At 32.7% G+C, this 72,089-nt stretch overlaps 3 protein-coding genes and 1 long non-coding RNA gene across 6 annotated transcripts; all 4 read right to left on the minus strand.

The window, feature by feature from the left end:
* Window positions 1–21,575: 21,575 nt before the first annotated feature.
* Window positions 21,576–24,577, minus strand: LOC121214746 (uncharacterized). The gene is made up of 2 exons (XM_041088918.1): window positions 23,684–24,577; window positions 21,576–23,555 (listed from the first exon to the last, which is right to left on the minus strand). The coding sequence occupies exons 1-2, from the start codon at window positions 23,706–23,708 to the stop codon at window positions 23,140–23,142; spliced, it is 441 nt and encodes a 146-aa protein (XP_040944852.1). The 5' UTR covers window positions 23,709–24,577; the 3' UTR covers window positions 21,576–23,139.
* Window positions 24,578–27,049: 2,472 nt separating this feature from the next.
* Window positions 27,050–32,388, minus strand: LOC107909698 (protein DETOXIFICATION 29). 2 transcript variants are annotated; one of them, XM_016837325.2, is made up of 8 exons: window positions 31,576–32,388; window positions 30,934–31,475; window positions 29,133–29,219; window positions 28,668–28,724; window positions 28,313–28,551; window positions 28,100–28,218; window positions 27,414–27,500; window positions 27,050–27,309 (listed from the first exon to the last, which is right to left on the minus strand). In XM_016837325.2, the coding sequence occupies exons 1-8, from the start codon at window positions 31,912–31,914 to the stop codon at window positions 27,217–27,219; spliced, it is 1,563 nt and encodes a 520-aa protein (XP_016692814.1). In that variant the 5' UTR covers window positions 31,915–32,388; the 3' UTR covers window positions 27,050–27,216. The 2 variants fall into 2 exon arrangements, with proteins under 2 accessions (XP_016692814.1, XP_040944853.1); XM_041088919.1 differs by having other exon boundaries at window positions 28,100–28,242; window positions 31,576–32,101.
* Window positions 32,389–40,401: 8,013 nt separating this feature from the next.
* Window positions 40,402–41,436, minus strand: LOC107909700 (uncharacterized). 2 transcript variants are annotated; one of them, XR_005910482.1, is made up of 2 exons: window positions 41,024–41,436; window positions 40,402–40,647 (listed from the first exon to the last, which is right to left on the minus strand). It is a non-coding gene; the product is annotated as an uncharacterized lncRNA (long non-coding RNA). The 2 variants fall into 2 exon arrangements; XR_001687311.2 differs by having other exon boundaries at window positions 40,402–40,685.
* A 5,651-nt stretch (window positions 41,437–47,087) lies between these two features.
* LOC107909699 (protein DETOXIFICATION 29) lies at window positions 47,088–52,734 on the minus strand. Its single transcript, XM_016837329.2, has 8 exons — window positions 52,284–52,734; window positions 51,648–52,189; window positions 50,440–50,526; window positions 48,191–48,247; window positions 47,850–48,088; window positions 47,648–47,766; window positions 47,434–47,520; window positions 47,088–47,351 (listed from the first exon to the last, which is right to left on the minus strand). The coding sequence occupies exons 1-8, from the start codon at window positions 52,602–52,604 to the stop codon at window positions 47,259–47,261; spliced, it is 1,545 nt and encodes a 514-aa protein (XP_016692818.1). The 5' UTR covers window positions 52,605–52,734; the 3' UTR covers window positions 47,088–47,258.
* Window positions 52,735–72,089: the final 19,355 nt, after the last annotated feature.

Raw genomic sequence — 72,089 nt, forward strand, 5'->3', positions numbered from 1 at the left:
TGTTTTCGAAATCGTTGTAGCTTAATCTAGCTAAATAGGGGACTAATTTGCAATATGATTGAAAGTATAGGGTTATTCCATGAGAGAATTTTAGTTATTCTTGATGTTTAATGGAAGAAAATGAAACATTTTTGTTAAATAAACAACTTTTGTTAAGTGAGTTTTGATGAAATTGTTAATGAGGGGTTTAATTGAGAAGTATGAGAATTATGTGTTAAATGAGTGAATTTGTGGAATATATGGGCTACTATAAGCACATATAAAATTCGAATAGGCTTGGGTGTAGTGAAATTGTATGAATTTCATTTTACGAGGCTAGGGACTAAATTGTAAAAAAGTTAAATGTTTAGGGGGAAATGGTAATTTTTCCATAACATGAAATTGGATTGAACTGAATAGAATAATGATTAAATGAGTTAAATTTGATTATATAAATCATGAAAAATGACATATGGAATTAGATCGAGGGAAAGACAAAGTTATCAATTAAATGATCATTTTTCCTTGTACGAGTTTGAGGTAAGTTCGTATGTTAATAAGCATTAAGTTATACGTGTTTTGAATGCTTTATTATTGTAATTGTAAAGATATGAATCTAAGGAAATACTCGATGAAGATTCGACGTATTACGGTTACTTTACAACTTGTGTGGGCAGCACTGTATAGCTACGTCTTGATTGACAACTTATGTGAGCATACCAGTTATGGCTCGAGAGTGAGCATTGATATGAGATATGTGATAGAGGTAGTTTTGACCATGTATAGACACTTAGTGTACGAGATACCTGAGTACCGATAGTATTCCAAGTGGTTTAATGGGCATTGTGATGATACAAGGTTATACAAGTTCAATACGAACTAGTACATGTATTTACATGGAAATGGTTCATATACGATATACTGATATACGGTAGAGATGCTACATGTACATGAAATTTGATAATTGTTGATTTCATACATGATTCTCAGTTTTTATATGAATACATGGTTAATTTGGATGATTGATATATGTTTAGCCATATGTTTGAATTATAAATGTACATAAGTATTGTGTACTTATGTCATGATATTTCGAGATAAATTGGCTAGTTATTGTGATATTTAACATTGAGAGGTTATTGTTGTTTAGGCTAAGGCCAAGACATGTTGGATTGAATTAAATGGATTATGCTTATAAACTGAAGTGGTAAAATTTATTTTTGAGTTACGAACTTACTAAGCATTACATGCTTACTTTGTGTTAATTTCTTTGTGTACCTAGATATCAGAAGGTCGTTAGGGTTGGAAATTTTTAGAGATTTCATCACACTATCTATCGGCTATTTTGGTACTTATGGTTTTATAATTTTGGTTATAATGGCATGTATAGGTTATTTTAGTTAATGATAGCCTACTTTTTTTGTTATGTTTTAGCCATTTGATTGGCTTGAATTTGGTATATTTTGTTATGTAAATATGTAATTATCCTTATGGTATTTGATATATGGTTGTCATGTGAATGACTTGGTTTTAAAATGGTGTTTTGAATACCAAATGGTTGATTTTGATAAATGGCATACATGTTAAGTTATAGGCACAATGATGCATGTACGTGTTTGATCATATACACATGTTTGAGATATATAGAGTTTGCATGATAACAAGTGGTCAATTGAATTAATTATGGTCATTATGTTGTATATGTGGATATTACATTATTCAAGCTTGATATTGGTTGGTTTGGATGCCTAATTATGCCATGGTTGTATGCATATGGTTGTGGTTAGTTTGGTACCAATTTCAGTGAGAAATGTTGCTTGGGAAATGACCTATTTTTATCTACACGGGCAGAGACACGGGTGTGTGTCTCAGCCTTGTATGACACACGGCTAGGTGACACAGCCATGTGCCCCCTGATACTTCTTTAGAAACTAAGTAAGTAGCTTCACATGGCCTAGTAGACGAGCTTGTGGCTTGGCTGTGTAGCGCAAGATAGTATACCCACCAGCTTTCATACGGCCTAGCACACGGCTTGACACACGGGCGTGTGGGTTGACTGTGTCACCCAAGTTAGTGAGTTACACAAGGTCAGACACAGCTGTGTGTCCCCATTTTGAATGCCCACACGACATGAGACACGGACGTGTCTCTTGGCCTTGTGAAACACATGGGCTAGCCACATAGGCGTGTGTCCCTTGTACTTTGAAAATTTTTAATGTTTTCCTAAAAATTCCTTAAGTACCTAGTTTAGTCCCGAACCATTTTTAATGTTTATTTTGGGCCTTGAGGGCTTGTATTAGGTACCTTATGAATGGTTTTTGATTTGAATAAGAATTGTACATGAAATGTTTGAATGATTGAGGTATAAGTCTGGTAATGCTCCGCAACCCTATTCTGGTGTCGAATACGGGTTAGGGGTGTTATATTTATTGGTATCAGAGCTATGATTTAGTCGATTCTTGGACTGAACGTAGCATGTGTGAAGTCTAGCAGTACAAGCTATTATATAACCTGTGATAGTGTGATATCTCCTGGCTCTGATGAGATTTGTTTTACTTAGATAGAGATACTTTCCAGTCAAGCTATTTTCGATAATGCTGAAAATGATACTTAAGTATCTGAGTAAAAATATTTCTTATGATGAGTTGAGACTCATAAAGGTATGAATGGACGTTCATAATGTTATGTTGTTGATAAACGTTATGTTATATGTGTGTATAAATAAGATTCAAATTTTGAGGCTTTAGAATCTTTAGCCCCTCACCAGTATAATGTTACACAACGAAATTCACAAGATTTAGATTGAATAAGCTCACAAGTGTGAAACTAAAGAGTTTAGTAGCTGAAGGACTAATCATTCAGTCAGGGCTGAGAGTGGGTTAACAAGTAAAGATAGTTCTAGAAGAGATATCAATTTTTTCTGAAGATCATTCGGATTACGCAATGTTGCTGTTAAAGAAGAAATTAATGTCGACTAATCGACTTATCCAAATATGATATCTAAAGAAGGTATTAATAAAAATTTCTTCTAAATTGATTTCGTTAGTGAATGGAATAATGTGGGATTATTGATGACTGTAATAGTCAGTGGAATAATGCTTGAATTGTAAAGATATCTGAGAGCAACAGTTACAGTTGAGTACCATACGACGATCTTTTCCAGGCATTCTATGTGTTCAATTATTCTCAGAGGTATATGTAATTGTTCATTTTTAGATGTAATTCTTGTCGTTTGAGAATGCTAGCTGACCATAATGTTAGTCGGAAGCATTGATAGTCTGGTTGGTTTATGATCGAAATTGCTCTATTTTTTCTTTGGCATTTTATTCCATTATGTTTGGTAGAAAATTCGATGGTAAAATTCATATGATGCTATTATTTTGTTTCTACTGGTTGTTACTCTGCTTTATATATATGGAAATTATATTGTCTCAATATCACAATTGAATTCCAATGAGTATGAGCAGTGTTTTTCTTCTGGATTTTTCTCTAAGGAATCAACAAGATCTTTATCATTGAATATGGGATGTGTTCTCGGAAATCCAGTATAGCTTCACATGTTGGATTTTATTATCTCGGTTCTCCCATCATTCTTATTGGTTAAGTTATCAAACATGACTCATCTATAAATAATATTCATTGGCTGGAGATAATTATAACTATTATGGTTATAATTTCTAGTTTGATGATTGGATCATGGTGATACTGATCTTAGGTTTTTCGAGTTTTCGTGAAGGGGTTGACAGCGGCAAAAGTGTAGATTGTGGAAGATCAAGCTCAAATTTGTATATTGGTTTTCGTTTCTCAAGTAACCTTAATTAAGGTCAATGAGTTAAATCGGGATGTTATGTTTCGTTTGAGCTAATGTAGTTGGTAAAGATCTTTGACTAGCATTTTGAGGGAATTATGAAAGATAGTATGTTTGGGTTGTCTGTACAACATTAAGAAGGGATTACTTTGAAATGTTATTATTTGATAGTTAAGATCGACTCAGTTGTTTTAGTCAAAGCGGGTTATTCAGTTGAAAAGTAAGTTGAGTTATATGCATTTAAGTTTATCCTCAGGTATGGAAGTAAATTTTGTGAATTCAAGGGTAAATAAAAGGACAGTTTGAATGAAGAATTCATGTTCTAGAAAGCATGATACAGAAATGTATCTATTAGATTAGTTCTAACCGAAAGACGTTATTATGAGTTAAATTTGTTCTGATTGATAAAGTTATTGCACTTGTGAAATTTGAATGGTCTGATACATGTTAGGAAAGTTTTAAATAGTTGAAAGCATTGTTAACCGAAGCACTAGTTCTGGTTCAGCCTAAATCGGGTAAAGAATTCGTGATTTTCAGTAATACGTCATTGAACGGATTGAGATGTGTTTTAATACAAGAAGGCAAAGTGATAGCTTATGCTTCTAGACAGTTATAGCCACATGAAAAGAATTATTCGACACGTGACTTAAAGTTGGTTGCTATTGTGTTTGCATTGAAAATTTGGCACGTTATTTCTTGATGAAAAGTGTCATATATTTATCAATAACAGGAGTTTAAGGTATCTGATGTCATAGAAAGATCTGAATCTGAGATAGCATAGATGACTCAAACGATTGAAAGATTATGAGTTAGTTATTGATTATCATCCGGGAAAAGCAAATGTAGTTACGAATGCTCTGAGTAGAAAAATCTTTGTTTGTTTGTGAATGATGAATGGACAATTGACATTGTATGATGATGGCTCGATCTTACTTGAGTTAAAAGCTAAATCGATGTTTCTACAGCAGATCTGTGAAGCCCAAAAATTGATAATGAATTGCAAGTTAAACGATACAATGTGACTCGAGTTCTGATTCTGAATTTTAGTTCAGACCCGATGATTGCTATTGTTCAGAGGTAAAATTTGTGTACCAAAGAATCTAAAGCTTTTATAGAAAATTTTGCACGAAGCTCATAGTGGTAGCTTGCATGTTTACCCAGAGAGTAATAAAATGTACAGTAACTTGAGACAGATGTACTGGTGGTCGGGTATGAAACATGAGATTTCTGACTTTGTGTCCAGATGCTTGATTTGTCAACAGGACAAAGCCGAACATCAAGTGCCTTTAGAACATTTACAGCCAATGATGATTCCAGAGTGGAAATGGAATAAAGTTACGATGGATTTTGTATCGGGGTTATCCCTATTGCTGAAAAAGAAAGATGATATATGAGTTATTGTTGACTGTTTAATGAAATTTACACATTTTATTCCGGTACGTATAGATTTCTCACTTGACAGATTAGCTGAGTTATATATTTTTAAGATTTTCAGATTATACGGAGTGTCAGTCTCCATTATTTGGGATAGAGGTCCGAGGTTCACATAGCGATTTTGGAGGAAGTTACAAGAAGCTTTGGGTACGCAGTTGCATTTAGCACTGCATTTCACCCTCAAACTGATGGTCAATTTGAGAGAGTGATTCAGATTCTTGTCGATAAGCTTCGTTAACTGGGAAAAATATTTACCATTGATCAAATTTGCGTATAATAATAGTTTTCAGTCGAGTATAAAGATGACACCGTATGAAGCTTTATATGTTCGTAAATGTCAAACTCTGTTAAATTGGATCGAGCTCAGTGAGAAAAAGATACACGGGGTTGATTTGATCAGAGAGACTGTCGAGAAAGTGAAAGTGATTCGTGAAAATTTGAAAGTAGCTTTAGATCGACAAAAATCGTATGTAGATTTGAAACGTAAAGATATTGAATTTCATATCGACAAAAGAGTGTTTTTGAAAGTATTTCCTTGGAAGAGGGTTTTTTCGATTTGGTCGCAAATAGAAGTTGAGTCTGAGATTTATCGGTCTGTATGAGATTAATCAGAGAATAGGGCTAGTAGCGTATCGATCAGACCTTTCGTATATGATTTCTCCAACATATGTTGAGATTTAGTCGACATGTCATATAATGAAGAACCGATCAAAATTTTGACACGAGAGATTTAAAGAGTTATGAAACAAAGGTATAACATTAATGAAGATTCTTTGGCAATGTCACAGGATTGAGGAGGTTACTTAAGAACCCGAGGAAACCATGAGAAAATAATACCCTAATTTATTTTCTGGTAAGATTTTCGGGGACAAAAATTCCTAAAGGGGGAGAGTTGTAACGACCTGTTTACAATAAAATTAAAATAGTGGTTTCGAGACCATAAGTTTGAAGTAAAATAATTTATTTTAATATTATTTTAATATCTACAACATGATAGTATGATAGTATAAAAATTTCATTAAGAAATTTTAATGTTTACATGCTCAATTTGTGAAAAAGGACTAAATCGTGTAAAGTGCGAAAGTTGTGTTCTATTAGATAAAGATATTAAATAGCTATAGAACTTTAAATTGGAGGTCCTTATATGGTAATTAGACCATTAAATGAGTTAATGGATGTGCATGGCTTGGTAAATATGAAATTATTAAAGTTAGGTAAGGGTAATTTAGTAAAAAGGCAAATAAAAATAAAAAAACAAAAAAATTAAAGCTACCATCTTTATTCATCTTCCCCAACCGAAATTTATAGCAACAAGGAAGGCTTTGGGAGCTTGAAACTTTTGGTTAATAAATCTCTTGCGTGTAAGTGATTTTTAAACCCGTTTTTTTATGTTTTCGGAATCGTTGTAGCTTAATCTAGCTAAATATGGGACTAATTTGTGATATAATTGAAACTCTAGCATTTTTCCATGAGAGCATTTTAGTTTTTCTTGATGTTTAATGGAAGAAAATGAACCATTGTTAAATAAACAACTTTTGTTAAGTGAGTTTTGATGAAATTGTTAATTAGGGGTTTAATTGAGAAACATGATAATTATGTGTTAAATGTGTGAATTTGTGGAATAACTGGGCTACTATAAGCAGATATAAAATTCGGCTAGGCTTGGGTGTAGTGAAATTGCATGAATTTCATTTTACGAGCTTGAGGACTAAATTGTAAAGAAGTCAAATGTTTATGGGCAAAATGGTAATTTTCCATAACATGGAATTGGATTGAATTGAATATAATATAAATGAGTGAAATTTGATTATATAGATTAAGAAAAATGACATACAAAGTTAGATTGAAGGAAAGACAAAGTTATCAATTAAATGATTGTTTTCCGTCGTACGAGTTTGAGGTAAGTTCGTATATTAATAAGCATTAAATTATACGTGTTTTGAATGCTCTATTATTATAATTGTAATGATATGACTCTACGAAAAAACTTGACGAAGATTCAACGACTTATGGATTGGATCCCGGTTAAACCTTAGGAATAGATAAGATACAAATGACATGTCATTAGGGGTTACTGTGTTTTGGGTGCTGGTCTCGTACGTCCTAACAGTGGCTGAGTTTTAGGCATGTGCTGCGGTTACTTTACAGCTTGTGTGAGCAGCACCGTGTAGCTATGTCTTCACTGACAGCTTGTGTAATCAGACCCAGTTATGGCTCGAGAGTGAGCATCGATATGAGATATGTGATAGAGCTGGTCTTGACCACGTATTAGCACTTAGTGTGTGAGATACCTGAGTATCCGATAGTATTCTAAGTGGTTCAATGGGCACAGTGATGATATGAGGTTATACAAGTTCAATACGAACTAGTACAGGTATTTACATGGAAATGGTTCATATAAGATATACGAATATACGATATAGATGCTACATGTACATGAAATTTGATAATTGTTGATTTCATACATGATTCTTGATTTTTATATGAATACATGGTTAATTTGGATGATTGATATATGTTTAGCCATAAGTTTGAATTATAAATGCACATAAGTAGTGTGTACTTATGTCATGATATTTTGAGATAAATTGGCTAGTTATTGTGATATTTAACATTGAAAGGTTATTGTTGTTTAGGCTAAGGCCAAGACATGTTAGGTTGACTTAGATAGATTATGCTTATAAACTGAAGTGGTAAAATTTATTTTTGAGTTACGAACTTACTAAGAATTACATGATTACTTTGTGTTAATTTATTTGTGTACCTAGATATCAGAAGGTCGTTCGGGTTGGAAATTGTCAGAGATTTCATCACACTATCTATCAACTATTTTGGTACTTATGGTTTTATAATTTTGGTTATAATAGCATGTATAGGTTATTTTAGCTAATGATAGCCTACATGTTTTGTTGTGTTTTAGCCATTTGATTGGCTTGAATTTGGTATATTTTGTTGTGTAAATATGTAATTAGCCTTATGGTATTTGATATATGGTTGTCATATGAATGACTTGGTTGTAAAATGGTGTTTTGAATACCAAATGGTTGATTTTGATAAATGGCATAAATGTTAAGTTATAGGCACAATGATGCATGTACGTGTTTGATCATATAGGCATGTTTGAGATATATATAGTTTTCATGATAACAAGTGGTCAATTGAAGTACTTATGGTCATTGTGTTGTATGTGTGGATATTACATGATTCAAGCTTGATATTGGTTGGTTTGGATGCCTAATTATGCCATGGTTGTATGCATATGGTTATGGTTTGTTTTATACCAACTTGGGTGAGAAATGTTGCTTGGAAAATGACCTATTTTTATCCACACAGGCAGAGACTCGAGCATGTGTCTCAGTCGTGTATGACACACAGCCAGGTGACACGACCGTGTGTCCCCTGATACTTCTTTAGAAATGAAGTCAATAGCTTTACATGGCCTAGCATACAGGTGTGTGGCTTGGCCGTGTGGCCAAGTCGGTATACCCACCAGTTTTCATACGGCCTAGCACATGGCCTGGCACATGGGCGTATAGGCCATTTCGAAAGATACACGGCCTGACAAATGGGTGTGTGGGTTGGCCTTTTGACCCAAGTCGGTTAGTTACACGGGGTCAGACATAGGCTGGGACACGACCGTGTGTCCCCATTTCGAATGCCCAAAAGGCCTGAGACACGGGTATGTCTCTTGGTCGTGTGAAACACATAGCCTGGCCACACGGGCGTGTGTCCCTTGTACTTTTAAAAATTTCAATGTTTTCCTAAAAATTCCTTGAGTATCCAGTTTAGTTCCAAACCATTTTCAATGTTTATTTTGGGCTTCGAGGGCTTGTGTTATGGACCTTATGAATGGTTTTTGATTTGAATAAGAATTGTACATGAAATGTTTGAATGATTGAGGTATAAGTTCGGTAATGCTCCACAACCCTGTTTCGGCGTTGAATACGGGTTAGAGGTGTTACATGACATACACAAGGTCCATGTTTCATGGACACTCCTAAGTGTACATGGCTTTAGGACAGTGTTTGAATCCCAAAAGCTAATTTTGTTAAAAAGGGGAATGTTTGTGGGAAGGGGATATGTTTTAAATGGCATGTGGAAACTTAATACAATTTCTGTAAAAGCAAAGTCAATAATAAGAATGCCGCTTCTTCTTCTATTTATATGTTTGAGTCATTTATTTTATGGTATGTTAGGCTCAGACATATTAATTATGATACTTTACATAGATTAATTAAGAGCACTTTCCTTCATTTCACATTAATTATAATCACAAATGTGAAACTTGTGTTGAAACAAAATTAACAAGGTCTTCATTTCAAACTGTTGAAAGAAGTACAAAAGCACTTGATTTAATACATAGCAATGTTTGTGACTTAAAGTTTGTTCAAACTAGAGGAGGGAATAAATATTTTGTTACCTTTATTGATGATAGTACAAAATATTGCTACGTATATTTGCTTTAGAGCAAACACGAAGCTATAGAGAAATTTATTCTTTATAAATAAGAAGTCGAAACCCAACCTAATAAAAAGATTAATATGGTAAGAAGTGATTGTGGTGGTGAATATGTTGAACCATTTGGTGAATACTGTGCACAATATGGTATTATTCATGAAGTGACACCACCATACTCTCCTCAATCAAATGGAGTAGCTGAGCAGAAAAATGAGACTCTAAAGGAAATGATGAACGCATTGCTAAGAAGCTCTAGGTTATCATAGAACATGTGGGGGGAAGCTATTCTATCAGCTAATTAAATTTTAAATAAGGTTCCCCACAAGAAAAAGGGACAAGATACCGTATGAGTTATGGAAAGGTAGACAACCTTCCTATAACTACTTGAAAGTGTGAGGGGTGTCTTGCAAAGGTAATGGCTCTGTTACCAAAACAAATGAAAATTGGTCCTAAAACGGTGGATTATATTTTCATTGGCTATGCATATTATAACAATGCATATTGGTTTCTTGTGTATGAATCAAAGAATCTTGACATTCATAAGAATACTATATTGGAATCAAAGAATGTCTCATTCTTTGAAAATATCTTCCCTTGTAAAACTAGGGAAGTTGATTTAAGTTCAATGAAGCTAACTTCTAAGACTATAGATGAAAATAGTCAAGACGTTCAACAAGAGGTTGAAACTGAGATAGAGCTAAGAAGGAGTAAACGAGCAATGATGGAAAAATCTTTTGGATCAGATTTTTTAGCCTTTATGTTAGAGGCCGAACCTTAAACACATAATGGTGTTATACGGTCATCCGGAAGCACTTTATGGAAAGATGTTATTAAAAGTGAAATTGACTCCATCATGCAAAATCATATGTGGGAATTAGTGGATCTTCCTCCGGGAATTAAACCATTAAATTCTAAGTGGATTTTCAAATGGAAAATGAAAGCAGATGGAGCAATTGATAAGTACAAGGCCAGATTGGTTATAAAAGGTTATAGAAAAAATAAATGTCCTAACTATTTTGATTCTTTTTTCTCCAGTATTATAGAAGTTATCCTAGATACTTGCAATTGCCACCTTGCGAAATCTAGAAGTACATCAAATGGATGTTAAAACAACTTTCGTAAATGAAGATCTTGATGAAGAGATTTACATGGAACAACTTGAAGGTCATGTAGTTCCAAGACAAGAAAGGAAAGTTTGTAAATTGGTGAAGTTTTTGTATGGACTTAAGCAAGCACCAAAGCAATGGCATGAAAAGTTCAATAATATCATGATGACAAATGGCTTTAAGTTTAATAAGTGTGACAAATGTATGTATGTAAAAACCACCAAAATTAAATATATAATCCTATGCTTATATATTGATGACATACTCATTGTTGGAAGTAACAAAGAAAAGGTGAAAAGTACCAAAGACATATTAAATTCAAGATTTGACATTAAATATATGAGACTAGCTGATGTGATTTTGGGCATCCAAATCATGAGGTCAACTGAAGGTCTCATATTGGCTCAGTCACACTATGTGGACAAAATTCTTGAGAAATTTAGTAAGGATGATTCTGGTATAGCCAGAACTCCAATAGATACGAGCCAACATCTGTCCAAAAATAAAGGTGAAAGTGTTGACCAAGTGGAATATGCAATGATCATAGGCAATCTAATGTACCTTATGAGTTGTACTAGGCTTTCACTGTGAGCAGTTTAAGTAGATTCATAACCAATCCAGTGGAAGACCACTGGAAAGCAATTGTGAGGGTACTAAGATATCTCAGATATACTCGGGACTATAGACTGCATTGTTCCAGAGATCCTGCTATTTTAGAAGGATTCTCCAATGTTAGTTGGATATATGATATTCAATATACCAAAGGCACAAGCGGGTATGTTTTTACATTGGGAGGGGGAGCTGTGTTATAGAAATCCTCAAGATAAATGATTACAATTAGATCCACAATGGAATTTGAGTTTGTAGCTCTAGATAAATCTGGAGAAGAGGCTGAATAGCTTCGAAAGTTCTTGGAGGATATTCTTGACTAGCTAAAGCTTGTGCCCACAATATACATATATTGTGATAACCAAACAACAATTGGTAGAGCACAGAATGTAATGTATAATGGTAAGTTGAGACATATGCGTCATCGACACAATACAGTTAAACAATTAATCTCAAATGGAGTTATCTCTATTGATTTTGTAAAATCAAAAGATAACATTGTGGATTCGCTAACTAAAGGCTTAAATCGAGATCAGGTTGATAAAACATCGAAAGGAATGAGACTAAATCCCACAAAAATTAAAGGCATTATGTGAAATAAAACCCAACCTAGTTGACTGGAGATCCCAAAATCTAGGTTTAAAGGGACAACCTACTTGCATAGACCTTGTGAGGTCACTGTGGGGGGTTCTTATCCCAAGTTTTTTCCAATGATATAAACAGTGGTTAAAAGTGGGATAGGTTAAACAATGCTTTTAATAACCATTGTGTGTTTCGGTGAGCTGAGCTACATAAGTCACCTATGTGAGAATTAAATGGGGCTACTTCGATAAGACTACTGGGACATAGTTCTCTCAAAATCTGATAGAACCAGGAGATGTTCATAGTCATATGAACATACCCATGAGAACTAAAACCTAGCCAAGGAGGTAGTTGTGTGAGGTATATCATCGTTTACACAAATGGTGGAACAGTTCAAAGACATTGCGTCTACTTGTCAGCTAGAAAAGTAAATATACTTTCACAAGAGAAGGTTCAAGTGTTGATGCCTACCTATCTTATGCAACTATCGACTGTAGATTCTATCACCACATCGAGTCAATGTTATATGGGAGATTGTTGGAAAAAATAGATTTTTGAAAGCTTTGAGGCATATTCTCGATTAGTAAAAGTGGAGATTTGAATAATAAAATTATGGTTTTATATTCTACCCCATGAGACCTTTACAATGGTATATCATATGCTCAAAATGATTGAGTGATGAATGAGAAATTGATGTTTAAAGTAAGCCACTTGTGAATTATGTTGAGAAAAATGGATAGCTTGGTCCCACATTGGTTAGATATTAAGTGTGGAATATGTATATATATATGAACCAACTTGGTGGTTATTGAATGATTAAGCTAACGCTCACCTTCACGCGCAAGGGGGTGCAAATCCAAACTCGCAGGGGTTAGGGGCGCACTCGCACAACGTGGGCGATGTGAAATATCAGACCGGTCGGCCCTTCTAGGCTTGCAGATATTTTAGCCCAATACGTATTTTTATTTTCCTCAACAGAGCTTATCTCTTCAAATTCTATTTGGATTTAAAAGGACAAATATTAAATTGAGGTTAATTGCTCCTTTAATTTAGACGTTAATTTGAGTTTTTAATGGCTCCTTAATTCACGAACGTTAATGGCTCCATTAGTCAAAATTTTCCAAAAGTTATTTCATTTTTGAATTTTATTTAAAATAAAAATAATCTGCATGAATGATACACACTGAATTTTTTTCTACTTTTCCTGCAAAAATTTCGAGATATTTTCCCTTCATATTTCAAACCTGTTTTCGGTGATAGAAGAAAACTAGGCTACAGTTCATTGATCATTGCAACCGTGCTACTGCCGTGCTCATCTCGTCGTTTTATCCTGAGAGACAGTCGGCCAACGTTTCTCCAGCACCAAATTAGCAGTTTAATCTGTCTTAAGGAAACTGTGAAAACAGGCCTCAACTACTAATCGAATTTCTACCTACCTATGAGTACACAATTTCAATCCAGTTTTATTTCAATTTTTTTCAAATTATATTTATATGTATCTATATTTTTTTGGTTCGATCTTGTGTTTTAAATCAATATTTTACATTACTGTTAATTTCACTAACACATGTGCAACAGGCCCAGGTAAATTATCTTCATGCATAATAGATGATGTAGGAGATTGTGTACTTGAATTTGAAACTTGATGATTTTCAAAGTCATTTGATAGAGGAACTACACCAAGAGAAGCATTAATAGCTGAAAGCCTGTCAGATAGATGTGAATGGGAATCTTGTGGTAAAATTTAAGAAGTGGATGTTATAGGGAAAATATAGTGAGGAACCTAATCATGAAAGGACTCTTCAAAATGATGAGTAGAATGAATATCAATATTAGTATATGGAAAAATATTCTCTACAAAATCAACATGAAGAGAAATATAAATTTTATTTGTTGACAAATCAGAACACTTGTAAGTAGCTTGATTTAAAGCATACCCTAAAAAGATACAAGGTCTAGATTTGGATATCTAACTTGTTTCTAAAGTAAGGTTTCAACCAAAAATAACACAAACAATTAAAAACTCTGAGACGAATGTAATTTGGTAAAGAACCAAAAATTTGAAAGTATAGGAAATCATTATTTATGATGGAAGTTGACCTCCGATTCGAAAATATAGCAAAAAGAATTGCATGAGACCAAAATTCTAAAGGTAATTTAGCTAAATGAAGTAAAGTAAGCCCAGTTTTAACAATATGTAAATGATGATGTTTAATAATCTCATTGTGTTCAGGTGTGTAAGGTGGAGTAAGGAAGCTAGAAATTCAATTTGAAGACATATAATCACGAAGATGAGTAATTTCCCCACCATTATCTCAATAAAAAAGAAACATGAGACTATTGAAAGTATTTTTCAACAACAGCTTTAAACTAAGAAAAATATCAAAAACTTCAAACTTTATATTGTAACGGGTATAGCCAAATGTATTTAGTGTAATGGTTAATAAATATGAGATAATAATGAAAACCATCAATTGATAAAATAGGTGTTCGACCCCAAAGATCAATATAAATAAGCTCCATTGGGGAAGAACTTTTTATCAAAGATATAGCAAATGAAAATTTATGCATTTTATTTCACTTACAAGAATTGCAAAAGAAACGTGAACTAATAGATTATATTGGAAGATTCAAAGAATAAAAAACAAGACGTATAACTTGAATGGAGGGATGACCGAGACGACAATGCCAAGTTGACACTTGAGAAGTTTGGGTAGAATATGCTAGTGGTGATGGACGAAACTTAGAAATGTGTAAGAGCCATTCATACATACCATCCTTAGGTTTTCCAGTTACTAAATGCTCCCAAATGCAGTAGTCCTTCACAATAATTGAGAAAGGTGAGAACTCAACAGTTACAAAACCTAAAGAACACAATTGATAAACAAAAATTAAAATTTTCTTCATAGCAGGAACACAAATAACATTAAATAAATGTAAAGGCTTATAATAAGAAGACAAAGTTATGGAGCCACTATGAGTTACTTGCAAGTTATTACGATCACCAATCATAACAACATCACCATCTTCATAATTAGAATGAATAGATAAGTTCTGAATGTCTGTAATTATGTAATGTGAAACACTTGAATCAACTAACCAATTTGAAGAACTGAAAAGTTCTCAACAAAATACAGAGGTAAACAAGAATTAAACTGAAAAATTGTAAAATATTTCCTTATTTCTTTACTGAATACTTCTACAAATATTTATAAGCATTGTAAGAGCTAACTTCTACTAACAACCTTACTAATAGTATAACAGCCTGAGTGTAACAGACTAACAAACCAGTCCATCAACTAAGACCTTCTTATACTCTTAACATTCTCTCAATGTAACATCCCTAACCCGTGTCTGTCGCCAGATTAAGGTTACGAGGCTTTATCGATCAAAATACAACTCAGAACAGACATTCATTTCAATTCAAGTAACAAAAAAAATCAATTCAATACTATTCATCTAGTATAATTTTAAACCAAACTAACATGCTTCGATACTATAATTCATACTCTACCCAAATTAATATCCAAACATTATAACCAATGAATCATAGCAATCGAATACTTAAATTATAACCAATTATAATTAATTTCATATAGTGATCATATATTAAGACATCTATTCATATAAATCTATTTCATTAAATACTTTCCAAAAGCACTATTTAAAAATATGCACTTCTTCACATTTTACTAAGTCAAGCCAAACCACATGATTTATTAAATATTAATATATATATATATATATATACGACATTAACAACTTCACATAATGGTCAAGTATAAAATTTGGTTTTACCAAATTATGCACATTTTACCAAAATAATAACTACCAATTTCACAACTCGAATCAAAGCTAACTGTACCATTTATAACCGTACCTAAATGACCATCAAATAAATTACAATATATGTTCATATTTTTACTATCACAAATTGTACTTTAATAATCAATATGCAAGCTATCACACATACATAACTTAACTTATGTGAGCATATGCATTATGTCAAAAACACATCATTTACCACTTTCAAACCTTTATACAAGACAAATTATACATCCAAAATGAGCTACTTTCATGGCCAAGTATACATCATCATTAACATTTCTCATTGCCGAATCATATAACCAACATCACAAATATATTTAACATGAAACATACCTCCAAATTAAGCTTATAACATGACCGAATATGTATACCAACATTAGTATCATGATCAAGCCATTTTCGCTTGGCTATATACATATATACAAACTTCAGAACCAAATATCTCAAAACTAGCCTTTCCATGCCACATAACCAAAAACTCAAAGCTTATATTTACCGAAGCTACAACCGAATAGTGTGATGAGGTCTCTTATGACTTCCAACCCGAGCAAGTCTCTGAAACTCTATAAACATAGGAAAAATACACAGAGTAAGCTTTGAAAGCTTAGTAAGCCATAAGCAAAAAAATCATCTCAATGATATTATAATTCAATTTGACTAGGCCGAATTTAGAAAATCTCAACCACATATACATTCATCATACTCGTAAATTCTTACGACCACATTAAGTAACTTCACTTATCTTATTTATCAATGAACATATAAACCATGCTTTCAAATTCAACCATTTCAATCTCATTTATCAATTCAAATTTCAAATTAACTACCATACATCAAATTCATATTACACATGCTTCATAATTCCATTGTTCAAACCATATATACTCCTCATTCAAATATATATCACATTCGGTCACACATAACCAACGAATCAAAACATGCTTATTTAACTCTTTCACATATACATAACATATTTAATAATTTAACCTTATCAATAACATTTATCTAATCATCTTTCAAACCAAACTAACATACCTCAAACCATGTTTCATGTTTCATAAATCCCATGTTCGAAACATAGGACCACAATTTCATGGTATTCGAACTCTTGAATATAATTAAGCTTATTTCATTACAATTTCATATAACGAGCATATGTATCACCACATTCATTTATATAAATTCATTTCATTCATTGTCATGTATTTCACATATTGTCATTTGAAACATACTCACCTTTCATTCTCGAATATCGTATACACTTCGTACGTACCTGAATCAGAATATTTTCACATAGTCATTCATTTCTCGATATTACTCGTTGAACTGTTCAGAATCAATAAGGATACTCGGATACCTCGGAAGCTCTTACAATGCCAACGTCCCAGACGTGGTCTTACATGTAATCAAATATTAATACCACTGTCCCAGACAGGGTCTTACACGAAATCGTATACGATGCCAATGTCCCAAACATGGTCTTACATGTAAATCCCAAATCAACACCAATGTCTCAGACGTGGTCTTACACAAAATCACATATCGGAATCCTATGTCATGACATATGTATCCTAACCATTCCTATGGTTCGTACGGGACTTTTGGATGTAATAATTTGTTTGCTTAAAGCTCATATTTAATTCTCCCATGCTTATATCAATTCGGCATGAATACATATAAACATAGTAATGTAATTCAACATATTTAATACATATACATTTAAATTTAACGACATTTATTCACTTATGAACTTACCTTGTACGGACACGAACAAACTGGACGACTATTCGAAAATTTTTTATTTTCCCCGATCCAAATCCGATCTCCTCTTTTCTTGATCTAATTCAATTCAAATTTGGCTTGTTTAATAACATATTCATAAAATTTTATCCAAAAATACATAATTTGGGCATTTTGCATTTTAGCCCCTAACATTTCACATTTTACAATTTAGTCCCTATTTCAAAATAACACAAATTACTCAAAATTTCCACAAACCCATGTTAGGCCGAATTTACCTTAGGTCCTTAGCAACCCATTTATTCAATTTATTTCATAATTTGATACTTCAATTTACAAATTTTACAATTTAATCCTTAATACACATTTTTATCAAAAATCATTTAATTAAACATATTAATCTATCAAAAATTATTTATTTTTCATCATCAAACAACAAAAACATCGAGCTATCATCAATGGCAAATCACAAGTTCATCATAAATTCTAAAAATTAGGGCATGGGCTAGCTAGAATACGAAGCAACGATTTTAAAAATATAAAAATCATCAAAAATCGAGCAAAGAACATACCTAAATCAAGATTTAAAGGTGCCGAAATATTTAAGCAACCATGGTTTCTTTTTCCTTCAACTTTCAGCCAAAAAGATGAGAATGCATGGCTATTTTTTTGTTCTGTATATTTAATTAACCATTATTTATTTAATTACCAAAATGTCCATTAATAAAACATAAATAAAACACTTAATGGTGTTCCATCTTTGTCCACTCAATTATTCAATGGTCAAATCACAACATAAGGACCTCACTTTTAATTAGCTAAAGCAGATAAGCACTTTAACTTATAGCATGCTACTTTTTAATTTTACGTAATTAAGTCCTTTTTATCAAATTGAGCACACAAACGATAAAATTTTCACATGAAATTTTCACACATATTAATTCACATATTGTAAACACTAAAAGTAATTTTAAAATATTTTTCTGACTGAAATTTGTGGTCCCGAAACCACTGTCCGACTAGGGTCTAAACCGGGCTGTTACACCGAACTTCTCTATCGGTAAGATTTGAAGACCATTTCGAAAGCGCACAAAAGACGAAGCAAACAGTGGTTTGGTGAAAATGTCAACCACCTGATCACAAGCCAGAACTTCACCAACCACCAGTGACCCATTGGTAATTTTTTCACGAACAAAGAAAAGATCGAGCTCCACATGTTTGAATTTAGAATGAAGAACAGGATTGGTCGCAACAGCAACAGCACTTTAATTATCACACCAAATGGTAGGTAGATCAACTGAATTCAATTGGAGTTCTTGTAACAACGAGACTAACTAAGTAACATCACTGGTACCAACAGCAAGACTCCTATATTTAGCCTCAGCTGTAGATCGAGACACTACTTTTTGTTTCTTTGATGACCATGAGACAGGCGTACACTCAAAATACACACAATATCCTATCGTTGACCGTCGATTGTCAAAATCTAATCCCCAGTTGGCATCAGCATATCCCACTAAGGACAACCCATCAGAAGAACGAAAAACTATTCCAAAATCAATAGTGCCATACAGATAACGTAAAATTCATTTTAACGCAACCATATGCACGGTAGTCGGAGCATGGATAAATAAACACACTCGATTCACAACATAGGCAATATCAGGTTGAGTAAGAACTACATATTGTAAAGCCCTAGCCAGACTCGTGTATTCAGTGGGATCATTCAAACGATCTCCTTCTTCCTTTAACAATACTGAAGAACTGACCATATGTGTGTGAACACTTTTTGCATTAACTAAGCCACTTTTAGCAAGAATCTTTCGAATGTACTTGCGCTGACATAAATGAAGACTGCCAGTAGAAGACCGTGAAACCTCAACTCCAAGAAAGTAATGGAGATCACCTATGTCTTTAAGTGAAAATTCACTATGTAGTTGTTGTATAAAACCATCAATATCATTGGACAAACTTCTAGGAATAATAATATCATCCATATAAACCAAAACATACAAAATGGAAGTTGATGTAGCACGAACAAACAAAGAAGCATCGGATTTAAACAAGATAAACCCAGCAGAAAGAAGAAACCTTTTCAATTTATCGAACTAAGCATGTGGAGTCTGCTGAAGTCCATATAATGCTTTTTTCGAAACCATTTTTTGAAAACAAAAAATTTAGTTGTCGACTTTTAAAAATAAAACTGGAGTCGCCACCGATCCTTTATTAAGGTGTGATCAGCTCACCTTAAAAATTATTTTGGCCTACGAATTTTGAGAAAACGAGTTCGGGAGTCAGTTACGCACGAGGAAGTGTTAGCACCCTTGTAACGCCCAAAATCGATACCAAATTGATTATTTGATGTCTTAGTGTCGAGGGCTAAAAAATATTTTTAAAACAACTCAAATGATGAAATCTGAAAAGAATAATCAATTGTTCAAGTCATGTAAAGAAATCGAGTCCCAATACGCTAGGGTACAATTTATCAAAATCCCCGAACTTTGAATATCACTTTTATCTTATGCGAAAATCTTCATTTTGAGAAAGTATTATGTCACGCCCAATACATTAGGACACAGCAAGTTAAGTTCCCGAAAATAATTTTTATACTCATGTATTTTGAATAAAGAATATTCTCGGTTATTTAAAATTATCAAAGAAAATCAGAACCCAATACGTTAGGGCTCAATTTCCTTGAAAATCTCAAACTTTGAATCAAGGGAAAATGATTTTGATATATTGACGAAACCAAAATATATTTCCCAGAGGATATGTTAAAAAGTTAATGTACAATATAAAACAAATACTTCAATTTAAAATATACATGTCTAAGTATTTTCAAAATATATAAATTCAAGCACAACATACAAGTAAATTTGAAAATATGTGTGTGCATATATGTAACACACATATACAAGTATACATATAAAAAGAAGGAATGAAATATACCAATAAAAAAACTAATAAAAAATGCATGTATATGTATTTGAAAATCGCGAAAATAAAATAAAAATAGAAAAAGTATGTATATGTGTATATATTTACAAAATAAAAAATGTACAAGTACTGTATGTATTGGTAAATCATGAAAATATGTATATGCATATTAAAATACTTATATATGTACAATATGTATATAAAATAATGGAGTATATAAAATAATAAGGAAATATTTATAATAATTTAAAAATATAAAAAAAGGTGTACGTACATATTGTGGAAATGCATGTATGATTTTGAATTATAAATGTGTTACAAAATGTGTATAAAAATAAGCGTATATATGTGTATATAAAAACTATGCAAATAGAATAATAATAAAAAATATATATATAAAACATGCGTCTGTATATGTAAGATAATAATAATAATAATAATAATAAATGGGGATTAAATCAAAATTAAATAGAATTTTAGGGTCAAAATTAAAAATAAAAAAACAAGAAAGGGCTAAATAAAATTGCGCATGAAAGGGGGAGGACCAAAGAAATAAATATCCCTACGCTTGGCCAAACTGCGCCGTTCCAGTGGGCGCATGCACATGGTCCCTGGACCAGATTGAAACAGGAAAGAAATTTCATGGCTAAATTGAAAGTACATGAAATACCAAATTGAAATCAAAATAAAAGAGGAGGGACCAAACGCGCAAATTCCCCATTCGAGCCAGAACGCGCGGATCCTCCCCTTCGAGTCGGGTCGACGCGCAGATCTGGCCCTTTCAAAACGGCGCCGTTTCATCTTGATTTAAATAAAACAAAACTTAAAAAAAAAGAAAAAAAATAAAATCATTTGTTCACTTTTTTTAAAAAAAAACCAGTGTGGCTCTACTAGGGTTCTTTTAAACCATCCTTGCGCCGTCGCTCAGCCTATGCCTCCATGCCCCGATTTCGACGGAAGAGACACTGGCTCGACGACTCCGGCGACCAGGTAAGTCTCTTCCCCCTTTTTTTATATTTTAAATGAAAAATAAATAAAATAAAATAAAATAAGAATGGAAAAAATAAAAAAAAGACACGGTTCACCTTAAAAAAACTGATATTTACTCTCTGTTTTTCGATCTTTTTGCATATATCCCCCCTCATTTTACACAATCATCATTCGGTTTTATAGCCGAATCCTCGAGAAATAACAATAAAATAAATAAATAAATCCCTTAATTCTCTATATTTTTTTGTTGTTGTCTGTTTTTTAGTCTCGTTACAGGTACGTGTTGGAGAAGAATGCGCGCGACACGCGCGGAGTAACGTGCGCGACATGCGGAGGCGACAGGCGTGACGTGCGGGGGCTGTTGCGGCGTGCGAGGGTGAGATTGCTGCGGCGGCTACTGGCAAAGGTTGTTAGGGTTTTCTTTTTTTGTTTTTTAGTTTTGGGCTGATTTGGTTATTGGGCTAGGGTTAATTTTTCTTAGGCCATACGGATTTTTGGGTTTTGTATATTTATTTGGGCCCGGGCATATTTGGGCTTGTACAGCTTTAGTCAAACGGCACACTAACTACTCACCACGAGAGCCATACTGAACATATCCTGAAGGCTGTTGCATAAACACCTCATCAGTAAGATCTCCATTTACAAATGCATTATTAACATTGACTTGACGAATTCGCCATCCTTTAGAAACAGCTAGAGCCAATATAACTCTGAATAGTAGCAGGTTTGACTACAGGACTAAATGTCTCCTTAAAATCACACCCAGGAACTTGAGAACAACCTTTTGCTACTAAACAGGCTTTTCGACGAGCAATAGTCCCATTAGGATTCCTTTTAATCTTAAATATCCACTTACAAACAATAACCTTCCTATCAAGTGGCAAAGAAATGAGCTCCCTAAGTAGAGTTTTGAATAAGAGTATCATATTCAGCTTGAGCAACCTGACGTCATTTTGTACTGGAAAAAGTTTCATTAATGTCGTGAGGTTCATAATCGGAAGCTTCAACAAAAAATGTTTTAGGTTTGAAAAGTCCAGCTTTCGAATGAGTAACCATGGAACGTGTGTTGCTCGGAGGCGAAGAAACAAATGGACTTGCAGACAGAGAACCAGATGGAGAAACATCAGAGACATTGGATGGCTAAACAGCAGGAGCAGTAGGTAAAGATCCTAAATTGTCTAAAGAAGGAACTGAAATAGATGGAGTTGTAGATGTTGCCAAAACATATGACAAGCCTAATTCCTATTGTGAAGAAACATCTCTGCTATTTACAATAGGCACATACGTAGATTCATATGAGCTGAACGATGAATCTGCAACAGTCATAGGAAACAGAAAATGATTTTCATCAAACACAAGCTGACCGTTATGCATCCTAATATCGGGCCCAACAGATGGCCCAAACATACCACCCGCACCATCCCTATTATCAAAATGTTCAAAACACCAAGGATACCTAAGTTGTAGCGCAGCAGAAAACGACGAGCCATCAAACCAATAATTCGGCTGTGACACCGTCGCAGAATCATCCATCATTCTCGTACTCGATGTCGGACCACCATATTCCCTATTAAAACGGTAATAGCACCTTGAAGCCAAATATCTAAAATGCCCGCATATCTGACATTGGGCACAGGACCGAAACCCTCTCCCTCGACTGACGAGAGGTCAACCTCTGCGTCCAGAATTAACAACCACCGGTGACGAAAGAGCCTCTACCAAATGAGCATGCACTGGCTCTTCTTGAACCGCTCGAACTTGTTGGCTCTCAAACTCTAAAAAAACATCCACCAAACATTGAAACGGCAACGGTTCAGACGAAAATGACGCAAGAGTAAGCACGATGTCATATTCCGACGGTAGTCCGGCTAGAACAATCTCAACCTTCTCCGCTTCAAAGATCCGAGATTTAGCTGCATCTATTAAAGCACATGTATTCTGAATCTTCGCAACATACTCCATAATTGACATCGCTCCCTTCTTGATCGAATGAAGATCGTGATGGATCCGAGAGAGTTTTGCACCAGAGACAGCGACAAACAACCGAGTAGCCGTGATCCAAACATCGTTCACTATTTTAACATCTGCAAAATTAGATAAAACTGAAGGAGCAACAGTAGAAAAAAGCCATGATGTAAGTAATTTATTCTGTTGAATATAGACTAAAGATTCTAGATTTGCCACCAAGGATCCATCCGGCGACTACACAAACCTCGGTGGAGCAGTGATGGTGCCATCAAGAAAACCAGTCAAGTTGTAGCCATTAGTAATTAGGCGAATATGCTGCCTCCACTACACAAAGGTATTATCATCAAGCTTAATAGTTTCAGGTCGAGAAAATGTTTGAACCAACTTATTGTTGGTAAACGTAGAGGAATAGGGCGGCGCAGTAGTGGATTCACTAGAAGCATTGGTAGCCATTAGATCACAAGACGACAGGTCTCCAAGAACCAAGCGACTGATACCATGAAAAATTCTCAACAAAATACAAAGGTAAACAATAGTTAAACTGATAAATTGTAAAATCTTTCCTCATTTCTTTACTGAATACTTCTACAAATATTTATAAGCATTGTAAGAGCTAACTACTACTAACAACCTTACTAACAGTATAACAGCCTGAGTGTAACAAACTAACAAACCAGTCCATCAACTAAGACTTTTTTATACTCTTAACGAGAACCATTAGAAGTAGATGAAGAAAAATGTGCTAAGGAGCAAAAGAAGGGGCAACAGTAAGCCGCGGAAACACAGCTTGCAACTTACAAAATTGTTTAACAGTATGGCCAGGTTTATCACCAAGTTGACAAATAACCTGATTATTAGTCCATTGAGGAGTTTAATAAGTAGAATGATGACTGTCCTAATTGTTTTGCCGAGGGTAGTTGAATTATTGGTTTTGACCATTAGACAAATGAGACACCCGGTTATTGGCGCGACTACCATTATTGTTAGTACGACTAGCAAAGTTAGCAATGATCGGAATAGAAAGGGTAACATCACGTTGAAGAAGACCTTCATAATCACATAAAAGCTCATGCAATTCTTCAAAATTTAATTGTGTCTCTTGTTCGAAGAGTATTGGTATAGGAACAATATTCTAATGGAATACCATGAATAACGTGAAGAGTAACATTATCCATTGTGATATTAGCGCCTGCAATATTAGGTAAATCATTCCAAGATTTTTTATATGTAGCAGGTAGGCTCCTATGCTTTGAGATCCCTTTTTGGTAACAGTTAAAGACTCTTTCAAAGAAAGCATCTGAACACGAGAAGGATGTGCATAAATTTTTTGGAGTGTTGTCCAAATAGTAAACGAAGTGTTTACAAATAGAGGTTATTTTACCAAACTGATCCAAAAAAACTTGATATTTACAAAATGACTCATGTTTAAAAACAATCACCAAAATAACCTGAAATGAAAGATAAAAAGGGGTTTTGACCTGTCAATGGCCGGCTCCACCTGGTATTTTGGACCCACGATTGCCTGATGATTGTGTCAGACTTTAAAAAGTTAAATTTTTCTTGTTCTGGCGTGTCAATGGCCTGCACCAGTGTATTTTTTTAAATCGTATCATACTGGTATACAAAAATTTAAAAAAAACAAAAAAAAATTGGGTGCTGCCTTGTTAATGGCCGGCACCAGTATACGAAAAAAAATTTTAGGTGCTGGATTGTCAATGGCCGGCACCACCAATACGAAAAAAAATTTGTGATGCTGGCTTGTCAATGGTCGGTACAAGCAATATGAAAAAAAAATTTTGGTGCTGGCCTGTTAATGGCCGGCACCAGCAGTACGGAAAAAATTTTTTTTTTGGTGTTGGCTTGTCAATGGCCAACACCAGTATACGAAAAAAAAAATTTGTGCTGGCCTGTCAATGGCCTGCACCAGTATACAAAAAAATAACTTTTTTGAGTGCTAGCCTGTCAATAGACGGCACCAGAAGTACGAAAAAAAATTTGGTGCTGGCCTGTCAATGGCTGGCACCAAATTTATCAAATATATAGGTATTTTATCGTCCATTTTGTTTGGTTTGAATTTTTTTTCCTTTGTTTAGAAGAAAGAAAAAATTTTTTAAAATGAATTCCCAAATGTTGTTTCTTTATGTTCATTTCGATGGAGAAATGATAAATACAACTGAAGAAGGCTGTGTATTTCGAAGCCGAAAAAAATAGAAATGAGATTCAACAAACGGATTTCGCTGTTGGATTTAAAACGAAAAATAAGTACAAAGATAGCAACCCGTTGCGGAGAGCAAATGTTGAGACTGTTTTACAAATTTTCGGTTTCAACTGATCCGCTAATGTTCTCAGAAATAGAGCTTGAAGATGATAATGATTTAGGGACAATGATAGCACTTTGTTGCCCCCTTGAGATAGAAAATTCTAGCCTGGTTGAGTTGTTCGCGAAGATAGTTGAATCAGATCCCATTCAAGTGGTAATTCCAGGAAGCCAACCCTCCGGAATTGATTTTGATCTTAACGTCTCTTGGGAAGATCAGTCGGGTTTTGGACGGTCAACGCCAACTCCCGAAAATCCAAACACCGGTGGATGTTCATATAACACCCCAGACTCGTGTCCTCACCTAGAAGTCCATCCAGAGGTGTTGGCCACCATAGAAGATAGTGATGAAGGGTCCGATAATGATGATCAGTCCCATCGTGATCCCAACGATGCTTTTTTTTATACTGGTGGTTTCGGCCATTGACAGGCCAGCACCTAAAAAAAACTTTTTTTCGTATACTGGTGCCAGCCATTGACAATGCAGCACTAAAAAAAATTTTAAAAAAAATTTTGTATACCAGTATGATATGGTTTAAAAAAAATACACTGGTGCTGGCTATTGACAGGCCAGAACCAAAAAATTCAATTTTTTTAAAGTCTGACACAATCATTAAGCAATCATAGGTCCAAAATATCAGGTAGTGCCGGTTATTGACAGGCCAAAACCCCTTTTTACTGTTCATTTTAGGTTATTTTGGTAATTGTTTTTAAACCTGAATTATTTTTATAAATATTAAATTTTTTTGAGTCAGTTTAGTAAAATAGCCCCGATAGAGCATGAGAGACAACTTCAGGAGAAAGAGAAGCAACCAAAACACCTAGAATCAGTTGATCCTAACGAAGCCAAAAAGTAGTTTGCATAGAGAGAGGTGATACTGTGACATATGATGTGAAATCATATCCAATGAGTAAGGATCGCTATTCACATCATATCCAATAAGCAAGGATCGCCATTGTGTATACCATTCCTGATAGTTAGAAGGGATAAGCTTGATTGGCGCGGGATAAGCTTGATTGGTTCTCGAGCAGAGACATTTGTTGTAAGAAGTTGTTGCGTAGAAGAAGAAGAGTAGACAGTTGTAGTACATAATGTTGATGGCTGAATTTGGGTTAGTAAGGGAGGAAGAGAGGATGCGGTTTTAACATTAGGAATTGCTTGTGGAATTGTGGGTGTAGTAAGTACCGGGACAGATAAGGTGGGAGAAGATTAATTTCGTTCATTCCAATAAGAGAACAGATAAAACAAATACCGTTTAGCTTTAGGCTTGTGATACCGTGAAAGAGTTTAAATGCATGGGCAAAAAACTAATCAATTATTATGAAATAGATACCTCAAAACATAAAAGATAAAAATAAACTTTCAAATATCCAAGTTAATTGGGGGGGGGGGGATAATAATGGACGAATATATTTCAGTCCACGCTTTTAGGTACTGCTTGAAGTGCTTAACATTCTCTTCAGTTATTACTATTTTTTAACATGTTCGTCTCTTTAGTGTCAACGTCACCTCCCCCTCCCCATTTCTTTATCCTCTCCCCCGCCATTGAAGCCTGCAATAATACGCATATATAATTCAAGTTAGATACAGCATTTCCACTTTTTCTGTATATATATATATATCATAAAATGATGGATATTATTTAATTTCTCTTACCTCTTTATTCCAATTGGTTTTGTAAATCATTCCAAGTAGTACACAAGTTTGGACGACTGTTCCTGTTAACATCCCACACCAAATTCCCTGCACAACAAAATGTAAATAAAATTAAAAAGATAAGCAATTGAGCTAAGCTAAGTATTAAGGTGTGCAGGTAGTTATGACGGTTAGTAGTTAATGTGGTTGTTAAGGGGGTTGTTACAGTTGTTAATACTTGTATTATAAATAGTAGGGTTTGCGTTCTGAAATATCAATGAAGAAATAATCTTTCCAGAAATATTGTGTTGTTATTTTCTGCAGTATTGAGTCTTTCTTAATACTAAGAAAAACATTTCTCAAAATCCAACTCTTCCAAAAAAAATAAACAATCAATATCAACTGCAGTAGACCTCAGCAACAAGTAGAAACTTTTAAGGCCGTTGCACCAGCTAAATACAAGCCCCATATGCTCTTGAAACACCAAAACCAGTAACCCAAATCATGCCTACGCATTTCTCAAGAAGTCATACCAAAACATCCTGTATGATATCAGCGAAAGCTCCCCCACTCAACAAAATTCCAAAAACTGAGATAAGATTCTATCAAACCAAAGGCCTCGCCTAATGTGAGAGTGAGACCCAAAGGATCTCCAAACAGATAATATAGGTATTTACCAAATGAGGAGATAAGGAGATACGACGTACCTTGACACCCATGTGAAGCAGGAAACCTAACGTCAGACCTAAAGGAACTCCAAACAGATAGTAACACGTAATATTTACGTATGCAACAGCAGTCTGCCATCCAGCTCCAACCGCCATTCCTATATCATACGTAAACTTAAAACCTATGCAATCAAATTTCCATTAAAACATAAATTGGAAAAAATTATGAAAATGGATGTCGTAAAGTCAAACCTGAGAGGACAGGTTGAACATTGTTGATGGTAATGCAAAGGGCCAAGAGTGGCGTGAGGTCTATAACCATCTCTTGAACTTGTGAATCGTTTGAAAACAAGTAGGGATAATGGTTTCTGAAGATGATCAGAATAAGGGCTATCGTAACACCAATCATAAATGAATACGACACTGCCACCAACAATGAAAATTTCGCTGTTCTAGGATGCCCTGCTCCCAATTCATTTGAAACCCTCACGCTGCACTTTCATTCATTTTTAATAAAAAAAAAAGAGTTAATGTCTGCCATTATTATTAATTATTTTTGTGCATTTAATTTGTTAAGATACTATATACTTTATAGTTTCAGTATCACCTTATAGCTGCATTCATTCCCATAGCCACCATGATTGTCCATCCCAATATGTTCATACTGCACAATTCAGCATTCCAGATCAGTTCTTAATTCTACTCATATACTGGGATGTCAACAAAAAGAAATTAATTTAAACAAGAATAATAAAACTACAGCTAAACATAAAATTAATTTGCTTTTATACCAACTATATATTTACCGGGAATTTTCTTATTCATATATTGGAAAGTTATAAGATTAGAAAAATATCATGAGGTATGCATGTGTGTCACTGTTATTGTCTGTTTGTTGACATAACTGCGTGCATCAGATGTGGTTGAAACTTTTATTTGTTGAATGAATGCAAGATTTTAGATGAAATCAGCAGATCCTCCAGTAGGCGACCTTCACATTTAATAGAAACAAACAGTGCCCCACAATCAACAAGTAGTGGTTAAAATGATTACTTAAAAGAAATGCACTCACCAGATAGACAACGCATCCACTGATACTTCGGCGTTCGTTAGGTATCCAGCGAAAAGTATCAATGCCATGAAATACCATACCTCTAAACTGCAAATCATTTTATACATTTATTAACCATTTCTCTCTTCTTTTCCTGGAATCTTAACTATCTATTTTTTAAATTTAGAATTTAAATTCAATTATTAATACTGTTATATTTACTTTTGTAAAATTTATTGGTGTGATATTTTAAAATAACAAAATAATACTCACTTGATATTAATGTAATTAAAAAATAGCTCGTAATGAATTTAAATTTAACAAAATAATTTCAATAGTGTTAATAATTATATTTAAATTTTGAAATCTTAAAAAATTTAAAATAAAAGCATATGAACAAAATTTTAATTTTACAAGAATACATTATTTTTTTACCTAAATAATACAAAAAAAATATAATTACAAAAATAAAACATGTTATAAATTACTTACTAGAATAATATATTTTCTACAATAAAATTAAATACCACCAATGTGTCAGATTTGGACCATCTATAAAAAACAATATGTTAATAAAAATAAATAAATCCAAAAATAGATGTATAAAATTCAAAATTATACCATAATCACTCCAAATTAAAAAAAAAGTAATTAAAAGTAAGGGAATTTTTTAATTTATTTTTATTAAAATATTATTTTTATAACTGCGGCCGTCACATTGACTACATCCAATTTCACTGTAAAAAACATATAATACTCCTAAATAATCTAAAATATGTCCATTTTCTTAATTAATACTTTTTATTATTTAAATAAAAACCCAAGAGTACACTCATATTTTAAATCTAAAAGAAAATAATTGGATATAGAAATTTAAGGAAACTTGTTTTTTTAGGTCATAAAGGTAATGGAAACGTAGAAAAGATGTCCAATAAGGATTTTTTACCCCATTAATTTAAAATAAATAATTAAATATTAAAATAATTACCCTACAAATTAATTATCAAAATGGATTATTTATTACAATATTTTCTAATATCGCCTGGCTCAGTTCAATTCCCACAAATAATATTATTTTATCAAAAATTAATAAAATATTATAGGTAAGAATTAAACTTACAACTATCAAATTAAACATCACACACTCTACCACCTAAGCTAAAACAACTATTCTTTTATATAATAATTATAATCACTAATTATATTATAATTTGATATAATTAATATGTCAAGCGACATTAAAAAATACTGTAACAAATGATTTATTTTTAAAGGTTGTTGAGGTGAAAAAAAGGGTCAAATGAGAAATGATATTGTTTCTATCTTGTCATGTCTTCATAAAATATTTTAAAGAAAATGATTGAATGGTAGGTGTTCAACTGACAAGTAGGCTGATCCTTTGCCTCACTCTTTAAAAAATAATTCTAAAAATCCCAAATTTAAAATTAATTTTTTTCAATGTATTTGTTTCAAAGTATATTTTAAAAAACTTATATCAATTTTGAAACGTTAACTTTCGGTATAAATATAAAATAAATAAATGTAAACAGATGTGAAATAAATAAAAATGTTAATAATTTATGAAAATTAGATAAAAAGTTAAAGTTTATATAAATAATTACGTGAAATTAAAATTAAGCATTTAAAAATAGTTTTAGGTAAAGGGTTTAAACTCGTTCTTAAAAATGTTATAAAACATGTCTCAAAAATAGAATCAGATTGAAATAGGAAGAATAAATTTAGGGATTTATTTTTTGAAAAAAATAAAAAGACCTAATTCATTTTTAAAAGTGATTTTAAGTTTTCTGCCTAGGTGACTTACCAGAGCATTACTGCTGAAGCTAAAGACAATCTAACAAAACCCCACAGATGTTGAAATGCCTTCCCAGAGAAGCCGGTCCAAGTCCGATCACATGCACCGCTAATTATGTACAAAAACTGAGCCACAACAATGAAAATCCACGACATATTTAAAACAACGGCTGCACCCACTAGGCCCCATCCCAGCTTTAGCATCAAGAGCCAGCTTAATACAGTGTGCAGAACCAACGCCACTCCAGCTATCACCGCCATCACCATGATCTTGCTCTGCGCCTGTAAGAACTTCGCCATCGGAAAGTTGAACGCGTAAGCAAACAGTTGAGGCAACATCCATATTGCAAACATTCCGGCCGCCTTCGATATGCTTTCTGTTTGGCCTATTACCCTCAAAAATTTTGCCGCAAATATGTATAACAAGCTTAACATCAAAGCCGTTGAGTTGAGGATGACCCATGATCTTTGCATGTACACCCCTAACATATCAACCTGCCCTGCTCCAAATGCTTGGCCGCATAAAGTTTCGAGTGCACTTCCCATCCCAAGCTATTCAAGTTTTAATCAAGTATTGTGTGATTACTGTTATTTGTAACTAAGCTAACAAAACTAAAACTATTAACAAAGGAAATTTAATTTACAGATTTACCATGACGCCAAAGGAGAAACCGGCGATGACTGAATTCTCCACGGAGACGGCGGCAAGAGCTAGAGTGCCAACTTGGCCGGAAAAGACTTGAGTGATAGCGCCGAGGGAGTATCGGCAGAGAGATGTGAAGATGGCGGGGCCAGCAAGGAACCAGAGCTTCTTGGACTCTATCAGGTATTCTCTGAAGAAGTCACGGACGCCGTTGATCGGTGGGATGTCATCGATGCCGGGCGTGAAGGTGGTGTTTGATGGTCTAGAAAGTAACTGCTCCTGGTGGTGGCTGTCCTCGCCGACTAGCCGAGGGGAAAGAAGCGGTTGCTCAGCGTCCTCCATAGCCATAGGAGAGCACAAAGAGCAATCGGCCAAGATATATATAGATTATATGTTTGGCTAGAAGAATGCTGTGGTTGGAGATTGAGGTAGGGTTTGGATGGACGATTAGGTGCAGTACGGTGTGTTTAGTTTATTTTTTGTCTCACGCTACAGTATTGCTATAGTATCTAATTTTACCGTCACCGCTGTTTTTACACTAACCGCAGGTAAATGCACCGCCTATCTAAACTTACTCTGAAACGGTATAAATTTCTATTCGAATTTAAAAATAAAATTAAATCCGGGCAATTTATGTAAATATGTTGAAAAAAAAACATTTCAGAAATTACACTATCTTTTTAAAAAATTACCGAAACGACTTTTTTTTTATTATAAATTTTATCGATAATTTTTCCTACCATCAAATGTTTTGGTTTTTTTTGCTACATATGACTTTATTTCGGTCTAACATTCCTTTGGTATAAAATGATTTTGCAAAACATGATCAACTCCTTAATACAATGTTTTTATTCTTTTTCTTAAGGGCGAAAACAAAGTTAATATTTTACGCTTTATTCTTGCTCAACCTTTTTTACCATTATTTTAATATTTTAAATATTTATATTGTTATTTTAAAATTGTTTGGATATATTAGAATTAGAATAAAGGGGTTTTTTTTACTTAAATAATATAAAAAATAATATTTAAATACTAAAATGGTATTCTGGTTGAGGTTTATCTTGATCTAAATAGATAATTATATTTAATTAAGTACTTCAATTAACCTCAAACTTCAATTCAATTCATAATTCACCATTTATATAAAATTACTAATTTATCCCTAACATTTTAACTTTTTATAATTTAGTCCTTAAGCTTATAATTTAAAATCTAACTATTTTAATCTAAATCCATGTTAATCAAACATGCAAGGGACCTTAAAAAAACTCTTATTTACCATCATTTCACAAACAAACCCTAGAATTTATACCTTTAACAAATTAGTCCATAATTCCAAAATTCATCAAAAATCTTTTAACAAAACTTGTTTAATTTTCAACAAAGATTCATAATCCATCGTTTAAAATCACAAACTATTCAAAAACATCCATGGCATAACCCTTAAGCTTTAACGGTTTTACAAATTGACCCTTGGGCTAGCTAGATTATGCTACAACAAACTCAAAAACATAAAAATCATTAAAAACGGGGCTCAGAATCACTTAGATGCACTAAAAGAAGCTTGGACGAACCTAGACCTAACCTTAAATGATGAATTTCGATGGTGATAGGAAGAAATGAAGAAGATGAACATGTTTTCTTAGTTTATTTTAGTTTTATTTATTCATCTACCTTTTCGCACTTTAAAAACTATCAAAATTGCAATAAAACCTAATCCATATAAATCCACTAACTAATCAAATGGTCTAATTACCATTTAATTCCTTTAGTTTAAGATTCCATGCCTATTAGACTTCTTTAGCTAATAGAACTCAACTTTTTCATATTTTACTGTTTAGTCTTTTTTACTTAATTAATTAAGCAAACATCAAATTTTCTTAACGAAATTTTAATACGACCTTACTATAATTCCATATAAATTAAAATAATAATAAAATAATAATTTACTCATCAAATTTGTGGTCTCAAAACCACTATTTCGATTTCACTGAAAATGAGTTGTTACATAAATTGATTGATATTATCAAAATTAAATTGAATTTATGCAAAGAATATGACTTTTTTTTTCAAATTAAAAATCAATGTCAAATTTTTTTATTTTTTTTCAATTTTCTATTTAGGCCTTAAATTGAAAATGATTTTTATTAAGCGGAGCAATTTATTCAATAACAAATTTACCAAATGTTTTGTTATATAAAAAAATGGGGAGATTGTTAAACTAAGGTTTATTTGATAATATGTTTTGATATAAAAAATTAAATTATTTTTGAATAAAAGTTGGAGTTGAACAAAATTACAAAATATTGGAAAAATAATTTCTCAAATGAAGTCTAAGAGAAGAAAATTTTGAACACTTATTTTGAAGTCTTAGAAAATTTTTGAATCAACTTTAAAATAAAGTTAAAATTATTTTAAACAAGTAAGAATTCTTTCAAATAATCAAACTATTTTTAAAATAAGTCAATATATCTCTAGATACTTTTTGGCGAAGTATCGATGGTTTTCAAAATATTAATCCCTCTTTTAAAAATGATACCAAATTGACATTCTGTTTTTCACAAATTCAACTAAGTATCGATCTAGTATTGATAATTTTCATATGGTATCGATAACATTTTTCTGGTATCGATATCTTCATCTCCAATGATCACTGAATGCTGTAGTTAATGTAAAAATTAATGATAAATTTTTAGTTGGTATCGATACTCGCTGTTGCAAGTGAGTTTTCACATCCTTAATGACTCTATTAAAATCTCCAACAACCAGAATGGTTGGAAATCAATTAAGGGTTATAAATACCAGCTTCCAAATATCCTACTACAACAATAGAGATAATTCAAGCTTAAAAGATCGATCAATCAACCTTTGTGCTCAACTTTCATACTTTTCTTGTACACACTTGTAAGCTTTCATTGTTATTCTTTTAGCTCAAGTGTATTCTTATTTTTTAGTGCTTAATTGGCAAACAATTCAATCTTGTAAGGATTTCTTCTTATTTTTCTGTTTGTGTTTACTCTTTGAGAGGGCTTGTGTCTTAAAGTTTGGGTAGAAACCTAAAGGGAGTTTGCAAGATTAAATCTTGTCCTCAAAGGTTATCAAATTAGTGAATTTAGGAAAATCCTTAGTTGTGAAAAGCTATGGTACTGGAGTAGGCAATTGGGGTCAAACCACTATCAATCGAAGTGTTTATTGTCTTTATCTTTTTTTTAGAACCACCAATTTTTAAGAGAGCAATTCACCCCCTCTTGACGATTTTGAGTTGAACTATCGAGCTAAAAATGTTTGTATGAATGTTGTACGCTTTTAGTATATTTTGTTATAATTGTTGCATGTTTATAATATCTATTATGATGTATTTTGTTTTAATGAAGAATATGGATCTTTTGGTTGAAACCAAGATCAATAATAAAGACATTTGTCTTGCAGACAATGCTACAACGCATAATGTGCTTACTAGTAAAAAATATTTTTCTTATTTAATTACAAGCAATGAAAATGTCAACACTATATTTGGTAGTGCAAAATTAATCGAAGGCTCCGGAAGAGCTATAATATTATTACCCCGAGGGACACTGTTTATTATAGTTGACGCACTATTTTCATCAAAGTCTTAGAGAAATTTATTAAGTTTTAAACATATTCGTTGAAATGGATATCATATTGGGGCTAAAAATGAAAAAATATTGAGTATTTGCATATTATAATAGTTATATCTGAAAAGAAATGTGTTTTAGAGAAATTACTGGCCTTATCTTCAAGCTTATACTATACAACTAGAGTTGTCCATGGGTCGATTCGAATCAGATTTGGGTTAGGCTCTAACAAAATTTTAGGCTCGATTGATAGGCCCGACCCGACTTGAAAATTGGGCCTAAATTTTTTTCCAAGCCTGACCCGAATAAAAATTGCTAAAACTTGACTCGTATTAATTTTTAAAACTTTTTATTTTTTATATAATTTTTTAAAAAATATAGTACACTAAAAATATTAAAATAAATTTTTCCCAAAAAATTGAAAATTAATTAAAAAAGTCTTTATACTTAAATAACACTAAGATAAGTACAACTTAACAAGCAAATACCTTTAAAATAGTATTAAAATTAACAATAAAACAAGTGTTATACAATATCTAAACATTAACAACAAAATAGTAGCAACATAATAGTGAAATTGTGGCCCATTTTCTTTATTGCAAAACAGTAGCAAAACATGGAAAAACAACAACAAAACAATAGGGATTTTTTTATTGCAAATTCGGGACAGGCCAGGCCCAGGCCAAAAGAACTTTGCGTAAGACCTGACCCATTTTCTAAATGGGCCATTTTTGCCCTAGCCCATTTTTTGAGCCTATGTTTGTGCCCAAACCCTCCCATTTTTGAGGCAAGCTGGCCCGACCCGACCATGGACAACTTTCTATACTACTATTAGTATGATTGAAACACATGTTGTAGTAAATCAGAAGTTTACAGATCCAAGTACATTTACTATTTGGCATGACCAATTAGGCCATCCCGAGTCATCAACAATGCGAAAAATAATTGAGAATTCATATAGTCATCGATTGAAAAGCCAAAAGATTATTCAATTTAAGAAATTCTCATGTGCTTCTTGTTCTCAAAGAAAATTCATTACAAGAGCATCACCATCTAACATTGGGACAAAATCCTATACATTTCTAGAATGTATTCAAGGTGATATATACTACTCATCCACCATGTAGACCATGTAAATATTTTATAGTTTTAATATATGCATCTATAAAATGGTTACATGTGTGCTTATTGTCAACTAGTGACCTAGCGTTTGCGAGATTACTTGTGCAAGTAATTAAATTAAGGGTACAATTTTTATATTATGTAATTAAGATAATTCGTCATGATAATATCAGTAAGTTCATGTCCTAGGCTTTCAATGACTATTGTATGTTTATTGGAATAACAATTGAAAGTCTTCTTGCTTATGTTCATACACAAAATGGTCTAGTTAAATCATTTATTAAACGCCTCCAATTAATTGCTAAACCATTACTTATGAGTACAAAGCTTTTTGTTTCAGTATGGGGATATGCTATTTTACATGCTGCAACACTTGTTCACATTTGACAAAAAAGTTATCATAAATTCTCACTATTGCAATTGGCATTTGGTCAAAAATCAAATATTTCCATCTTAGAATTTTTGGATGTATGGTATATGTTCCAATTGCTCTACCACAACACACAAAGATAGGTCCTCAAAAGAGGTTGAGAATATATGTTGGGTATAAATCCCTTTCTACAATTAAGTATATTGAACCAATGGCAAGAAATTTATTTACAACATGGATTTGTCGATTTTCATTTTGATGAAACAATATTCCCAACCTTAATGGGATAAAGAAAAAAATTGGTAAAGGAAACATGTGACACATCATTATCATCTCATTTAGAATCTTGAACAAATCAATATGAACTGGAAGCTTAGAAGATTATACATTTACAGAATATTGCAAATCAGCTGCCAATGTATTTATTAACCTTAAAAGAGTTACTGAATCTCATGTACCAACTGAAAATGCTAATTTGTATTGATATCTGTGTAGGATAATCTGCTAGTAAATAAAAGTAAGCCCCACCAAAAGCGTGGTAGACCAATTGGTTCCAAAGATAAGAATACTCGTAAAAAGAAAGAAGTAAATGCTCTAGATGGTCATATTATAAAGGCAAGTGCCCAAGAAAAGACCAAAGACATAACTGACCATAAAATCTCAGAAGAGGTTTAGGTACCTGAAAATAGTGATAATGAAGAGATCTTGATAAGTTATGTCACTACATGAAAAATATGGAATCGAAAAGATATAGTTGCCGACAACATTTTTACTTATAATATTGCTACTGAAATAACAATAGAAAATGAGGATCTTGAACCTACATCTATTGGGGAATGTAGAAGTAGAAAAGATTGGCCAAATTGGAAAGACACAATACAAGCAAAATTAATTCTGCTTGCTGAATGTGAGTTTTTTGGACTTATTGTCCAAACACCTAAACATGTAAAGCAAGTGGGGTAAAAATGGGTATGTGTGAAAACCAAATGAGAAAAATAAATTTGTTAGATATAAAACAAGACTTGTAGCACAAGGATTTTTACATAGGCCCGACATGAATTATGTAACACCTATTGCCCTACAAAATCATTGGGTCCAAGCTATGAAATGCTACATTCGTTGCCGAAGTAACCTTACTCATTTAACTTTCAATGTAGTAGTCAACCATTATCTGATCTTACACAACCTTACAAATGCTCTAATGCTAACCCATGATCGAAAAATGACCTAATTACAAAATTTTATAAACATCGATTCGTCGCGGAGAGGAGGTTCCTCGTTGCACCGGGCCTGGAGTCTTGAGCTCGTCGCAATGTGACATCTGTTTCTACAATTATACAATACACATAGGATATAACACCTTCATATTCAATTACTACATCCACTTGATTTAAAGCAAATCAAGACATATCAATTAGCTCAAACATTCAAATGTCAACCTTCAACTATGCCATATCATATTGAATCAAGCTATTCCATTACAATTACATACAAATTTAATTCACTCATCATAACCTTCATGCACTTGATTTAAAGCAAATCAAGACATATCAATTAGCTCAAACATTCAAATGTCGACCTTCAACTATGCTATATCATATTGAATCAAGCCATTCCATTACAATTACATACAAATTTAATTCACTCATCATAACCTTCATGACCTTGATATGAACCATATTAATTCCAAACCAATACTTACCTCAAACATGACAACCAATCATACCAATTTCAACTAGATATCAATTATTTCAAAAACATGCATCCACTTAACCATTCATTTTACCTTTTACCACAATCTTTTGTATACCAATTTCAAGAAGGTACTTATATCACCTCCTCAAAACTTCAAACATTACCATGAAACATATACAAAATCTTCACAAGCCAAATTCATTTCCATGTTCAAATCATCAAGACTTTCAAACATTAAAGTATGTACCAAGACACTTATATACATGCCACAACCCTAAGTTCAAAATGATTAAACATCCACAGATTTGGTGATAGGATAGTGTAAGCTTTTAGTCGATCCAGCTTGACATGTTCCAAGGGTAACAATCTACAAGAAAAATGGAAAACAAACGGAGATTGTTGGTAAGTTCATAGGCATTAAACAAAAGTTTAATTTAGTTTTCAATTAAGCACAATAAGCTACTAGCTTGACATAAATTGTCTAGACATGAAAAATCACAATAACAACAAGGTGAACTTTAACATATAATAAAACTGTATAATATCTAAATCACTTATCATATCAATTCATGTCATTTTGTACAACAATTTTGCAATCTCCATTACACCGGTGAACTCTAGTAAATGGATTTGGATACACGGGTATCTCTATTACACCAGTTGCTCGTCCGAGCTAAATATATTTGTGTCAGGTTACTCATCTGGGCTAAAACTTTAAAAAGACACCAGGTTACTTGTCTAAGCTAAACATATGCCACATGTATCTGAGTATCTATAACAAATGCTGGAACTCAGTAATCATCTGTAACCAATCCAGTAATAGTGCACACAAAACCCTATTGACATGCCAATTGTATCCCAACCTTTATCATCCATTACACAATTTAACATTTCTTTACAATTTAGTCCAAATCTCAACTTTTGAACCAATTCACAGCCAATCACATATAATTAGAAACCAAGTACATAATAATCCATATGAATAATTACCATATGAACTTACTTGGTCAAAGCAACAAAGAAGTTAAATTTTAAGTGGCTAATAGATAATTTTGGCTTCTTTCTGATTATCTTCGGTTTGATCCAATTCTTGATCTATACTTATTTTAAATAATTCATCAATACCAACAATTTTCATATTATACCATGATATGTATGAACCTATACAATTTTATTTTTCTAATACCTATAACTTTTTTACATTTTATTCAATTTAGTCCCTAAATTCGAAATACTCATAACTTTCAATTTTGAGCTTCGATTTGAAAACTGTAACATCCATACTCGACCTGGTCTCTGAGTTCGGGTCTCAGATGATACAAATCCTGAATAACTGGCTAACACGTTTGAGTTATGTTATCAACTAATTGACAATACACCATAATATATACTAGCATAAACAACTTTTAAAATTTCTGCTTTACAACTTCATTTAAAACTTTGACTTTCAAACTCTAAAATTTTATGGCTTGACTAAAACCCCGAGGCATAGTATCTAGGAGCACCCTTTTATACGCATGTTAAGGCAGCCACTCCCTTCTCTTTCAGGTTGGCGAAGTCTGGCTCAACCTCCATTCGATTTTCGGTGACAACTTTATCCCCTAATTAAGCAGTCCATTTGTACGTTCAATAAAACTTAGTGGGAATCTGCATAATAGACATATAGCAAAATTCAAAACTAAGGGATTGGAGTTTAAAAATAATTTTTCCACTCTCTAGTCATCCTTGGCCATTAGTTGATTGTATCGATGAGGTCTTTGTCTTCTCCCTTTTCCCTACAGCCTACCGTTGATTAACTTCTTCTCTATATGTAATATACACAAATTTTCTTCTAGATATGGGTTCTCTAGGAACATGGACTTGAACACACCTCAACCAAATTTATTTTCCCACACAACCTTAGATGGGAGACCCAATGTCGGTCATTGGTTATCTGTCATTTATTTCCTTGGGTTTCAAATTCTTATCCTCCCTATTTCCTGGACAAACTACTTGCCTTAGGTTAGTGTAAGAGCCCATTTTTGCCCGGCCCGTTAGTAAAATAAAATCAAATTAAAACAAAAAAAAAGTCCAATAAAATAGCAGTCCAAATTACAAAAATTCTAGGCCAAACATGGCTCAAACCCAAGTTCCAAATACCCAATGCCAGCCCATTGGCTATCCCTAGCCTGACGGCCCAATACCAAGCAAAATCAGAAACCCTAGCAGTAGCCTTCTGCCCTTGCGCCGCAATCAGCCCCTCCTCGCACGCGCACCTTCGAACACCTCCCTCCACGTCACTGTACAGCCTCCGTATGCCTGCAGAAAATCAACACGCAAAGAGCACAAGTAGCCCCCTGCACACAACGAACGCAACAAACGCACAGAAAACGCAACAAAAACAAAAAACAACAGCAAATAAAAATACATATTTCATTGTAATGTTTGTTTGTTTTATCTTGGCTATATAAAGCCATTTTCGAGAATCTGTAAATGGGGGATTCAATACAAAAACACATACACAGATTGTAAAGAAAAAAGAAAAGCAATACAACAAAGGTTTTCTTTTTTCTCTCTTTGTGATTCTGTTCTTTTTCCAATCGTTCTTCTTCCTCTTGTTCTTTGTTTTTGTTATTAATACATATATAAGTATATATATTTATAAAAAATAAGAGATTAGAGGGAAATGAGGTACCTGATTGCCGAACTGTCGGTCACTCCGCTATTATCGGAGTTGGGCGAGAGGTAGGAAGGTCTCTGAGCGGCTGGTTCTTCGAACGGCGCATGGGGGAGTACCTCTCTGCTCTAGGTTTTTTAAAATAAAAAGAAGGCTGCTGAAGACTTAGGTTTTATTTTATTCTTTTTAGTTCATAGGCAACGAAAGAAACGGCGCCGTTTAATGGCCTGCGACCCACCCGATAACGCGATCCAATCGCGGCTTGACCCGCGTGTTTTGGTAGGGGAGGACTATTTGCGCGTCAGGTCCTCCACTTTTTCGTTTGGGTTCAATCTAGTTTCTATCGTTCTTTTAAATTGGGCCGCCTATTTTCCTGTGATTTTCATTTTAGTCCAACTTGCAACGCCGCGTTTTAGAGGGTGGGGAATATTCCCCTTTTGGTCCCCCATGTTATGCGCGTTTCGCGATTTGGACCCCTTTTTTTATTTATTTTAGATTTTTACCCTACATTATGGCTTTTTTTGACAATTTTGTCCTCTGTTTATTGTTATTGCTAAAAATCATTTTATTTGTTGTTTTTACTATTGTTATTATTAGTAATATTATTTTAACATACATAGTTGCTTATTTTCACATATATACACACATACATTATTTTATTTCATTACACATTATTATTTTATTTTTCTAGTCTAATATATTAGCATATATTTGGTGTAAATTATTATTTACACATTTCATAATATTTTTTAAATGTTTATCCATATACTTTTGCGTTTATAATACTATCTTAAACACATATGTATATATAATTTATATCAAATGGGTTTATTTTGCATACGAATGTATATTATTGATTTTATTATTGTATTTCCCACTTATACTTAAAACATACATAATGAATTCAAAAAAACTCCTTGGTGTATCTCACTTTTTTTTATTTTATATATCATATGTCATTCCCTTTTTTATAAATATTATTGATTTAAATTAACAAGTATATGTTTTTAAAACTATGATCTTTTTTATTTATTCGGGTATTATTATTCCATTTGACAATTCCTTTTTAACCATAATGGTGATTTATTTCAAATTCTTACATATAATATTTATTTTCAATTTATTCGAATTATAATTTCTCTTATACGTACATCTTAAATCATTTTAAATTCATACATTTTGCATGCATATTAATTTATTTAGTGTTTTGATGAACTTTAAATTCTTTAGTTTTTAAGTGTTAACATAATATATATGATGTGAGAATTGTTCTCGGGTGCATTGTATTGATTGTTTGCATTTGTTAATTATTCGTAGATCATTAGATTGCAATTTGTTTACAAATGATTGCTGAATATTGTATATCATTCCGTTGAGTTTCTTTCATTAAATCTTGCGTTTAACATGGTTTAAGTATCGAAATCCCTTTTAGATGTTATAATACTCGACATTCATAATTCACGAGAGAATTGTGTCCTAACTTGCTGGGCTTCAATTTTTCTGATGAATTCGGGTAATTAAGCATCTCTTGGGTAATAAAAAAAACCTCATGGTTTCTACAATAAAATTCTTAAGATTTCAAAATGTTGGATTCTAACTTACTGGATACGACATTTTGTTATCTCAATTTTAGAGTAAAGGCAATGTTTGACGTTTAAGAATTTCGGGAAAATTGATCCCTAACTTATTGGGCTTGGATTTCCTGATCGACTTAAATAATCAAATATCCTCCTTCGAATACATGATTTTCTTAAAAAAGGGGTACACATTTAATTCCAAAGATCGAATTGTTGCACCCTAACTCATTAGGTGTGGCAATTTATTTCTCCAAAATGAGTCCGTCTTATTATTCATTTTTTGTTTACTCAAGTTTAAACTTTAGAGATTGTATTTTAAAATCTTTTCAAAAATTTGACATTAAGACATTAAACAATCAATTCAGTACCAATTTTGGGCGTCACGAGGGTGCTAACCCTTCCTCGTGTGTAACCGACTCCCGAACCTGTTTTCTCAAAATTCGCAGACCTAAAATTATTTTAAAGGTGATCCGATCACACCTCAATAAATGATCGGTGGCGACTCCATTCCCATTTTCAAAATCGATACCTATTCTTTTAAATTATTAAAAGTGATTTCGACAGCTAGTCCTTGACGGACTCCTTCTTTTTCCAACTCAAGTGACTTAACCTTGTATGACCTCGATAGACTTAGCCACCACTAATAGCCCCTTATTCGTGGACTCTTTAGTCTCGGTCCTTTGTCAAGTACATTCTCGCTTGTTTCGTCAGCCTTAGAGCTCATTCCTTTTTGGCGACCCTCATCAATTATTGTTGCTGCTAAGATCCTCCACTTTAGAATTCCCGTGTCCACTTTCCCTGTTGATTCTTCATACTGCCATAGTTGAGATATGGTCTCACACTCTTTTATCCCATTTTGAATATGCTGGTGGTATTCTCATGTCTTCCATTCTAGCAGACTTTACCCTGATTATCATATCAACAGATTACCCCTTGTTTACTGTCTCGCGGACTACCCAGTGATTACTGCCCCAGCAGACTCCACATGACACCATAGCCGAACTATGGTCTTACACAATATAACACATGTTTAAAGTCCTACAAAATTCTATTGGTTGTGTTTACTGTCTCGATGGACTATCCATGATGCTGTAGTGTCTTCCAGCTATGGTCTTACTCACTATAACCCCGTGTTTACTATCCCGACGGACTATCAAAGGATGCTATAGGGTCTTTCAGCTATGGTATTAGTCTTATTTACTATTTTGGTGCACTTTCATATGATGTTATAGCATCTTTTAGCTATGGTCTTACTCATTTCTATCATGATATCATAACATATTTCAGTTATGGTCTTACTCATTTTAGGCGTATAACCTCTAATTGGATCTATGGCCTAGCCATGATCTTTCTTATTTACACTTCCCATTGCATTCCTTCTATTCCTCCATTTAACCTTTCTTAACCTTGATGCTCAAACATCGCACTGTCTCCTCTGCAAGGCCCGAAGCTTTGCACATCATAGTTTGCACTCAGCAATACCGTATGGCGATATCTAATAGAATCACCCTTTTTCCCATCCTAACTTCATCTATCCCTTTAATAATTTCCTGCCATGGTTTACCATGTATAGCATACAAACACAAATATTTGGAATCACTAAAAACATAGTAATAAGGAACAAGCCAACTAATGCATGAGTCATTTACCACATTCACACCAAATTTATGCTATTCATTCAACATCTCAGAAAAGGATATAAAAACTCACATTTCTTCTTTATTTTTAATAGCTTAGCTTATTCTAATGCTAAATCCTCATTCGTCCTCGTAGCTAAGCATACAATAATTTATCGATTAACTTGAAGTCATTCAAACTTTAAAACCCATAATTTATAATTTTACAAAAGTTCGAAGGATTCTTACTCTACTTTTTTTTCTTCAATCCACAAGTTCAAAGGGATAAGGAAGCTTACCAGTTTTCAATCTTTGTACTTCTAGACTCAAATTCGCATTAAGGTTGCAACATGCATGACTTCCTTTAGCTACATCCTCTTCTTCTTCATGGCGACTGAAGAAGACGAAGCTTAGAGAGAGATTTTGGGGAAGCAAAATTGAGAGGAATTTCATTCCCACGTACACCTATATATACTCCATCAGCACGGTCTCCACAAACCATTGCTACCACTTAATCTTAATTATTATGTCTCCCATTATGCAACCAACCGGTTCCAATCTAACTAAACCATGATTGAAATTTAATCATCCTCTAACCAACCACTCAAGTTTTCTAAATATCTCATTAGAGTCATCAAGTTCCCCTTTCCATCCAATTAGCTCCCAAACTTTTCTTTAAGTTAGGGTCCTCAGGGGACCAGGCATGACAACTTTCCCACCCTAAAAGAAAATTTCGTCCTCGAAATTTTTCTCTTGTGGCGGGTCATGAGCAGCCTACAGGAAACCTATCCTTCTTAAGATTAAGAACATAAGTAAATACCATCTTTTCTGTTGCTAAACAATAATTAAAACGTTGAGGTATAATAAATCGACATTTAAACTAAGTTTTCTACTAAATTAAATAAATGTTTTAAAATAATTATTTTCAAAAACTCCGATAACCCTGCTAGGCCATCTCGGTGGCTGATGTAATCCCTTGAATTTAAGTCTAATGTCTAGGCCAGGTTAGGGAGGTTACAATACCATAATGATTACATGGACCAATATTTTGGCACCGACATCGCCCGACATTGTAGATTTTAGGTCATTTTTTTAAGTAATAAAGCTTTCGGGTTATTTTTGAAAAAAAATCCTATTTTTGTAACATTTCAGAGTTGGGTAACCAAAAAAAAGAATTTACTTTCTTTGGACCAGTACCCTTTCCGATTTCAGTCTAAATGGTTTGAGCGATTGATCTGGTTCAATTCAAACAACATTGATTCTAACAATTATTCTCATTATCCAACGGTTGGTCTATTATCACGTGCTCATTTTGATTTTAGGGATTTAATTTTCAATATGAGAAACCAAAAAATGAATTTTTATATATTTTTAACACTTTATAATTTTATTTAAAAAAATAAATTTTATAATTTATTAGAACTTATTAGATTTTTTTTATAAATTTTTATAATATTTAATAATCTTTTATAACTTTTATAAGGTTATATCAATTTTAATATTTTTTTTATTTTTATAAGTTTTTAATAATTTTATATGTTTTTATAAAATTCAAAATATGTTTTGTTAATTTGATTATAAGTTTTTAATTTTTTCTTTATAATTTTTATAAGTTTATATCAATTTTATTATTTTTTAAATATTTTTAATTTTTAATAATTTTATAATTTTTAATAATTTTAATTTTTTATTATTTTTAAGAGAAAATATAAAATTAAATTGGAAGTTACCACATCTTACCATCTTATTGTTTGTCAATTTATTTTGTTCATCTTAATAAAAGACAGAAATAATTAACAAAAAAGCTCAATTGAATTTTTTTTATTAACAACATAGCTTAATTTGGTGCGAAATTAGTGTACTAACTTAATTAATTTTTTCCCTTTTTTTCTTTGAAGGTTTTTTTTTACCTATAACCCAATTGTTTAATAGAAGATCCTAAGGTATAGGTGAAATGTACATACAAAATGGTTCATGGAACACAAGAAAATAAAAACAAGGCTTAGTATAACCTTTGTTGCTTGAGTTTGAAAACTTTTTAATTCGATATTTAAGCTTTTTTTTAGTTTTTTAATCTTAATTCGACATTTTTTCTTAATTCAATACTTAAATTTTTTTGGTCTAATTTGATACTTAAACTAGTTAAATGTCATATAAATTACCTCAAAAATACTAATGATGTTAGTTTTTTATGAGGGAACAAAATAGCTAATGTAAGATTGACATGTGATAAATGACGTGAAATTTAATGAAAAGAATGTTTACATTTATTTGGAGTTTTTTTGTTTCGCTAAACAATATATTTAAATTTTAATTTTGTTGGCACTAATATTATTGTAATGGTTAATGGTAAGAATTATTTAAGAGAGTCCGTGTGTTTAAAATATGGCCAGGTCTTCACGAATTCCTCGATTTCACAAAACATTGTCAGAATTAAAAGAAATTTGTGTTAAAAATTATATTCTGAGCTATGATTAATAAATGGATGTTGAAGATGAAAACAAGAATTTTAAAAACTAAAATAAAAGAAATCTATTATGTTATATAAAATTAAAATTAATTAAACATTTGAAATATAAAAAAAAAATTCTATATCATCTACACATGTTAGTTATACATTGTTTGTTATGCACTCAAAAAAAAATGTTTACATGCATTGATAGCTATTGATGAAAGATTTATGAAATGGTTTTCACTTAATTTCTTGATAAGACTTTATTTATAAATGTAAAAATAATTATATAAAATTCAAATCCGTGATTTAAAAATAAAATAATAGTTCAAGATAATTTAAAATTAGGATGTTGATAATAATTACTTTATTTAAATATTTCAAACCTAATGCCACTATTAATAGGAATGATAATCTCATAGACGTTCTCATGAAAATGAACGTGAAAACTAGTTTTCTTATGTCTTAGTAAATAAAAGAGCGGAAGTAACCCATAAGAAAATTCTAATTCAATGTGGACAAATTGGAATCTATCATTGTCAGTTCTCTAACTGAAATTGGGGTTCCTCCAATAGATGAAAACACAATAGCTCTTATTAAGATTCTTTTTAGCTATTGTTATTATTATCTTGTAGCATATTCTTCTCTCCAGAGTGAATTTCGCCTCCCCATTTCTTTATCCTCTCCTCCGCAATTGAAGCCTGCAATAAAAAATATATATAAAATTCAAGTTAGATGCAACATTTGTAGTTCTTTTCTATTTATCTGTTTAATTTTTCTTACCTCTTTGGTCCAATTGGTTCTGTAAATCATTCCTACTAGTACACAAGTTTGCACGACTGTTCCTGTTAACATCCCGCACCAAATTCCCTGGAGAGTAAAATTAAAAGAAGCAATTGAGTGTTTGCAGCACTCAGCATTTTTTTAAATTCTCTTGCACTATAAAGATTTTCTTGAAAAGTTTTTATTTGAGTTGGATGATGGAGAAGATACATACCTTGACACCCAGGTTAAGCGCAAAACCTAATGTGAGACCCAGAGGAACTCCAAAAATATAGTAGCATGCAATGTTTACATAGGCAACAGCAGTTTGCCATCCAGCTCCAACGGCCATTCCTATATAATAAATAATTTTGTTTATAATGTTTTAAAGGCAACTGATATCCCTGAAACTAATTAAGAAGCAAAGAAGACGAAACCTGAGAGGACAGGTTGAATATTGTTGATGATAATGCAGAGGGCTAAGAGTGGAGTGAGGTCTATGACCATCTCTTGAACTTGTGAATCATTTGAAAACAAGCGGGGATAATCATCCCTAAAGATGATGAGCATTAGGGATACTATGACACCAACCATAAACGAAGATGTCACGGCCACCAGCAATGAAAATTTCGCTGTTCTTGGATGCCCTGCTCCCAGTTCATTTGAAACTCTCACGCTGCACATTCATTCAAATATTTATAAACAAAAATTAATGTCTGCCGTAATTATTAATTATTTTTTGTATTTAATTAAGATACTAATACAGTTTCAATATCACCTTATAGCTGCATTCATTCCAAAAGCCACCATGATTGTCCAACCCAGTATGTTCAAACTGCAAAAGTTCAGCATATGTTAGACTGGAATTTTCTTATTAATATGATGAAAAGTTTAGACAGAAGTCATGTGATGTGTCAGTGACAAAACTGCGAGCGTCGAGTTTGTGGTGAAATCGATCAAAGTGACGCAATTAATGGTCCTGACTCTCCTCTTCTGCAATGCCCACCTGCCTTCATTTACTCCACGTTACGCAATTAGTACTCCACGTTACTAAACGACAACCTCCAAACTACTATAATAATTTTTAATTTTTAAAAATATTAATATAATATTATTAAACATCCATATTTAATTATTTATGTTTAATAATATAATTAATTATTTTAACAAATTATTAATAATATATATAATATATTTTGAAAATAACAATTTTAAATTTTAAATAATTAAAAAATATTTATATTAATATTTTGATAATATATATTACACTTTATAAATATTTAATTTTAAATGTTTTATAGTATAAAATATTATTATTTTAATTATACGAATATAAGCATTTGTTTAAATCATTCTTAGCTTCATTTATCCCTTACAGCTCTAATGTGTCACTTTTCGCTCTCATATATTTTAATATATGTAATTTAAATTAAATTTTAATTAAACATTGTTTATTATTGAGTTTATATATGATATTTATTGTTATAAAAATACTATCTTATTACAAAATAAATTTTAATTGTCAATTGTAACAAATATATTTATGTTATATTTGTTTTACTAAGAACAACTTTTAGAAAATAATTTTAAAAATAATAATCAAATAATAAAAAATATTTTACACATAATTATCTAAACACCAAGAAATATCAAAATTTTCAAAAAAATAGTCCGTAATTTATAAATTATTTTTCCAAAACTATTTTCAATAAAAGAAACTAATTAAGTATGAAATGATTACTAGTGTATTTTCTCTTTTGAAGTTTTCAACTAACAAAAGGTGGTAAAAGAGATCGGCTTTAACTGATGCATATAAATATCAGTTAACGATTAGTTGAAATGTTTTTTTTTTTTTTTAATTTATACATTTGTTAATTCAAAAATAAATTATGCATTTGGTATATTTCTCTTTCTAAATCTATATATTATAAGTGAGATATAATTTATGCACGGTTTTCTGATCAGCAAAGTTCTAAATTTCTTTGAAGGCAGAGAATAGCAAAGTTCAATTTTTTTTTTGTTTTTGTTTTTTGGTAATTACAAAGCTCCAAAATTTGTTGATATATAACTTTGTTTCTAAGATATTGTTGTTTATGATTTTGGCTTCATTTTTAGTAAAAGATTATGTATTAATGTGAGTTTTGAGAGCATTACTCATAATTAAATTTGGTGGATGACGACTAGTCTAGTAAATTTGTATTTTTAATATTATACCAAATTTCAAATAAAGTCAAAACCCAAATAAATATAATATTCTTTGTTTTAAAACCACTTGGGATAGCTTCATGTTAGAATATTTGTATTTAAGACGGATCTATATTATTGTACGACTTTTGACTCTCTTAAGAGTTTAAAATATAATTTTGATGCTATATTTCATATTGATATCGTGTTTTATCTTTTAGTTTAATTGTTTATACTTTAAATTTTATGTTATAAATAATGTTTTTTTGTTAAGATGAATATGATTTAAAATTTATTTAGTAATTATATTGTTAGAATTACATAAAAACCAAAAGTTTACCCATAATAATTTTGGTTCCAATCATTTATGAAAATTATAAAATTAAATTACTAGATTTGAATTATTATATTATTAAATATATATTACATCAATTATATAACTTTAAATTCATAATAATTAATAATAGAACAAACCCCAAGCTTTAAACTTAAATCCTGAAATAATTAAAAAAAAATTACAATCTAGATTCCCCATCCAACCCAAGTAATCCATAGATCTGCATATACTAATAGAGGAGTGCAATGATTAACTTGTTATATCTTCAAAAAGTAATAGTGATGTTAAAAAGAATAGTTAATAAAGAGAAGTAATACCCTACCCAACTAATCTGTAGGCCTGCGTATACTACCAGACATAGTCGAGTGCAATAGATTACTTTGAAATCTTCAAAAGTGACACTTATCTTAAACAAATATAAAAAGAATATTTAATAAAAGACAAGTAATGACAACTAGGGGTTAAAATGATGCTTAAAAAAAAGAAAAGCAAGGAATGACACTCACCAGATAGACAACGCATCCACAGATATATCAGCGTTCTTCAGGTATCCAGCGAAAAGTATCAATGCCATAAAATACCATACCTCTAAACTGCAAATGTTTTTGTGTTAACACTTTTATACTTAAACATACTCCTTCAATTTTGTAATAATAATAAATTGGATTTAAACATGCAAAACATGGGGATTCTGTTTTTGTTTTGCTTGAAACAAAAAAAATAAAAAGCTCCATTTCTAAAGTAACTTTTTTACTTCCGGCTATTTTACTAAATTAATCTAAAAAAATATTATATTTACAAAAATAACTAAGGTTTAAAAATAATCACTAAAATAACCTAAAATAAATGATATTCACTCGTATTTTGCACTCATGATTGCCTAATAATTGTATCAGACTTAAAAAAATTAATTTTTTGGGTTTTGGCCTGTCAATGGCCGGAACTTAGGTATTTTTTAAATTGTATAATACTGATATACGAAAAAAGGAAAAAAAGAAAAACGCCGGCACCCAGTACAAATTTAAAAAAAAATTCTTTTTTTTTGTGTCAGAATCAAATATAAATATACGAAAAAAATTTTAAAAAAATTTTCTTTTTTTTGTGTTAGAATCAGATATAAATATACAAAAAAAAATTTTAAATTTGTACTGGATGCAGGCCATTGACAGGCCAGCACCTAAAATTTTTTTTATTTTTTTCGTATATTTATATCTAATTAAAAAAGAATTTTTTTTAAAATTTGTACTGGGTGCCGGCCATTAACAGGCTAGCACCCAAAATTTTTTTTAACTTTTTCCTATATTTATATCTGATTCTAACACGAAAAAAAAAGAAATTTTTTTTAAAATTTGTACTGGGTGCCGGCCATTGACAGACCAGCACCCAAAATTTTTTTTTTTTCGTTTTTCTTTTTTCCTTTTTTCGTATATCAGTATTATACAATTTAAAAAAAATACCTGAGTTCCGGCCATTGACAGGCCAAAACCCAAAAAATTAATTTTTTTTAAGTCTGACACAATTATTAAGCAATCATGGGTGCAAAAAACCAATGGGTACTGTTTATTTTAGGTTATTTTGGTGACTGTTTTTAAATCTAGGTTATTTTTATAAATATAATATTTTTTTAGATTAGTTTGGTAAAATAGCCTTTACTTCCCTGTTTTTATTTAATTTGGATTTTAACAAAGAAGCCCAAGTGTTAGGTTGGACTTACCAGAGCATTATAGCTGAAGCAAAAGACAATCTGACAAATCCCCATAGATGTTGAAATGCCTTCCAAGAGAAGCCGGTCCAAGCCTGACCACAAGTGCCGCTAATTATGTACAAAAACTGACCCACGTCTATGGCAATCCACGACGCATTCAACACAATGGCTGCACCAACTAATCCCCAACCCAGTTTTAGCATCAACAGCCAACTAAACAAACAGTGCAGAACGAACGCCACCCCGGATATCACCGCCATCGCCATCATCTTGCTTTGCGCCTGTAAGAACTTCGCCATCGGGAAGTTAAACGCGTAAGCAAACAGTTGCGGTATCATCCATATTGCGAATATTCCAGCGGCCTCCGCTATGCTTTCCGTTTGGCCTATTACCCTCAAAAGTTGGCCCGCGAATATGTATAACAAGCTTAACATCAAAGCCGTTGCGGTGAGGATGACCCATGATCTTTGCATGTATACCCCTAGCATATCAAGTTGCCCTGCTCCATATGCTTGGCCGCATAAAGTTTCAAGTGCACTTCCCATCCCAAGCTATTCAAGTTTTAATATCAAGAATTGTAATTAGTGTTATTTTTGACTAAGCTAGCGACCCAAATGAAAACGGAAATCTAATTTACAGATTTACCATGACGCCGAAGCAGAAACCGGCAATGACCGAATTCTCCACGGAGACGGCGGCGAGGGCCAGAGTGCCAACTTGGCCGGAAAATACTTGAGTGATAGCGCCGAGAGAGTATTGACAGACGCTGGTGAAGATGGCGGGGCCAGCCAGGAACCACAGCTTCTTGGACTCAATCAGGTATTCTCTGAAGAAGTCACGGACGCTGTTGATTGGTGGGATGTCATCGGTGCCGGGGGTGAATGTGATGTTTGATGGTCTAGAAAGTAACTGTTCCTCCTCGCCGTCTAGCCGAGGGAAAAGAAGCGGTTGCTCAGCTCCCTCCATCGCCACGGGAGACGTAAAGAGCTGGAATACAATGTATAATATCAAGTCAACCGGCCAAGATATATATATTGACAATATGTCAGAATGTGGCTTTGGGTAGAGATTGTATTATCATAATATTTTCCACGCTGGTCCAAAATTAATTAACGAAATTTAATGCATTTTAATAGTACTACATTTTAGTTTAAATCTAAAACCCATATAAAATAGAACCATTTTGAAATGTTGCTTTTCTTATGTTTGGGCGTTTACATAAATCTTATATTTGTTTTTTTTCCAATTATTTTAATTTAAATTCAATACATGTGACTTTTATTTTAATTCATCCATTTGATTTTAATTATAATATATTATATAGCTGTAATTGTAATTAACTTGTACTCTGTTGAAATCTTAAACTTAATCATATGATTTTTATTATTCATTAGTTTAATTAAATTCTACTTTTTCTTTTTATTATTATTAAATCGTGGCAGTAGCACTCACATTAATTAAAAGATCACGCTGGTCTCATGGTCAACGATGGAATCATTCATGCATGCCCTCTCATAAACTCAAGCCACAATTGTATCATTTGGATTGTTAAGATTTGATAGATCTGTATATTTGTTTTTCTTATTTAGTATTATATATTTATATAAATTAAAATATTAATTTATTTTATATATTTTTATATTTTTGTGTTTAAATCTTACTACTACCAACTCAATTAGAAAAATTACAAAAATATCATTTTATATTTAAAATAAATTATATTATTTGATGATTTTTAATCTTTTTATTTATAAACTAACAATAAAAATATGTATAGGATTTGAAACCATACCAATTGTATTGATAAAATGTTAAATTTACTACTAAACCAAAACTCTATTTTTATCTTTTTATATATGTTTTAGTTTTATCATCCACGCTTTATTACCTTCATCAATTGTATATATATTAATATTGTTATTGATTGAGTTGGTGTCACAAATTAACTCGACACCAATTTAGAATTGATATATTTATTTAGTCCTCTTAATCTGATGTATTAATAATGTTATTGATTGAGTTGGTATCACAAATTAACTTGACACCAACTTAAGATTTATGTAGTTATTTAGTATTCTTAATCTGATTTAAATTTCGTTTTATTTACAATTTAATCTAATTTTTTAGTTATTTTAATATCATATATATTTAATATGTTATTATTAATTAGTTTCAAATCATATATTTTATTAATTATTGTATGTTATTTTTAAACACATATTTACTATCATAAAATTTCTAATTTCTAACTTTTCTTCAATATTATACTATTGAAAAAGAATATTCTCTTTTTCTTTTTGGGGTGGGGGGGGGTAAAATTTGTTACCTGCCATTAAGAAGAAAGAGATAATTATTGGTTGAAGTGAAAAAAGCATCTCTCAAAAGTCATCTGGAGAGCTACTGAAAATGAAATACCACGTTCTATATCTAACATATTTACGTTTTTATCTTTAAAAAACAGTTTTTAAGTTTTTATTTTGTTTGGGACAAAAATTCTGCTTTTTTTTATACATTTTTATCACTTTCAAGTGGCCAATAATGCAGGTTGATACAACACCCATTCAAAGCTATCCAGTCCACAACAACATTAAAAGCACGAGGCATACATGAAAAATCAACAGAAAAATTTTGAATGTTAGGAAAAAGAATGATTATGTATTCAAACAATTACTTGTAAATAAGTTTTATTAGTTAAATTTCCACAAAATTCATGTCTCAGATGTTAGGAAAATGTATGGATGCAAATAACGATTATCGATATCCTCTTTTATAAATATCTTATCTTATTTTCTTTTATTCTCAGAGAAAATATTCTTTAAAAAAATTTCTAACACACTCAAACCTTAATTTTTTCACTTCTCTTCTAAAAAAAATGACTTATCAAAGTTTTTAAGAACAAAACTTAGCTTATTATACCATAAATATGATAAATTTGTTCTTATTAAATATCGTTATAATTAAATTTTATTATTATGAACATTTTTAAGATGTTACAATATTCAATATTAATTTTTTTGCAATATTTTAAATAAAAAAGAGATTAAAAGATTCATGTTGAACATAATTTAAGCTTCCCGGAGTTAATCAACATATCTGAAACTATCTAAGGATTGTTGGTTTAGTTGCAAAATCTGCAATACTCAAGTTTGGTATTAAACTAGATTTGCTTGTTTTCTTGATAATACATTTCATTTTCATTCATAGAAGTGGCTATAATATTGGAATATGTTGCTTTAATAACAAACCTTAGAGTTGACAAAAAGGCAGTAATCATTTATAGCAACATTAATCTCATACATCATTTTATGCTTTTTGCTTCTATTGTTTTTGGTTTATGTAAAATTTTATTATAATATGATAATAAATTTTCAATTTTTCTCTACAAACATGGGAAAATCCTCTCTTATAAGAATCTCACATAATTTTCTTTTGTTTTCATTGAAAATCTTATTTAACATCTTCTTACTAGTAAAAAAAGAAACTTCAGTTTTTCTACTTCTAAGAAATGGTTGCTCTAAGGTTTTAAGAAGAACACTTAGTTTAGTATACCATAATGTTGTAAAATGTTTTACTCAATTTTTTGGTTTTGTTCTAAAAAGCTGTGTTAATTTTGTTTTGGATAAACTACATAATTAGTCACCAAACTATTAAGTTCTTTCTGTTTTGGTCACTCAACTATTAATTTTTTTTGTTTTAGTCACTCAACTTTTCAAAATCAAATATTTTAGCCAATCTTCGTTAATTCATGTTAAATGACTAATGGTGGTGCTGAGGTGTTATTTCTCCATTTTCCACATAATTTCTTCATTTTCCATTTAATTCAATAAATATATTTTGTTGACCAACAAATAATGTGAAAAATGGGGGTTCATTCAGCCATGGTGAAGACCTTGCAGTTGCAGGTGTTAATGGGTTGAGTGAAAACAATTAAGAAAGGACAAGGAAAGTGAGTGAAGGGAAATGAAAATTTTCTCGATAGGTGGCCGAATATGGCTAAGTAAAATCCATGTATATATATTATATATACATGAGTTAACATTAATGTATATATAATATAATAATAAAAGAAAAAGAAAGTGGAGACATGCAAATTAAACAAAAGAAAGAATGAAAAAAGAGAAGAGAACGCACAGGGCTAGGGGTTTGGAAGTTCAAGCTCAAATTGGTTAGCGCAATTTAGTCTCTACACTTGTAATTTTTACGTTTTTGGAATCCTGGTACTTAGGGCTACTTGACCTATATTGTAATTTTTAGTATTATTCAAGATTTTAGATGTTGAGATTGTTGAATAGTTTAAGTATTAGGGATTAAATAGATAGATTTTTAAGTTAGAAATGGAAAAGGACTAAATTGTGGAATTAATTGTTGATTTTGTGTAATGGGGACTAAATTATGAAAATTTTGAAATTAAGGGGTTGAATTGGAAACGAGGAAGCTAAATGTAGTCTAGAGTGAAATTAGTACTAAAATATGAAGTTAAATGTGATGATTAAAATTAGTCTCGTATTAGGGACTAAATTGAAGAATAAGCAAAATATAGTGTGAAAATTGAAATTTAATGTGAAATTGAAATGTGTAATATTAATGTGATTTAATTGTTTTAACCCATAGCCAACGTCGTATCGGAATCCTTGAGTAAAAAGGGGAAGGATAAAATCGACGTCGAATAGCTCAGAAATCACGGTTTGTGTTTCTATAATTCGAATTAAATAGTAGATTATTGCATATATAATTGTTTGCATATGGTAAGCATTTGAGGTGAGTATTTTGGAACTTGAGAATTGAATTAAATTCATAATTGAAATTAAATGGATTGATTTTGTATATTATGAAATATATTGATTATGAATATATGTGTATTGAGAAAAAATGTGATTATTATCAAATTGAATATATGCTTATATGTGATGATATTTATTCATGAAATTGGATATTGGTTTTATTTGAAAAGTGAAATGAAACCCTATTAATTGTATCGGGCTGAGTCAAATATAGGTGGCATGCCATAGGATAGGAAGAGTTCAGAGATTACTTCGACCTCAAGTCGATGAGGCAGTGGGTGCCAATTTGCTTTGGTTTAACCGATGAGACACTGGGTGTCAATTTATATAGCGCTAGGCACAGTTATTACTTCGAATTTATCCGATGAGGCACTGGGTGCCAAATTGGTGTGTTGGTTGGATCCGTGTATCCGTCGAGTCTGTGTCGTGTTAATAGGGGAAAGTAAAACAATAATTTATGTTATTGATATTGAAATGGAAAAGATGATAACTGAATATGAGATGAGAAAATATTGAAATGGCAAATATGAGAAATGATTATGAAATGAGAAATGAAATATGAAATGATGAATTGAGATGTGAAACTTGAATGAATTCAAGTATTGTTCAAAGATATGAATCATGCCATTGCATGAGATGATGTATTCAAATGTTAAATGAAATGCCATTGATATATACTTATATATTTGAACATGTGAAAATCTTAGTAGATGTGAATAAGGAATGAGCAAAAATTATACTATCTAATTGAAACACATGAACATAGCTTACTTGTTGCATTTTGCATTTTAAATACTTATATCAAGTTTATGTTATTCGGATTATAGAAATACCACTGAGTTTTACTCACCGTGCAATTTTGTTTTCCATGTGCAGGCTAGGTACTGTTCAAATTATTGCTAACTCAGCATCAAGTCAAAAATCTCGAGCTCAAGTGTGGTGATATTTCATTTTGTAATGGCATGTACCTAAAGAGTCTTTTGTTGATATCGTTTATAAGATGTTGTTAACTTAGTTGCTAGTGAAATGATGGTTAAATATGTATATGGTTGTGGTTGAGGCTATGTTGGTATGCTAGCCTAGTTTATATTTTGGTATGTGATAGTTTAAAGTTTAGTAGCTTAGCATAATGCTTGGTATGTGCTTAGCTTCATATTTGATAACTTTAAAAGTTTTAAAGTTAGTTCAAATATGGTAAGTGTGATATTTATGAAAGTCTTGAATGTTTGATGCGTTGTTGATGTATTTGAACATATAAAATGTGGTACCAATTAGGGTACATTGGTTAGGAATATTAGGTGATGAATTTGGTGTATTTTGGGCATGTTTAATCGTGTTTTGAATGGGTTAAACGATTGGTAATTGAGTTGCTTAGTGTCCAAGTAAATAGGAAATGATAAACTTGAGTTTTAAGGTACTTTTGGGTGCACACGGCCTGACCACACCGGCGTGTGTTACACATGGGCAACATACATAGGCGTGTGACCTAAGTCAGAGGGTTACATGCCCTGAGACACAGGCGTATGTCTCAGCCGTGTGAGGCACACAGCCTGGCCACACGGGTGTGTAACCCCTGAAACTAAAATTTTTATAATTATTTCCTAAACTTCCAAAATTATTTCAAATTAGTCCCTGCCTATTTTTAAACTACTATTAGTCCCGTAGACTCATAATAGGGGTTGTAAGAGTAACTTTTACTTTGAATTAGGGTGGATTAGCAAACCTACATTAAGTGCATTCTACTAACATCATTGAAGATAAATTAAAAAGATAATCGTAGAAGAAGTATAGACCAATACTCTGATGCTAATAATTGGAATAGTCTTGTATGTATTCGAATTATGACATTCAAGAAGGGATAAATAGTGATAAGAGTGTAGACAATGGAAGACTAAGTTTAGCAATGTATAAATAGTGATAAGTGTGTAGACAGTGGAAGACCAAGTTTAGAAATGCATAGCATAATTTATTATTCGAATGTATAAGAATCTAGCATGAAAGAATTAGATTGTTGTGACTTGCCCCTACATATTATAATGTTATTAGTTAATTTATATGTTGATTATGATTGAAATAATTTTTTTGATTTGTTAGTAATGCTCTTAACCCCAATCCAGAGACGGAGAGGTGTTAGGGGTGTTACAGTCTATGTCAAATGGCCAAAACAACTTTACATGGACATTTACATACCCAAAGCCAAAGGTACATACACAAACAAACTCAAACAACCTTATATCAACCAAAGATGCAACACATGAAGTCATTATCCAAAACATACACATAACACGCATATTACATGTCATATAACTTAAAAGTGAACATGTCAAAGACTACCAATAAGTATCTAGATAGTGTGATCTTCAGTTTGATCTGATCGCCTGATTCCACAAAATGATATCTACAAAGAAATAGGAAAATGACACGAGTAAGCTTCTATAGAGTTTAGTAAGTTCAATGGTTAAAATGATAAAATTACCTTATAAACATATCAATCACACAATAACAGTTAATAAACAATAATCCTGTCAACCACAACCAATCAACAGGTGACTCTTTATGTTTATACACATACTGTATAATCTGACCAATTAAACTAGATCATTCAATACCAACTCATTTTATACATTTAGAAGATCATGTGAAAATTTATAAGATTAAATAATGAATTATATAACCATTGTAAACTTGTTTGATGAACGATATAAATAGATTTAGATATGTGGTTAATCATCTAGAATACACTAGAACGCTCAAACGAGCCAAACCAACCGAGAACACACCTGGGCACCAAGTGCCTAGCCCGTAGGCTAACATCCCTCCAGAACACACATGGGCACCAAGTGCTAAGCCCGAAGGCTTTAAATCTGCCCCCGGTAACACACTAGAATCACTATAAATATAACACGATAGTTTGCAAGAAATGCTAGACTTCGGTATATTCAGTAGACAGTAACAAATCAATGATCACCATCTCATCACAAGTCAAACTCGTACCGTGGACATTAAATTCCTATTGGCATGCCAATTGTATCCTATTCTATGTTCATCCGGCTCAACATATCGTCATTTAACAATGTTCAACCCAAATACTTTCTCGACTCACATCAATTTATTACAATTCAATTTTACTTAAAATATTCAACAACCACAATTCACAATCATTATAACATATCAATTTATACTAAACTAAACTGTACAAACTTACCAAGGCTATACTACAGAGATAGAAAAATTTTAGGGACTAATTAGCAACTTCCTTTTTCATCGATTATCTACTTGTTCTTGATCTATAAAATAATTTATTTCAATTATTAGCTTCAATTTCATATAACATTCAATTTAGTACATATTTCTTCCTATTTAAAAATTTTCACAATTGCCCCAAACTTTTACACTTTATTCAATTTGATCCCTAAGGCCAAAACAAGATTATTTGTGCAATTAAACTTTATACCCATTGAACTGAATTTTTAACTATCCCAAATTAGTCTTTACATGTTGAAATTTCACAAGAAAAACATGTCATATTTTCATTATTTCAATTAAATCCATAAATTTAAAATTATACAAAATTACTTTACAAAATAATCATATTTAACAACCAAGCTTATCAATGACATCTTTCAAAACATTTAACAGTTTTACAAATTAACCCCCGGGCTAGCTAGATTAAGCTAAAATGATTACAAAAACATAAAAAAGACTAAAAATAGGATAAAAATCACTTACATGTATAAAAGTTAGCATGACCGAAACATTTTATTCAAAAATGGTGTTTTCTCCCTTCTAATTTCGATGTAAGCATGAAGATGATGATAAATTTTTATTTTTTTTAGTTTATGTTATTTTAATTTTCAATTTACTAATTTACCCTTGTAATATTAACTTAACAATAACAAAATTTTGTCCATATTTGTCCACTAACTTTCTAACAAGTTTAATTACCAAACATGTAACACCCTGAATAATTTATTTCTATCTCTGTAAATATTTGGCATAATTGTGTATATACTTTAGTTGCTAAGTATTCTAAGTGTGTGTGTGAGGTCTTGGGTTCAAGCCTCACCTTTGCCAAATTTTGTTATTTTTCTCACCCTAGCCTTACCCTTGTTGAATGGGTTTATATTAAATTGTCTGTTAATTCATATTAGAGTGAGCCTGCTGGTTCGAGTGGTGAGAGAGTTGGTGTGTGTTGAGGTCCTGAGTTTGAATCCCTGAGTGAGTGAGGGTGTTTATTTTTGCTCAGTTGACTGATAGAGTTTTGGTAGAGCTAAAATTCTTAAGTGGTTGAGATTGAGGTGCTAGTGGGAAGTTGGGAATATCAAATTGGTTTTAATTTTATTTATTAATTTCCTAAAATTTCCTCTATTGACGTTTTTTTGTTGCTTCTCCTTTTCTACATTTTTCTTTTTTTTCTTTTCCCTCTCCATCCTTTGAACTTTGTTCCAATTAGACTGTGGGTTTTGTTGATTGATCGGCATTGTGGTGCAATTGTTGTTTCTCTCTGTCTAATTTTTTATTGCGATTTAATTCGGTAAGTTTGGGTAGGGTTGTTTTGCTTTCGATTGGTAATCCTTTATTGATGGGTGTTGTTAATGCCATTTAGGGGAAGATCAAGGGGCTCGTAACTTAGTTCCGTGGGAATTATCATTGTTCGATCGAAGGTAAAGGTTTGGTTGTTTAATGGATGGACGGACCAGCTTGGGTTCAGTTTTAGTTTGGTTTTAAGCTTCTTATTTAGTGTTTTATTGGTCAATCTTAGGTGTTGTGTGGTTCAGGAGTGTTTTCGCATTGAAATCATACTAGGTGTGTACCTAAAACGTAGAAAATTAAGCTTCGGTGAAAGCTGAGAAACCTTACTATCAACGCCACACTGGCGTGTGCCTGGCCATGTGGTTGGCCGTGTGTGAGACAAGACCGTGTGGTTGACGAGGGCATGGTCATGTGCAAGACATGGCCGTGTGATAATGTGAGTATGGTTGTGTGAGCCACACGGGCTAGGCCATGTTGGGCATGTGGCCACACGAGCGTGTAGGTTTTGGGCCAGGCCGTGTGTGCTACACGGGTAAGGCCAATCTGGCATGTGGGTTACATGAGCGTGTGGGCCCACACCGATAAGCCATATGGGCATGTGGGCCCATATTTTTGAAATTTTCCCTAGGGTCGCACGAATCGATCTGATCGACTGTGGGCCTACTGTAGGGTCGATAAGGGCTAACCAAACTCTAAAATTATGTGATCTGATATTCTATTCTGATTCGAACACTGAAATGCATGAATGATTTTTCTGTTAATTATATATATATATGACACTCATATACAAGCATGTTATGCTTGGGATTACTGCATTTGTATATCTATATTTGTGACTGGGGTGGGTTTGAATATGTGGAGGAAGTGTTCTGTATGGCGACCTTCGCCTATATTCTGGCAACATGGCTGCATATTATCTGATATGTGTCATAATGACATAATGTAGTATGTAGGGATGGGTGAGTGTTTTTAACCCCACATGGTGTGATGGAATGGTCGGAGTTGGTTTGTAGAGGATGGGCGTAGGATTCTGTATATCTGTATCTGCATCTGCAAAGGACTTAAGTCTGAATCTGAAACTGAATCTGATTGTGTATATGATATATGTATAAGTTGCATGTCTAATTCTGTTAGGTTACGCACCGACTTTACGAAAACTCACATCCGTTTGTCTGTTTTGTTAAGGTAATCTACAAACTTAGGCGGACCGGTGCGACGGAGCCTCACGGTGACCACGAAATCGTAATTGATTAAGATTCTAATTTTTTATTTAATTAAGGTTATTTCTGAGAGTTTTGTAATTAATGGAATTTTCAGACTGTTGGTTTTATTTTGGATTTAAGGTTTTTGATTTAACAATTTATCTGAGATGATTAGTTAAAAACATGATTTTTACTAAAACAAATGTTTTCAAAAAATACGAACGGGATTTGCAAATATAATGTTTTTATGACTTCCTCTATAATTTATGTTTCGAAAAATAAGTTAGTGAAATAACGTTTACGATAAAGGTTATAAGTGAATAAGAGTTACAAAATTTGAATGATTTATCGAACAACTCAGTTTTCAAAAACCTTTCTTGTGACATCTCTGGATACAGCCATAACGTCTAGGCTGGGTTTGGGGTGTTACATTTAATGGTATTAGAGCCAGGTTGTAAAACTCGGGCTGTGAAGTTTTGGGTTCCGAAATTTTGTTTCAAAAAGAACTGATTTTGTAACAGTTCGTTTTCAGTGAAATCAGAATAGTGGTTTTGGGACCACAAATTCGAGTTAGAAAGAAAATTTATTTTAATATTATTGCATGGTTTGCATTATGTTAGGAATGAATTATAAAAATTTCGTTAAGAAAATTTTACCCATTTCATGTTTAATTATAGAAAGGACCAAATTACATAAAGTGCAAAATTTAAATTCTAGTAGCTAGAGGGATTAAATAGCTATGAAATTAAATAGCTATGGAATTCAAACTTTGTGGTCCTTATAAGGAAAATAGACCATTAAGAGAAGTGAGTATATATTTATGATGAATCATCCATGGAAAATTAGAAAAATAAAAGGACTAAATTGGAAATTGAAATAATTAAAGATGATAATAAACTAATATCATCTATTTCATCTTCATCCCCAAAATTTTTCTATAGAAACCCTAGCTAAGAGAGAGAAATTCAAGCAAGCTTAATTGGGTAAGTAATCATGTCCCGTTTTTAGTAATTTTTACATTTCTGAGATTATAATAACTTAATCTATCTATTTTGGGGATTTATTTGCAAAGTTATCAAAGTTTTAAAATTTTACCATGGATGAGTATGCTGAAATTTTGAAATTTATGGTAGAAAATGAAAGATTGTTGATAGATAAACAACTTTTGTAAAGGAAATTTTCATGAAATTATGATTTAGGGATTAAATTATAAATATGTAAAATTCATGGAAAATTTAATAGTTTTGTGAAATACATGAACTATTATTGTTATATGAAAAATTTGGCAAGGCTTGGAATAAGGATCAAATTGCATGAATTTCATTTTCCGAGCCTAGGGATGAAATTAGAATTAATCAAAAACATAGGGGCAAAATGGTACTTTTTCCCAAGATGTAAATTGAATTGATTTGAATATGAAATGTGTTAAATTGATGTTAAATTCATTTATATAGATACAAAAAGATTAAATAAAGACTTAGATCGAGGAAAAAAAGTATCGGATTAGTAGCCTACGAACATGAACAATTATTGAGGTAAGTTCGTGTAACTAAATTACGTATATTAATATGTTTGAATTGAATGTTGTATATGTGAATTGTATAAATTCTTCATGTATGAAATTGATCATATGTCTGATAATGCTCGATAAGTAATTAGTCCCGTTTGAATAAATGAAATTTGATGGATACAGGATTTCCCGTGTTGGTTGTGATCCTACATCTGTTGCAGACACACCATAGCTCTTATAAGCATCCTATTATAAGCCCTCTCGAGCTTCCCGTTACATGGTTCCTGCGAGCATCCCGACCGTTATTGATCCTGCATGTGTTGCGGATATACCGCAGCTCTTTGTGAGTGTCCTATTATATGATCAGTATGGATCCTACATATAATGCAGACATACTGCAACTCTTTATGAGTGTCTCGATATATGGTTCTTAACGAGCTTCCTAATATGGCTTGCTTGAACTTCCTGATACATGGCTATTGGGAGCTCCCTAATAATAGCTCTTCGTAGTTACCTATTAAGCTCACATGAGCTTTCTATTTTAAACTCTTATGAGTTTCCTGTTATATGGCTTGAGAGAGAGCTTCTCATTTATGTGCTTTAATGAGCACCTTGAATATGAATTGACAGATCTTTGATTTGTACACCTCGTGTGTACTACCTGGGTATCCATCGATATTTCAATGATTCAATAGACAAAATCTTGCTGAGAGAAAGAATGAATTTTAAATGAATTATTTGTCGAATATCCCTGAAATACCTGAAAATTGTTACATGATGAGTTCATCTCTGTTTTCTTGATATTCATGTGAATTACATGACTAACTTGTTTGATGAGAATATGTGTTTAGGCAATTGGCCAAAATGTTTTGGATGCATGTTTTGTATGCTTACTTAAAATGAACATGATTGGTAAGTTAAATTCTTGTTATATGAACTTACTAAGCATTAAATGCTTACTCTATTTTATTTCTTCTGTTTTATAGTACTCGGAAGCTTGTAAAGGTTGGAAGTGGGTCGGAGGAACATCACACTATCCTTCAGTTCATTTCGGTATAAATAGTAAACTTTGTTTTGTGTATAATGGCATGTATATGTTAAATTGACCAATTGATGGCATATTAATATTTGGTTGTAATTAGCTATTGGAATCGCTAGTGATAGTATGTTTTGATGTATATGTGTATGAGACTCTATTATGTTGGTATGTGTATGTTGCTTGAATTGATATACATCTTAGGTATAAATATGCTTAAATGAATATTTGATAAATTCGGTAAGTTGGATACTTGAATAAATGTGATAATATATCACACATAAGACTTAGTTTGGCTTGGTTTTAATGCCTTGAATTGGTTGGTGAATTATATGTAAGTGTTGTTATAGGTGGAAGGCAAATTGGGTGAGAAAAGTGGCCTTGGAAATGACCTATTTTTTTCCACACAGGTGGAGACACGGGCATGTGTCTCAATCGTATGTGTCACACGGCCTAGCACAGAGGCGTGAGATTTAGATTTATGACACCTGCACTTAATTATTAAAAATTAAATTGTTCGCATGGCTTAGCACACAGACGTGTAGTTGGTTGTGTGACCCAAGTTAGAGAGTTACACGGGTATGGAAACGGGCTGGGACACGGCCATGTGCCTCATATCAAATGCCCACACGGCCTAGGACACGGCTCACACGGCTTGGCCAGACGGGCGTGTGTCCCTTGTACTTAAGAAAAATTTTAAAATTTCACGAAAAATTCTCTGAGTTCTCGATTTAGTCCTGACTTGTTTCAAATGCATAAATTGGGCCTCGAGGGTCTATTTAAGGGACAATATGATTGGATATGATTGGTTTCGGATATGAATTGCAAATAGCATGAATTAATTGTATTTATTCTGTAAAATTTGGTAATGCTCCGTAACCCTGTTTCTACGACGGATATGGGTTAGGGGTGTTATAGATTTTCAAATAATTTGGATAATTTTAAGAAAGTAAGTGGTACACTGAGTCCCCGGCGCCGATCCTATAAATATTTCTGAAACTTAGATAGTACTTTCTGAAACTGTACTGAAATAGCTAGAGACTGAAACATCTGAAAACATTTATGAACTTCTGATAATTTACACATAAAATATCTGCTAATAAAATACTGGAACTGATGCATAAAATTTTATAATTTAGATAAAATTTAAAATTACGATGAGCGCTCGTGGAACTCGCGGACATGGTATTCGTGGCCATGGTAGAGGCCGTAGAGGGCTCGAGTTGAGTCTTTGTCTCTAGGCAGTATGCCAAATTTAGATTCGAGTGAGACACCAATTTCACCTGCTACTGAGACTAGGCCTCAAAGGCATTCGGCAGGGGACAATGCACTGTCCCAAGCCATGTTAAGAGTGTTGGAGAGGGTCTCTAGACCTCATTCTGGATCTGGGCTGTGGGTCGGTAACTGAACGACTCCAGTCGAATAGAGCTGAGCTATTTAGGGGTGTCATTAGAATCGTCCCTATTGTGGCTGAGTATTGGTTAAATGCCATCGAGAGGATTATGAATAACATAGACTGTACTCCCGAGTAGAAACTTAAGGGTGCAGTCTCATTGCTTTACAACAAGGCATATCAGTGGAGGTTATCGGTTGAGGAGGGTCTCAGCCTGATGCTCGTAGACATGAGTTCATGAATCTCACACAGGGTGATAGATTATTGGCTGAGCATGAGGTTGAGTTTCTGAGGTTGAGTCGCTACGCTCGAGGGAGGGTGGCGTTTGAGTATAAAAAGTGTATTCGCTTTGAGGACGGTCTAAGGACAGTTTGAGGATTCTGTTCTGGTGGATAAGGCGAAGATTGCCGAGGAAGTTAAGCGCGTGGAGTGCCAGAATAAGAACTGAGAGAGAGGTAAGAACAAGAGGGATTCAGAGCCCTCTAGTTCTGTTCAGAGGCCTAAGAAACAGGCTAGACCTGATTAGCCTGTTAGAGTGGGGGTTCTTGTTGCTTCTACTGGGATTCAGCCTTGTGGGGATTGTGGTAGGCGTCATCCAGGCGAGTGTTGGAGGAGGTTAGGGGCTTGTCTGAGGTGTGGGTCTTTGGAGCATCGATTTTGAGTGTGTCCAGAACGGGCTAATCAAATGCAAGTTTCGAGACAGTGTTCTTTACAGCCTTAGAGGACAGTTCAGCAGCCACCTAGGGGCCGTGGACCGGCTAGGGGTGGTAATGGTATCGGCCGAGGGCAGAGAGCACGGGACAGAGTTGCTAGTTAGACAGAGGCGAGTCAGCCTGCACTGGTTTATGCTGCTCGACGCCAAGAGGATAGAGATGCTCCTGATGTTATCATCGGTACGTTATTTATTTTTTATGTACCTTACACTGCTCGGATAGACATAGGTTCTATACACTCCAATGTAGCTAGTACTGTTTCTGAAAACACGGGGATTTCTGTTTTGAACACTTCTAGTGAGGTTACTTTACTGACTTCGTTGGGACAGTCTGTTTGGGTTTGTAAACTTTATAGGAATGTTCTGTTAGAAATGCAAAGGGCTATATTTTTGGCAAATCTAATGGAGCTACCATTTAGGGAGTTCGACTTAATTCTAGGTATGGATTGGTTAGTTGAGCATCGAGTTAGCTTGAATTGCGCAATTAAGAAAGTGGTTCTGAGGACTGTGGAAGATAAAGAAGTGGCTGTGATCGGTGAGCGTCGAGATTATCTGTCCAATGTGATCTCTGCTCTTGTGGTTGAGAATTGGTTCGGAAAAGGTGCGAGGCGTTTATGGCTTTCGTGGATATCAGAATAGTGAGGAATTTTTTAGATGTTTTTCCTTAGGAGTTACCAGGTTTACCTCTGAATCGAAAAGTTGAGTTCGACATTGAGCTTCTATCGGGTACAGCTCTAGTGTCCATCGCTTCCTACCGAATGGCACCGAAGGAGCTTACAGAGCTGAAAGCTCAATTGTAAGAGCTTCTGGATCGTGGTCTCATCCGTCTTAATGTGTCTTCGTGGGGGGCACTGGTTCTGTTTGTAAAGAAGAGTAATGGTACCATGAGGATGTGCATTGATTACCGACAGTTGAATAAACTGACGGTAAAGAGTAAGTATCCACTTTCGAGGATCGATGATTTGTTTGATCAGTTCCGAGGTACTTCAGTGTTCTCGAAAATAGATCTCCAATCTGGGTATCATTAGCTTAGAGTTAAGGAAGTTGATGTTCACAAGATTGCATTTAGAACTCGTTATGTACATTACGAGTTTCTAGCTATGCCTTTTGGTCTAACGAATGCTCCGGTTGCATTCATAGATTTGTTGAATCGAGTCTTTCAGTCGTATCTAGATCAGCTCATCGTGGTCTTCATTGATGATATTCTGGTTTACTCTAAGACCGAGGATGAGTATGATGAACATTTTAGAGTCGTGCTTCAAATACTCCGAGAGAAGCAGCTCTTTGCTAAGTTGAGCAAGTGTGAGTTCAGGTTGCGAGGTAACTTTTCTAGGGTACGTGGTTTCTGTTGAGAAAATCCAAATTGATCCAAGAAAGATTGAGGCGGTGCATGATTGGAAACGCCGTAGTTATTGTTAGGACAGAGAACTCTATATACCGAGAATTAAAGGTGGTGTAAGTTGCCCGTAATATCTGGGAATTTTCATATTCTGTATGGAAGTCATTGAGACTCTATTTTTTGAATAAAAATGCTACATTCTTCTAAATAAGTATGTTTCTTGTCTTGATTCAAAGTTATAAGGTAATTGGAATTCTGATAAGCGCATTCTGATAAGCACAAGAGTAAAATCTGATGAATGTTGTTCTAAGGTGAGTATTCAACTACAATATTCAAAGGGATATTGAAGAAGGATTTAAAATATGGTGTGAAGCCTGGAATCCTCCATTCTGGTGATATGAGTATAATATGGTTAAGTGTAGAGTTGGCGTATAGTTATCCGCCAACCAGAAATCAGTAAGTATCAGCAAAATTCTGAGAGGGAACCATAATATTAAAGCCAAGGATTTCAACATCAATGTTAAAAGGTAATACTAATTTAGACTCATTAAGCTCCATTGAACTTAGAGGCATTCGTTTGTATGTGAAAAGTCTCCTGAGATATGAGCTAGTTCGCCTGTGAGGGACAGAGCCAGGATTGTGCCAAAGCGGTTGATCAAAGTGTGATATTATACATGCAAAGGGATTTTTAGGAATATGTTTTATACGCCACTTTGAGTCTATGTTGATAAAAGATTTAAGTTATATTGTTTTATATCACCATTTGGGAACCAGTTATAATTAATAAACATTTCTCACAAAATCTTTGATTTGGAATAAAAGCATAGAAGTGAAAAAGTATGGTCAGTAAAGACTTAGTCAGTTTTAAAATTTTGCTAAGTGTTCTAGTTTTGTGGCATCCTATATTCAATTTCGATAAATCAGGTCAGGTATAGGGTGTTACAAGATGGGTCAATACAGAGGTATAAGGCAAGACTAGTTGTAAAAGGATTCACTCAGAAATTTGGAGTAGATTATTTTAACACATACTCTGCTGTGACTAAGATCTCAACCATTCGTATTTTGTTTTCTTTAGCTTCCATCCATAATTTGCTGGTACATTAGATGGATGTGAAGATAATTTTCTTGAATAGTGATTTGGACAAGGATGTCTACATAGAGAAACCTCTAGGATTTGTGGCACCTGGTATGGAAGATAGAGTTTTATAGACTCAAAAAATCTTTGTATGGTCTCAAACAGGCTTTAAAACAATGGTATGAGAAATTTCATAAAACTATTCTTTGTTTTGGTTTTTTTATTAACAATGCAGATACATGTGTGCATTCTAAGATGTTTGGTTTTGATTGTGTCATCATAAGTTTGTATCTGGATAACATGTCAATTTTCAGCACTAATATAGAAGCCATTAACAAAACCAAAAACTTATTATCTACCAAGTTTGATATGATTAATTTGGGAGAGGTAAATGTAATCTTAGGGATTAAGGTTACTAAATCAAAAAAAGAGATGTGTTTTAAACAAATCACACTATATAGAGAAAGTGTTAAAGAATTTTAATAGCTTTGATGTAATCCTTTTGAAGACTCTTTTTGATTCTAGCATACAACTAATAAAGAATAAAAGAAATAGTGTTTCTCAATTAGAGTATGTTAAAATTATTAGAAGCCTTATGTTCTTGATGAACTACATTCGGCCTGATATTGCTTATGCTATCAGTAGACTAAGTAGATATACCCATAATCCTAGCAATGAAAATTGGAATGCTCTAAAGTGATTGCTTAAATACATTAAAGGTACTTTAAATTAGAAATATGAATTTGTCAGATATCATGTAGTCCTAGATGGATATTGTGATGTAAATTGGGTAATTGATTATAATGAAGTTAGATTTACAAGTGGGCATGTCTTTACTTTGGATGGAGCAACTCTTTCTTGGAAGTATGCTAAGAAGACGTGTGTTGCTTGTTCCACGATGGAGTCAAAGTTTATAACTTTGGACTTAGTCAGGCAAGAGGCCGAGTGGTTTAGGAATCTACTTGCAGAGATTCTTTTATGGGAAAAACCGACACCTCCCTTATCACTATATGTGAATCATAAGCCAAAATTTGCATTGCTAAAAGCCAAGCTTACAATGGTAAGAAGAGATATATTTGAATAAGACATGAACTTGTGAGACATTTAATAAAGAATTGAATACTTATTATGGAGTACGTGAGGTCTAAAAGGAACCTAGCTGATCCACTAACCAAAAGGTTAAGTAGGAAAATGATTCTTGATTTTTTTAGGGGGATGGGTCTTAATCTTAGTGGTTGATGAATTCATGGTGGATACCCAATTTAGTTTTCTAAGTTCAATGTGGTCAAATGAAACCATAGAAAGATTCATAGTGTACACTTTACCTATCTCCATGGCAAATGATGTACATGCATAAGGTTGAGTTCTTACTCTTAATGAATTCATATCCTAGGGTTTGGGTGGTCCTATTGAGACAGACTTTATGAATTCACTGACATGTAAGGTTGAGTTTCTTACTTTTAATGAGTTCATATCCTAGAGTTTGGGTAGTCCTAATTAGACGAACTTGATTAATTTACCAAATTTAAATTTGAAAGGATGAGCTTAATAAATGCTCTTAATGATTTCATAGTCTTGATTTAGTTAGTCTATATTGAGATAAACTTGATGAAATCACCTACGTATGTGCGAAGAATTAACCATCTTCTATAAAAGACATTGGGTAGTCTTTCTAGATCACGTACCAGTATCCTGAGATGTATTGGCTAAAACTTGTTGATCTATCACGGAACATAATTGGATCTAAAATTAGTTGTGTGTCATGAGTTAACCCAAATCTTAATAAATTCAAGATTCGTTCACTTTTTAAATAAAAGAATCACTCATTTCACTACGTACTAGTTCAAATCCGTAAGATACTAGTACTTAAGCGGCTAATTTTGCTATTGCCCTTCTCACGTTTTACCTTTTCTCATGTTTACAAAATTTATAATTCTTCTGCATTAGCGGGGGAATGTTGATAATGCAAAGTGAGTAATCCCACATTGGTTGAGAAAAGGCTTCTAAGCGGGTTTAAATATAACCTTGTCTTTTATCCTCATTGAGTAATTTGGGCTTTGCGCTTGTGTGTTCTTTTGGATAAAATTTCTATTTTTCGTTTTTAAATTATTTTCAGAATATTTTTAGTTACAAAAAATCCTCCGACTGTTGCGAAAAATCTGGTCAGTTGCACTTTTTGAGGAAGTTGACACTACTTGTTTTACCATTTTGCCCCTTCGAAAAATAGTATAAGTAGCAGGTCATTTTCCTAATTTTTCACAACAAGAAAACAACAACCTTTCTCTCATTTGTTTTCTTTTACCAGTTTTGCAGTTAGATTTTTTTACTATGTTTTCTGCTTTATTTTTTGATTCCTTTTGAGAAGAGCAATTACGATTGTGTTCCACCTTCTTTATTTAGGTGTACGAATACTGAATTTCTGTGCTAACCTTGGAGGTGAAGTCCTCTACAGGATTACACCAATCAGGGTGGATTTGTTTCTAATGTAACAACCCGATTTTCAATGGTGTTAGAAATAGTGGTTCAAGGCCACTAAACCCGACATGTAAGCTCGTAAATTTTATTATTTAGTATTTATGAGTTAAATGTAGTTTTAGAAAGATTTTTGAATTAGTAATTTGTGTTTTATAAGGGTTTATTAGGTCAAGTGGATTAGAAAATGAAGTATCGAGACCTCAATTCTATAAACCGAGCCATAAATATTTTTATAAATATTTACGGAGTGTCATTAAGATAGTATTAAAGTTTCGTTAAAAAATTTTAATGTTTTGACAGTTAATTAATTAAAAAGGACTAAATTGAAAAAGGTGCAAAACTTGTTAAATATAATATTTAAGTAATTAAATGGCTTGATAAATAAATAAGGGAGG

Source organism: Gossypium hirsutum, chromosome D02 (assembly GCF_007990345.1).
Source record: "Gossypium hirsutum isolate 1008001.06 chromosome D02, Gossypium_hirsutum_v2.1, whole genome shotgun sequence".
Lineage (NCBI taxonomy): Eukaryota > Viridiplantae > Streptophyta > Magnoliopsida > Malvales > Malvaceae > Gossypium > Gossypium hirsutum.

Excerpts from the sequence above, each read along its gene's own strand:
- LOC121214746 (XM_041088918.1), bottom strand. The coding sequence starts at position 23,708 with ATGGCACCATCACTGCTCCACCGAG. Across the intron at positions 23,556-23,683 it reads ACCATCACTGCTCCACCGAG|ATGTTAAAATAGTGAACGAT; the intron begins GTTTGTGTAGTC and ends CTAATTTTGCAG.
- LOC107909698 (XM_041088919.1), bottom strand. The coding sequence starts at position 31,914 with ATGGCTATGGAGGACGCTGAGCAACCGCTTCTTTCCCCTCGGCTAGTC. Across the intron at positions 28,725-29,132 it reads GTGGATGCGTTGTCTATCTG|TATGAACATATTGGGATGGA; the intron begins GTGAGTGCATTT and ends TGAATTGTGCAG. Across the intron at positions 28,243-28,312 it reads TGTTCAACCTGTCCTCTCAG|GTTTTAAGTTTACGTATGAT; the intron begins GTTTGACTTTAC and ends TTGATTGCATAG.
- LOC107909699 (XM_016837329.2), bottom strand. The coding sequence starts at position 52,604 with ATGGAGGGAGCTGAGCAACCGCTTCTTTTCCCTCGGCTAGACGGCGAG. Across the intron at positions 52,190-52,283 it reads GTTTCTGCTTCGGCGTCATG|CTTGGGATGGGAAGTGCACT; the intron begins GTAAATCTGTAA and ends AAACTTGAATAG. Across the intron at positions 48,089-48,190 it reads GGAATGAATGCAGCTATAAG|CGTGAGAGTTTCAAATGAAC; the intron begins GTGATATTGAAA and ends ATGAATGTGCAG.